General features: G+C 37.7%; 1 protein-coding gene across 1 annotated transcript; it reads right to left on the bottom strand.

Moving 5' to 3' along the window:
* Nucleotides 1–23,037: 23,037 nt before the first annotated feature.
* Nucleotides 23,038–67,225, bottom strand: LOC143270442 (vomeronasal type-2 receptor 116-like). The gene is made up of 6 exons (XM_076560373.1): nucleotides 66,971–67,225; nucleotides 54,330–54,621; nucleotides 52,239–53,051; nucleotides 49,859–50,086; nucleotides 40,493–40,616; nucleotides 23,038–23,951 (listed from the first exon to the last, which is right to left on the bottom strand). Exons 1-6 carry the CDS (start codon nucleotides 67,186–67,188, stop codon nucleotides 23,038–23,040), a joined length of 2,589 nt encoding a protein of 862 aa, XP_076416488.1. The 5' UTR covers nucleotides 67,189–67,225.
* Between the last annotated feature and the right edge of the window lie 4,864 nt (nucleotides 67,226–72,089).

The raw sequence follows: 72,089 nt of genomic DNA, 5'->3' as shown, positions 1-72,089 counted from the left end.
ACAGATGAGCCACTATGCAAAAAAAGAGAGATCAGATAAAAAATAACACCATAGAAAAATCGATGTTGTAACTAATACAACTACAGTCCAGATGGTCTTTAGGATGTTACGATATTTATACTCCAGAAAATTATAAAATATGAAAGGAATTCCTAGACATGTGTGAATATTGAGTTAAAATAAAATAAAAACACTTAAACACATAAGTCATAAACACCAGTGTGGATTGGCAACAAAAACAGCTCCAAACAAGGCAGAGCCCAGATCTCATGGATTCCCTGAATCATTCAAAGCTTTGCAGAAGAATGAAGATCAGGATTATAGAAAATAGTGCAAGAAAGAAAAAGCAAAGGAACACATCCAAACACATCCCTGTGCCAGTGTTAGCCTGATCCCACCACCAAGTAAGCTCAACAAATGAATCAAGTGTGAGCTCCTTTCCTTGATGAACATAGATGTGAAAATCATTCATGAGAGTCCCTTATACTTCACCTCCATCTCAGCAACACACTAAAGAGACCTTTGTTCATGGTCAGAATGGCAGAAGTAACATTTGTAATAAATGGAAGAACAGCATAGCACATAAGGAGACTGTGGGAAGAATCCACACTCAGCACAGTGACTTGAGAACTGCTGTGTTATAAGGAAAGTAGCTAAACTAGATATAGTTTTTAGGAGACAAGGCAGGTCCACAAACAGAAACAGTCTTTTTGTCTACTTTGTCTCTCCTGGTCACAGGAAGGAGAGGGCTAGGCTTGTGTAAAGTCACAGTATCAGTCACAAAGATATGGTGGGGGACTGACATAGTGCAGAGGAACATGATCAAAGAACAGTATAGGCATGTATGGAAATGTATCATGCAATTGCTTATGAAAATGTATATAAAAATTATCCCAAGATAACCCATACTCAGAATGATAAACATGGTATGTATTCACTCACAAGTGGATACTAGATGCAAAGCAAAGGTTATCCAGATTTCAACCCATAGCTCCAGAGAAGCTAGCTAAGAATGAAGATGCCAAGAGAGACACATAGATAGCCCACCAAAGGAGAAATAGATGAGATCTACATGAGCAAACTGGGGGTGAGGTGGGGTAATGGAGGGCAAGGAATGGAGAATGAGAACATAAGGGAATGGGGTGGGGATTGAGCTGGAAAAAGGACAGAGTGGAAGAGCAAGGACTGAGATAACATAATAAAAGAAGAAATCATTGGAATAGAGAGAAACAGGGTGCTAGAGAAGTTCTCAGGAATCCACAAGGATGACCCCACCTTAGGCTATTAGCAATATTCAAGAGGGTGCCTGAACTGTCCTACTCCAGTAATCAGAACAGTGAATAGTCTAACTATCATCATAGAGCCTCCATGCAGTAACTGATAGAAGCAGATGCATATATCCACAACCAAGGCCAGGCCAAGCTCCAGGAGTCCAATCAATGAGAGAGAGGAGGGATTCTATGAGCAAGGGGCATTGAGATCATGATGGAAAAAAGTACAGAGACAACTAGCCAAACTAGAGGACACATGAACTGTGCACCAAAAGCTGAGGGGCCCCCATGGGACTGGACTAAGCCCTCTGGATAGGTGAGACTGTTGTTTAGCTTGAACTGGCTAGGGGGCCCCCAGGCAGTGGGAATGGGATCCATGCCTGGTGCATAAGCAGGCTTTTTGGAACTCAGTGCCTATGGTGGGACACCTTGTACAGACTTAGTGCAGGGAGAGGGGCTTGGACCGGCCTCATCTGAATGTACCAGGCTCTGCTGACTCCCCATGGGAGACCTTGCCTTGAAGGAGGTGGGAATGAGGGGTGGGTTGGGAGGAGGCTCTGGGGTGGGGGGAAGGAGGACGGGGAAATCTGTGGTTGGTATGTAAAATGAAAATTTATAATAATAAAAATAAAATGAAATTCTCAAAGAACAAAAAATTAAATGTTTCTTCAAAAGTATTTACACATTAAAAAAGAAAAAAAAACAAAATTTAAATGTACTCTAATTGAATCTCGTTATCCCATGTTTAGTTGCTATCCCTTGGGGCCTGCTCTTTTCTCAAGGAAAACTGGAGAGCAGTGGATCTGGTGGAGAGAGGAGGTGAGGGGCAACTGGGAGGAGTGGAGGGAGGGGAGGATGCAGTCAGGATGCAGTGTACAAAAGAAGAATAAATATAAAGAAAACCGAAAAACATAAATATAAATATGAAGCAGCAAATCTAGATCCCAGGACCCAAAACTAACAAACTGGAAATCAACTTGTCCAATCTCAACAACCAGCAGCAATGACCCGCAGTATTTCAGTAGTCCATAAAACGGAGGGAAGGTACACTTTCAAGCACATTTCATGAAAGAAATATTACCCCAATTTCCAAACCATATAAGACATTTCAAAAAGATCCTAGTATCAGCCAATATCCTTGAATGACAGATTGGAAAAAAACCTGAATGAGAATAATTGATAGCTCACCTCAAATTCAACACCACATTAATAAGACCAGTCTTCATGATCAAGACATCTTTAACCAGGAACACTCAAGATTCGTACACAGACACAAATTGCCAAAGGGCATAGTATACACACCTCACTGAGGTAGGTCCTAAATCAGACATCAGTGGAATGGAGTGCCTAATTCAGGAAAAACTTGGAATTAGTGAAAGTGTTACTACAAACATGCCAGTTCCACAAACACAAGTGTCACATTTTGTTCACTGCAGGTCATGAGCAGGCAGGGGGATAGCCCTTGTATAAGGGGTCCAATTTAATGGGACTTGGCCCTTTGACAAAGTACTTGTCCAATTCAATGGGTCAGGAAGTAAAGTGTAGCAGATAAATATGATCAAAGTAGAATACAGCCAGATGTCAGTCATGATCAAATTCCTCATCCTATGCATTTAATATATAACAATAAATTTGTAAAATACACAAGAACACTGCCAAAAATGACAAAGAAAAGAAGGTGATAGAAGGAAAATAAGTTGAGATGAAGAAAAAGGAATTATAGAAAAAAAATACTACCCAAACCAATAATGTAAATAAAGAAATAATTAAATACAATTGACAAAATCCCAAACTGAGAACTTGGGAATCAAACTCACTATGTCCAGATCCAACAGGTCAGGGAAAAGGTCAAGTGTATGGGAAACAACAGAGTCCAACTGCTCTCCCACCAACCAACAGATTTTCCGAAGTACAGACAAAACTCAGCCTCAGGCAGTGCCTTTTCATTGGCTTGTATCTAGCATACATCCCAAGGATTCCGTGTGATGTCACATACTATGGACCAATCAAGGCTCAGAAAAAAACCACAGTGATTTTTTAAAAATTATTTTCTGTTAAATTATTAAATTTTTTTCCATTCACGTTCTTGTTCCCAAGGAAATGCCCTTAGCAGAGAGAGCTGCTATCCTTCCCAACCCCACTCCTGTTACTTTCCCAGAAGCCAAGACAAATTCATTGCTGTCACACAGTCACACATTGAACATATCTCTCCCATCCACCCTGTGAATATAATCAATGAGCTCTTCAAGTAGCCTAAATTCCAGATCCCATCCTCTGTCATGTAGCATAGGTCTCATATTAACCAAGCCTGCTTCTTGATGTCGAAGCAACTCCTTTCCCCTCAGACACCATGATGTTAATGGAGACACACTTTGTCTGGTGGGAATAAAACTCCCGCAGACACCCACAGAGTGTCCGAACCATCTTTACTAATGACCTTTTGTCTGAAAGGAAGATCTGTCCATGCATCACTGTCCTTCTGTAAGCTCTGGCCATTCCCTCCTTCCTCTGATAAAAAATAAAAATACATCCAAGAAGGAGGGAAATAATAAGTCAAAGGGAAAATTAAAGTCTAGGAAATAAAACTAGACAAACACTCTGAGTACTGAGTATCAAGAAAGACTCAGACAGTGACCAGGACAATTCAGTGATGAATTCTATCATCTCAACATAAAACAGCAATGTTCTCCAGATATTTCGGTATCCTATATGTCTGAGTGAAAGAACATTTTCAAATATTTTCTCATCAAAAACGCATTACCCTTATTCTCACACCAAGTAAATAAAATGTAAAAGGGGGCCAGTGTCAGGCAATATTCTGGACTAATAGGTTATAAAAATCCTTAATGAGAGATAGCTCACACCAAATTCAACAACACATTAACACCATACTTCACGATCACCTAGGAACATTAGGGTTCGTCCACACATACAAATTGACACAAAGCAGAACACACACACAACACTGAGGTAAGACCTATAATCAGACATCAAAGGAATGAAATGCCTTTTTCAGGAAAACATTTGGAACTAGAAAAAATGTTACTTCAAATGTTCCAGTTCCAGAAACACCAGTGTCACATTTTGTTTTCTAGTGATTCTGAACAAGCAGAGAGAAGAAACTTAGATGATTTGGAAGTACTTGTCATTCAATGTGTGGGTAAGTGAAATAGAGCATGTAAATATGATCAAAATGTAAAATAGTCACATATGGGAAGTCATGATCAAATTCCTCATGCTATAGAGATAATATATACCACTATATGTGTAAATTCCACAAGAACAAAGGCAAAAATGATAAATAAATAATGAGGTGAAATAAGGAAAAAGCATTTACAGGCACAAATCAAAACCCAAACCAAAGATGTAAATAAAGCAATGAATAGATACCTAATAGATACAAAAGCCCAAACTGAAAGCCTGGGAAATATACTCACTAAGTCAAGATCCAACAGGCTTTGAAAAGTCCAAATTTAGCAGAAGCAACTGAATCCAACTGCTCTCCCACCAACCAACTGCTTCTTTGAAGTACAAAGACAAAACCCAGCCCTAGGTGGCGCTCTTTTATTGGCTGATATCTAGCTTACATCACTTGGACTCCATGTGATGTCACATGCAATGGTCCAATCAAGGCTTGGCAAAATCCATAGTGATTTTTATTTTTTTTCTCTCACATTCTTGTGTCAAGCCACTCTACTACTAATTTTTTTCCTGGTTATGATCTAATAGTTGGCAAAGATCTACTTACAGGAGGCAGGGTTTATTTAACTTCAGATATAGAAACACAAGTCAACCCAATGGTAGGAAATAATGGCATGGACATCACCAGACTTGTCCTTTTGGTTATATGGCATTTGTCATTTCAATATTCTTCTGACATTTCCTTGACCTATCCAAGTAGCACTAATGCAATCTCAAGCATGTGTCTCTAGTCAGAGTATCAAGTTACATTTTAGGTGCCCTGACAGATACAGTCATCTGTGGTTCTTTCTTCTTGACTTTAGTCAGAGTATCTGCATCTGAACAGGCCAATGTTCATGCCTGTCTATTGGACCACCTGACATACACAAACTCAATGAATGTGATCCCCAGGCACCTTGGTATTTGACTCTTCCATAAACTGTCCAATGGGCCCCTGATAATAGTACTCTATGAATTGTGAATAAATGGAGTCCCTGTGTTCACAAATCTAGTCTGCCTTGAAGACTGTCACAGGAAATTTCTCCACTAGGTTGACACATACCAACACCACATGTCTCTCATTTGAAATGGAAGACCAGTCTTTCAGAAACAGGGCTCTTTGCCCAGATGCCGTATCCTCTGTGGGTCCTCCCGTCTACTATCACCTGGTCTCCATGTGGAAGAGTGGACTGTTCCCTTCCTTTCTCCACATTGCCTTTCTGGTTTCCTCTTTATATGGGTCCTTACTTCTTTGTGGATTCCAGTGCTCTTCCTTTCTTGCATGCCAAAGAATGAACTCCCCCTTTGTTACCCTGAACCTTTATACTCATCTTGTACCATGGAAACACTGTCTATACTTCCATCCACACTGAGACTTCTCAGCTTTATAATTTTTATTTTTTAAGATTATAAATGTGAGTCCAGCATTATTACCCATTGTCTTTAGGTTGCTGAGTTCCAAATTTCATTTTACATTGTGATATCACACACAATGAAGTATTTAATTTTTAATCAAACAGGTGTTATATTCCAAACTGTGAAAATAGTGATGTCAAAGTTAAGTAATGCAAAAAATGCTTCTATTCAGAGCAGGTGGTGTCTAACACTGAGACAAGCCATTGGCCAAGGTACATGGAATATGAGTGGATAATGATCAGCCTTAGGGACATTTACATCTTATCGCCTCCTCACCAGTTCATGGATCACTGTGGAGGAGTAGAAAGATTCTAAGGGACAGGCAGTGTTGATTACTTCTAGGAAACAGTGTCCTCGGTACACAACACAGCAGCTGAGTCATGAACTCACATTAAGTGTGACAGCATGCACAAGCCTAGTGCAAGCACACAGCGGACCACATTCCTGCATTGAGATTGGAGGTAGCCATGAAGAGGAGTAATTGTCGTTTGACACATTCATGGGGAGAAGTAGTATGAAATTTCATCTATAGTTATATCCTGGGTTACTCTACTATGTTCTACATATATGTGGACAGGACTCATTTTACTCGATGGTTGAAAACTAGGACAGAAAGTTTTAGGGATACAGACAGGTGTTAGAGCTAAGGTAACTGAGAGGAAGGGACCAAGTGCAAATCTCAAAAGAAATAATAACAAGAAGTAAGTAATTCCGTGATCTTGTGTCAAACCTGGTAATTTAAAGCTGTAGGAAGTTTATGACAAAGCTCCTGGAATTGACAGATGTATAATACTAAACAGAAAACTTAAGCTGTGCACAGTGATAATATTTGGGGTCCCTTCAGTTTAAAAGAGCACCCATAGAAGACTATAAATGAGAATATGACAATTCCTTTGGAATGTATTTGACTGAAAATGCTGATGAGATGGATCCCTGCTAGAGAGTGATTAAATACAGACAAATTCCCATGGATTATCACAAAGAGACTACTGTAACTATCACCCAAGGCATCAGGGTACAGTTTAAGATGGTGGCAGGGCATACTAGAATTTTAAAAATGGTTCTGTGTTGCAGGAAGTAAAGAGTTGCAAACTTGAGGGGCCTAAGGAAGTATGCATCAAGGTTTCCGACTTAACTGACCAGAGTTGTAAGGCATGCCCAGAGTCCTGTGAGGAGGGAGGGCCTTAGAGGATATTGCATCTTGGATGTCTTTTGCTGAGGAAAGTCATATGCATGGTGTGGAGTTGAACCCAAATTGTGTGTTATATAGCAAGCAGACCTGATGTTAAGGGATGGTTCATTGTGGATCATATCATCTCAATACTACACTTAGATGTGATGATGGGTGTGTGTCTGAAATTGGGGATATTTTTACTTATGGCTGCTGTTCTTTCTCTAATTCAGTTGATTGTGATACTGAGGTTCTGGTTATACAAGGAGATTGTAGGATTTTGAAGAGTTTTGGCCTCTATTGTGAAAGTAGGTCATTATTCACAGACTTTTGAGGGTTATACCGACCTCAGGTTCTGGCCTCCAGTTCAGGTTCCTTGTACTCTACTCTGTAAAGAGTTGATACACTCAAATCTCACCACCTGCAGCTCTCCTGAATCCTACAATGTCTGCTCTTTAATATTGATGATATCTCTTAAAAACAAGGAAGCAAAATAAGCCTATCTGCCATTATATTTTTCATTTCAGGTAATTTTTCTCACAGGGAACAGAGAAGTAAATGATAAAAATGATGAGCAACTATTTGTCCAGAAATGAATATATATAAGTCCTTATCTATATGTACTGATATGTATTTTTGGATTCTGTTAGAATATTGGAATACTAGAACTGGAGAGGTGTGTTTTAAAGAAGTTTTAAGTTAAAGTGTGGCGTCTGAGTGTGTAAATGTCTTTTTTGTACCTTATGTGTATCTCCACAGTACTTGTCGTTGTTACTATAAGAATTAAACTGAACATTGCTTATTTTAATAAATTTTGATCTAGAGTCAAAGCTATCTTTTGGGAGGTAATCTGTCGAGGTTTGTTTTCCACCATCAAGTATTTATAACATTTTAAAGAAAGAGCATGAGCTCTGAAGACTAGATAGTTATAGCTATAGTTTTCCATGCTAACAAATGCAGAAAAGAAACTCACTAAGAGGTGTAAGTGTACAAGTCTGAAAGACATCAAAAGACAGTTTTCGGTTGGTAATACAAGTTAGGGTAGGAAATGAATTAGATACAACATTTTGGACTCACTAAAATAGGATAAATAATGTAGCTCTTTGTCTGAATTTGTCAAATGTTAATGGACTGGACATTGTTAATGTAATTCTAGACTGTATGTATTGTATATACTTATTTTATATAGTTTTTCTTATATTGGCTATAACCTTCTCTTATTATTTTAGACAAAATGTGGAAATGTGGTGATATATTGTGCACCCTAATAAAATTTACCTGAAGATCAGAGAACAGAACAAGCCACTAGATTAAACATAGATGCCAGACAGTGGTGGCACCTACCTTTAATCCTAGCACTCCTAAGGCAGAGATCATCTGGATGTCTGTGAGTTCAAAGCCACCCTGGACTACATAAGATTGACTCAATCTAGGAGATAAACAGAGTCAAACAGTGGTGGCCTTTTTGGTTGAGGAAGCTCATTCAACCTGAATCCTATCAGCTGAAGACTTTTCATGCTGAGGAGTCCTAGAGGTAAGACCTGGCAGTGGCTTGTTCCTTTGTCTCTCTGATCTTCTGACAAAGTTAATGTGGTACAAAATATATCATGAACAAGCTCATTTTAAAGAATTTCCACCTGTGCAGTGGTGGCTCGTGCCTTTAATGCCAGCACTCAGGAGGCAGAAGCAGGTGGATCTCAGTGAGTTTGAGACCAGCCTGGTCTACAAAGCAAGTACTAGGACAGCTAGGGCTGTTACACATGGAAACCCTGTCTCAAAAAACAAAACCAAAGACAAAGACAATTTCCCTTCCTCTTATGACCAATTTTTTGTTACTTCAGATGCTTTAAAAAGAAAAATCCAACTTTTTCAGTTAATCAAGGCAGAAACTTAAACCTGCTTAGGAAATGATAGGAAAAATTTGTTTCTCCCATGAGGTCTCACAAGATACACAAAGGACACTGAAGGGCAGGCCCTATGCCCAGCAGTAGATGGCAACACAAAATGAACTCAGCGGGGAATGATGACTTTTTCTATTTGTTTGTTTCCTATTCTGAATTATTTTTATTCACTTATTTATTTTGCATGTCTGTGTGTTTTTAATGAGGGCAAGAGAAAAAATGTATTTTGGGGTGAGTAGGAAGGTGCAGGAGATCTGGGAGGAGTGGGGGAAGGAAAACCCTAATAACAAAATGGTGCATGAAAGAAATTTATTTTCAATAAACAACAAAATTAAAAAATGAAATCAATGATATCTTGGAAGTTTTGGGGCTCATAATATTCTGTTTTTGCAATATTTGGCTTACACATCATTTGCTTAGATATGATGGTTCCCAATTATATTTTTTATATTTTTTATTTTTCCTTTTTATTGATAGAAAATATCTTTTTTCTTGCATGATATATCCTAATTACAGTTTCCCCACTCTGTTCTTCTCCATGTTCCTCCCCATCACTCCTCCTGCTCAGATCTAACTCCATTCTATCTCTCATTAGAAAACAATCAGGCTTCTAAGGAATATTTATATAATATAATATAATATAATATAATATAATATAATATAATATAATATAATATAATATAATATAATATAATATAATATAATATAATATAATATAATATAATATAATATAATATAGCAGTATATCAAACAAAAACTAGCACATCAGACTAGTACAAAACTACCACACAAGAGGAAAATTGCCCAAGAGAGCACACAAAAACAGATATAGACACCAAGACCCACTTGTTCACGATCTCAGGAATCTCATAAAACCACTAAATGAGAAGCCATAATACATACACAAAATACATAAAAGAAAAAAGAAAAAAATGAGAAGCCTGACAGGGCATTATGACACAAGGATGCTCCAAAGAAACCATTGAGTTTCTTTTCTGTTGGAAATCTAGTGCTAGTTTTGTATCCTATACTTAGAAGGAGCTTTTGTTTCCTTAGTGAGACTCTCTTGGAAAAAATTAGATTTTCCATTTGCAATTGCTTAGCAATTGGAAACAGCTACTGTGTTAGGAATGGAGGAATGTGAACACATCCACTTTCACCCCATCTAGTACAGACCAGTGCAGACCCTGTGTATGTTGCTACAGTCTGTGTGAGATGACTTGTGTACCTATCTTGTTGATGTAGAGGGCCTTGTTCTTCTAGTGTCCTCTAGTCCTTCTCCCTCCAACACTCTTTCTGCTGCATCTACCACAGTCATCCTTACATCCTGAGGGGAGGGATTAGAGGGAGACATAACATTCAGGGCTGAGAGTTCCCAGGTCTATCATTCTCAGCATAATGTCTGACTGTGGGTCTCTCTATTAGCTCTCATCTGCTGCAGGAGGAAGCTTCTCTGACAGTGGTTAAGGAAGGCACTGATCTATTCCAGAATGTCATTAGGAGTCATCTTATTGCTATGGCCTTTTAATAGAACAGTGGCATTTGGTTTTACCCCCCTCCCTTGTTCCGTTTACTTTCAGGTGTTTGGCACACACACAAAAGTGTCAGGTGTGTTTTCCATAGAGTGGACCTAAAGTCAAATCAGATGTTGACTGGTTACTCCCTCAAAATCTATGCCACAGTTGCACTAGCTTATACTGCAGGCAAGACACGTGTGTGTGTGTGTGTGTGTGTGTGTGTGTGTGTGTGTGTGTGTGTGCGCGCGCGCCTACCTTTCCATGTGTTCTACAAACTTTACCTAGTTTTGTTGTTGTTTGTTTTATTTTGTTCTGGTTGGGTGTTTTTCATGTTTGTTTGCTAAAGAGAGAGAAAAAGGGGTCAGGTAGTTGGTTGGTTGGCTTTAAGGAAGATCAGGGAGGAGATGAGGGAAGGCAAACCATGATAACAACTTATCGTATGAGAAAATGTATTTATAAAAGTCACCCTGATGAACCCATTCACAAAGATAGACTCTGGCTTGTTTTCAATTTACCTGTAGTGATTGTCATAAGTTATCCTTTACCTTATTCTTGAAAGTTTACAGCTTGTAAACTAAAAAAATGTTGACAAACGACAAGATATAAGGCACACAACACATAATGTCTTACATATTTATGCAAATGTACACTGCACATGAAATAAGAAGAGTCAGAAATGTTGTTCCCAAAGAATTACATATCTCTTAAGCAATACTGATAAAATATGGAGAAATGAGTACTCATAAATACGCAGGAGTTACACAATAAAGAATATAGAGTAATTTATCAAAATTGAAAAATTGTGAATGAGTGAGTAGAAAAGCCATTTTGATATCTATAGTCAAAGATAGACATGAGTACAGATTCTACAGAACTGGTTAGAGCAGGACATTTCACAATCTTTACAGATTTAACAGAAGCTTCATGTAATTGGGTAAATATCTTATTAACTGACATCTGACTTTGGGGTATAATTAAGAAATGAATTGGTCTATTCTATTCTAGTATGCAGCTAATTATGCAGATTTTATGGCAGAGTAATTCCTTCATGTCAAAATCATATTCATTTTAATAATTGCCTTCCTTCATAGCAAAAGCATACATGAAATGTAAGCACCATGAATCCAAGAAACATACCAAAGGCATCAAAAACACATGGATCCATATGAAAACATTTGATGCTGTAAAGGCAAAGTTATGCAATGTGGGAAAGGTAAAGAATACATACAAATCCCATTAATATTCTCTTTAATATTTATTGAGAGAAACAATGAAATTTTATGAAAACAGGCTTTCTAATTTAGAGAACTATGTAAAAACAATAGAAGATGAGAGAATAAAGATCAATTTGATCAGGAAACAGAACCAAAAAATATAAAATCTCAAATTGCTATATGAACTCTGACAATTGGATTTGTGCTAAACAGGCTTGAAGGCTTCTGTGTAATTAAGAAAAACATGGAGTAATCTGTAAGATCCACAGATGTATGCCAGAAAAGAATGGAAGGCAATAGTGGAGCCCTTGTTGCATATAATATTTATGTGTCCATGCTCAGAGTAAGCATCTGACTCAATAAATGGAGGAGAGGTTCTCAGCCAAATTCCACAGAGCACAAGTTGGATAATGGTGCAGATGGGAATTATGTAGTTAGGTGCTCTTGATACCATTTTTCACCTTATTAGTCTCCCTGCAACAGTTATCTTGAAATCCAGAACTACAGTAATAGTTTGGCCAAGACTGTGGAGAGAGCTACCATGAACAGAACTACAAATGTGCTCTGCTGCAGGATACAGGTGGCTGTGTTAGGACGGCCAATGAAGAGCAATGGACAGAGAAAACAGAAGGTCAGAGTGATGATCAGGATGTAAGTGAGAACCTGATTGTTGGCCTTGACAATGGGAGTGTGGTGATACTTCACAAAGACACCAAGAACACCTCCTGTTAGTGCAGAGAAGCCCAGGGCCAAGTAGGTGAGTGCCTTTCCCAAAGGGTCTTCAGGAGGCAGTGGATCTGCTCTGTGTTTGCATAATGACTTTCTGGACACGTCACACAATAATCCATATCCACTAGGAACAAAAGTTGTTTTGGGTCTCTGCTCAGGTTCTCCTTTTACTTCAAGCCATTTCTCTGCACCGGCTCTCTGGAATTTGCCCACATTTCCTTTGAATTTTCAGACTCAAATAAATCATTTCTCAATAGTGAAAATTCCCAAATGCTCTCACTTAACCATTCCAGATTGATATTGCTCATCTACTTTGTTGGACATAAGGTGAACAATCTATCTATTTCATTGTTATACTTTAGTATATTTTCAAATACATGATAATTTGTATTTACTTATATTGACATAAATTATTGAAATAAACTAAAAAACCTAATATGATCATAGAATTTCCTCCTTCTGAATTATCTTGTCTTTTTTCATGTGAGTTCAGTATAAGGAGTACGTGCTTTGAATTTTTTCCTTGTAATGTTGTTCTCAGTCATCAGAAACAATTCTACCTATTTCCATAAGATTTATTGAATTCTCCTGTGTGTTCATTCTGTGACTGTACATGAGAGAATGTGAATTATTAGATTCTTGAAAGCTGGGAAAAACTCCCTTTGTGAAACCGTTTTGTCATTTCCAGGGAGCAAAGTTCTTTTTAACAGATAGATATAAAACTCTTGCTTTAGTCTTAGTTGGTCATGAAATAATTTTGTGATACTTGTCCACTTACAATTTGTGACTGTCATCATGAATTCAAAAGATATAACTATCAATATATTGGTTATTTATTTTCATTCTTTAAAATATCCAGTATATTTGCAAAGTAGATTTTTCAATTTCGCTTTTTCTGAAAAATCTTATTAATATCTATTGAATTCTTTATTTTCTCTAGTGCCTATTGTATTATTTCCTCCATTATCAGCATTTTATTTGTTATTACTTCCAGATGTTCCTAACTGCTACTCTCTACAGAGGCACTCCATCTTTTCTATAACTCGTGTGTTTACTTCTGTTTATTTCTCACAGAGCATGAATGCTTCATATGCACAACACCGTATCTTCATTAGTAAAAGCACAGGGTATATAAGAAATGGCAAATGTTTTATAGAAATTTAAACATTTTTTAAAGATGGATACACCTTTTCCATAGGATTGGAAGTATAGGATTCACTGTTTTGAAATATTTAGCATTTATGTTTTAGTTTCTTCTTTCAAACTAAAAATATTTTTGAATTGTCTTCTTAAAATGCAATCATGCAGAGTTTGACATTGATGTTACTGGTTTCCTCACATCAATGTGTTTAACATAAACTTAACCATGACTCCAGTGTACAGAAAGTACTTATTTGCACATTAAGTCTTTGATGGTCTGTAAAATCAGTCTCAATATGCACATTTCAAATTTAGGCATATTAAAGTCACCAAAAAATTGGAAGTTTTTATGTTGATGAAGTAATGTTAAAATATCTGAGTATGGGCTGCAACTGTTCCCTGAGACAGAGCCTGCCAGCACCCAATTGGACTAAGAGGTAAGTCTTTATTCCTCATACCCGAACTCTGCAGCCCCTAGGCTTTGGGCCCAGGGGCACAACCCTGTAGCCCCCACACCATCCCCTGATTCCTAGCCTGAAGTGGCCAGAGGATTACCTAGTTGAATGTCTCCAGGTATTGGATGGCTGATACAATGTTGTGGAAATGGGTCAGAGCGGAGTTGGACAAGGTCCCCAGGAAAGAGGACACCCGAGTCTGCCATGATAATCCCTTTGTATAAAGTAAGGGCACGACCACTCCAAGGTGTGGTTGAGGAGAAGGTTCTTAATGTTGAAAGGAAGAAAAGTACAGCCATGGGCATCTGGAAGAGTCTAGAGGAGGGAAAGAAATTAGTAGACTAAACATGGTCAGTAGACTACTGAACTGGGCCATGAAAGGAGAGAGACGGGAATAGAGAGAGAGAAACAGAGAGACAATGACAGAGACAAAGGAGCCAGAAGAGGGAGTACAAAGAGGAGAAAGGGTCAAGAGAGAGAGGACCAAGAGGACCACAAGACAGCCAACAGGGCACAAGGCCAAAATTGCAGGGCTATATATGAATGAGAACCTGGAGGAAGAGAACCCATGAATGAAAATTTTGTGGTAGGCAGCATTGTGAGAAAAGCTGGTAGGAACCAGGATGCCAGCATGCACTCTGTAAGAGCTACTTCAGATGCTGAGAGAACCTGGAAACCAGCATGTATTTTGTTATGCTGATATGCTTCACAGTTAGCAATTGGTTCCAATTTTTTTTTGACCTGACACCCTGGAGTCCCCAGGGATAGGAGTCAGGGAGGCAGTATAGGCCCTGGTAATGAAATAAATCCATTGGAGTCTGCTTAAGGAGTATTGGCGAAATTTATTAGGGTAAATTAAGGAAATACACTCATGAATACAGAACAGAGTAGACAGCTGAAGTCTTCCTCTGATCTGACCAGGGCAAATCCATCTGGCAGTTCAATCACACTAGGAACCAGCCAGCAGTGAGCAAGGGCTCATCTCACTTCCCCTTTTCCTTTTAAGAGGTCACATACAATGGCAAGAAGCACCACCTCCTACTGTTCCTATAGCCCAAGGTCATGGGCAGAGCAAATACCACTGCATTCCCATGAAAGAGGATCTTATTTCTTTTTGCTCTTCTTCTTGGTTTTTAAAGGTTTATCTATTAATTTAAAATTGTTGTTTTCTTTATAAATCCACTTTTCCCTCTCCCTCCCCTTCTCCCGCTTCCCCCCACCTTTCCCCATCCCACTCCCATCCACTACTCATAGTGGGTAAGACCTCCCTTGAGTATTCAACACAAGCTGTCTCACCAAGTTGGGGCAGACTCAACTCCCTGCCCCTGCATCAAGGCTGAGTAAGGCATGGCACCATAGTGAACAGACTTTAAAAAAGTCAGTTCATGCCCTCAGGATGAGTTCTGGTCCCATTGCCAGGGAACCCACAAACACATCAAGATGCACAACTTTCATCCTCATTCAGAGGGCATAGTGTGGTCCCATGCAAACTCCCCAGCTGTCAGTTCAGTATCCATGGATTCCCACTAGCTTGGATCCACTGTCTGTGGTGTTTCCCATCATAATCTTGACTCACCTTGCTCCTATAATTTCTCCTCCCTCTTTTCAGCTGAACTCCAGGAGCTTGGCCAAGTGCTTGGCTATGGGTCTCTCCATCTGCTTCCATCTGTCACTGGATATAGGTTCCATGATGAAAATTAGGGTTGTCACTGATCTGAGTACAGAGGAAAGCTATTTCAAGCACCCTCTCCACCATTTCTATGAGTCTTAGCTGGGAACATCCTTGTGGATGTGTGAAAGACACATTTCTAAAGCGTACATCACATTTCTCCCTAACCCCATAATGGCTCACTTTGTCAAGATATCTCTGTCATTACCCTCCCTCACTGTCCTTCCCCGAAGTTGGCCATCTCGAACCCTCATGTTCCTCTCATCTCCTCCCTTCTACTCCCCAGCTCCTAGTTTACCCAAGACATCTTAATCCATTCCCCTTCCTGGGGTGATCCATGTGTGTTACTTTTAGGGTCCTCATCTTTACCGGCTTCTCTGTGGTTTATAACCTGTTTATCCTTTGCTTTGCCGCTAATATTCACTTATGAGTGAGAACATACCATGTTTGTCTCTGGGTCTGGGTCATGTGATTCAAGATATTTTTTTTTTCTAGTTCCATCAACTGGCTGCAAATTTCATGATGGCATTGTTTTTTTGTTTGTTTGTTTGTTTTGTTTGTTTGTTTTCTTATGACTACGTAATACTCCATTGTGTAAATGTGCCAAAATTTCTCTATCCATTCTTCAGTTGAAGGGCAACTAGGATGTTTTCAAGTTCTGGCTATTATGAATAGTGCTGCCATGAACATAGTTGAGCAAATATCCTTGTGGTATGGGTGAACAACTTTTGAGTATATGTCCAAGAGTGGTATTGCTGGGTCTTGAGGTAGGTCGATTCCCAGTTTTCTGAAATACTGCCATACTGATTTCCAAAATGACTGTACAATATTGCACTCCCACCAGCAGTGGAGAAGTGTTCCCCTTGCTCTATATCCTCTCCAGCATAAGGGGTCATCAGTGTTTTTGATCTTAGTCATACTGAGAGGCATAAGATGATATCTCAGAGTCATTTTGATTGGCATTTCCCTGATGGCTAAGGATGTTGAACACTTTCTTGAATGTCTTTGGGTCATTTGAGATTTTTCTGTTGAGAATTCTCTGATTAGATCTGTGCCCCATATTTAATTGGATTATTTGTTATTTTGATGTCTAGTTTCTTGAGTTCTTTATATATTTTGGAGATCAGCCCTCTATCAGATGTGGGGTTGGTAAAAATCTTTTCCAATTATGTAGGCTATTGTTTTGTCTTATTTACTGTGTCCTTTGTCTTACAGAAGCTTCTCAGTTTCAGGAGGTCCCATTTATTAATTATTTCTCTCAGTGTCTGTGCTATGGGTGTTATATTTAGGAAGTGGTCTCCCATGTTAATGCATTCAAGACTACTTCCTACTTTCTCTTCTATCAGGTTCAGTGTAGCTGGATTTATGTTGAAGTCTTTCATCCATATGAACTTGAGTTTTGTGCATGGTGATAGATATGGATCTATTTGAATTTTTCTACACATGTTGACAGCCAGTTATGCCAGCACCATTTGTTGAAGAAACTTTCTTTTTTCCATTGTATAGTTTTGGATTCTTTGTCAAAAATCAGGCATTCATAATTGTGTGGATTAATGTAAGGATTTTCAACTTGATTCCACTGGTCCACATGTCAGTTTTTATGTCAATAACAAGCTGTTTTGTTACTATAGCTCTATAGTAGAGCTTGAAGTCAGGGATTCTGATGTCTCCAGAAGTTCCTTTATTATACAGGATTGCTTTGACTATACTGTTTTTTTTTTTTCATATGAATTTGGCTATTGTTCTTTTGAAGTCTGTGAAGAATTGCTTTGGAATTTTGATGGGGATTGCATTGAACCTTTAGCTTGCTTTTGATAAGATTGCCATGTTTACTATGTTGATCCTACCTATTCAAGAGCATAGGAGATCTTTCCATTTTCTGATATATTCTTCAATTCCTTTCTTCAAAAACTTAAAGTCTTGTCATACAGGTCTTTCACTTATTAGGTTAGAGTTACCCCAAGATATTTTATGTTATTTTTGGCTATTGTAAAGGGTGATGTTTCTCTAATTCCTTCTCAGCCTGCTTATCATTTGTGTATATGAGGGATACTGTTTCGAGTTAATCTTGTATCCTGCCACATTATTAAAGGTGTTCATCAGTGGCAGGAATTCCCTGGAAGAGTTTTGGGGGTCATTTATATATACTATCATATCATCTGGAAATAACGAAAGTTTGACTTCTTCCTTTCCAATTTTTATCCCCTTGATCTTCTTTTATTGTCTTATTGCTCTAGCTAGAACTTTGAGTACTAGATTGACTAGACCTGGAGAGAGTGGACAAACTTGTCTTTTTTCTGATTTTAATGAAATTGCTTTGAGTTTATGTCCATTTAGTTTGATGTTGGCTTGCTGTGTGTTGTTTTATTATGTTTAACTATGTTCCTTTTATACCTGATCTCTCCAAGACCTTTATATGAAGGGCTATTGGATTTTGTTGAGGCTATTTCAACATCTAATGAGATGATCATGGTTTTTTTCTTTCCATTTGTTTATGTGGTAGATTACATTGACAGATTTTTGTATGTTGAACCATCTCTGCATCTCTGGGATGAAGCCTACTTGATCATAGTGGATGATTTTTTTGATGTGTTTTTGGATTCAATATGCCAGTATTTTATTGAGTATTTTCACATAAATGTTCATGAGTGAATTTGGCCTATAATTCTCTTTCATCATTGTGTCTTTGTGTGGTTTGTATATTAGGGTAACTGTCTTGTCAAGGAAGAAATTAAGATTTCCCAGAATTCAATGAAAATGAAAGTACTTCATACCCAAACTTATGGAACACTAAGCAGGGCTAAGAGGAAAATTCATAACACTAAATGCCCACATAAAGAAGATGGAGAAATCTAACACTCATGACTTAACAGCTCACCTGAAAGCTCTAAAACAAAAAGAAGCAAAACTCTTCCGGAAGGCATAGATACTAGGAAATGATCAAATTGAGGGCTAAAATCAATGAAATAGAAACAGAGAAAAATAAAACAATAAATAAAACAAAGAGTTGGTTCTTTGAAAAAAATCAACAAGATAGATAAACCCTTATCCAAATTAACCAAAGGCACTCCTCTCTTCATCCTTGTTCCTTCCTCTCCTCTCCCTGTGACCCGTCCAAGCTATGGGGCATATTTCCTAGCTCTGAGCAGACTTACCCCACCTGACCAGAAAGAAGGAGGGCCAGAATATTGGTGATGGTAGGTATATGGACGGGTCACAGGGAGAGGAGAGGAAGGAACAAGGATGAAGAGAGGAGTGAAGAGAATGAGGAGAATGGAATACAAAGAACTTAGAACTATGAGAGGACAGGAGGATTAGGGACAGAGAGGAGCTAAGGATGAGAACAGAATTGAAGCTGTGTAGATAGAATTTTGTCTCAGAAGAATAAAGTGAATGAACCTAACAGTTTCATGTAAGTAGTTTCATTTGATATCCTTGAGATTGGTAACCCCTGCCCGCATAGCGTCTTCCTCAGGACTCTGGAAGAAATCTCAGGCCAGGCAACTGAGGGGAATTTAATATTAACAACTGCTTCTATTTACTTAGGAGTTATAGGTATTTAAATTGTTTATCTGGTGTTGATTTAATTTTGGTATGTGGTACCTATCCAGAAAACTGTCCAATTATTTTAATTTCCCAATTTTATGGAATACAGGTTTTTGAAGTATGACTTGATGATTATCTGGATTTCCTCATTGTCTGTTGTTATGTCTCCCTTTTCATTTCTGATTTTGTTAATTTGGATGCTCTCTCTCTCATTGCCTTTTGGTTAATTTGGATAAGGGTTTATCTATCTTGTTGATTTTTTTCAAAGAACCAACTCCTTGTTTTATTTATTGTTTTATTTTTCTCTGTTTTTATTTCATTGATTTTAGCCCTCAATTTGATCATTTCCTAGTATCTATGCCTTCCGGAAGAGTTTTGCTTCTTTTTGTTTTAGAGCTTTCAGGTGAGCTGTTAAGTCATGAGTGTTAGATTTCTCCATCTTCTTCTTTTTTTTTTTTTTGGTTTTTCAAGACAGGGTTTCTCTGTGTAGCTTTACGCCTTTCCTGGGACTCACTTAGTAGTCCAGGCTGGCCTCGAACTCACAGAGATCCGCCTGCCTCTGCCTCCCGAGTGCTGGGATTAAAGGCGTGCGCCACCACCGCCCGGCTTTTCTCCATCTTCTTTATGTGAGCATTTAGTGCTATGAATTTTCCTCTTAGCCCTGCTTTCATACTGTTCCATAAGTTTGGGTATGAAGTACTTTCATTTTCATTGAATTCTAGGAAATCTTAATTTCTTTCTTTATTTCTTCCTTGACTCAATGGTGATTCATTTGTGCACTGTCCAGTTTCCATGAGACTTTCTGTAAATTTTGTTGTTGTTGAAATCAAACTTTAAGCCATGGTGGTCCAAAAGGATACAGGAGGCTATTTCAATTTTTTTTATCCATTGAGATTTCCTTTGTGATGGAGCATGTGGTCGATTTTAGAGAAGGTTCCATGGGGTGCTGAGAAGAAGTTATATTCTTTTGTGTTTCAGTGAAATGTTCTGTATATATCTATTAAGTCCATTTGAGTCATAACTTCTGTTAGGTCTCTTATTTCTCTGTTAAGTTTCAACCTGGCAGATTCACCCAGTGGTAAGTTGGGGTGTTGAAATCTCCCACAATTAATGTGTGGGGCTTGGTGTGCGATTTAACCTTTAGTAATGTTTCTTTTGCATATGTGGGTGCTCTTGTGTTTGGGGCATAAATATTCAGAATTAAGACTTTATCTTGGTGGATTTTCCCTGTGATAAGTATGAAATGTCCTTGCTGATCTCTTTCAATTGATTTTAGTTTGATATCTCTTTTATTAAATATTAGGTTAGCTACACCATCTTGCTTCTTAAGTCCACTTGATTGGAAAGTCTTTTCCCAGCCTTTTATTCTGAGCTAGTGTCTGTTTTTAAAGTTGAGGTATGTTTCTTGTATGCTACAGTATGGTGATATTTTATTTGTACTGAAATATGATTTTAATTGTATGTTAATAAATAAAGTTGCCCTGGGGTCAGAGCTATTAGAGCCATACCAAGAGTGTGGTGGTTAGAAGAGCTAGGTAGATTTCTGTGTGTTCAGGGATACAGCCAGTATTGGAGACATATGCCTTTAAGACCGGGAGGGCAGTACTTACAGGCAGTGACGAGGCAGTCATGTGGTTGGGTTTACAACCAATGAGAAGGCAGAACAGAAAGACTATTTAAAGACAGACACACAGGAAGAAGCTCTCTTTCGGGGAAGCTAGGAGCACTTCAGGAGGTAAGATTTTATCTCTGAGCTCTGACCTCTCGGCTTTCTCTTTTACATTGGCTCTGTGTTTCTTATTTTAATAAGACAATTGGTTACATCTACACAACAGAAGGATTGATCCTGTTTTTGTATCCATTTTCTCAGCCTATGTCTTTTTATAGGTGAATTGAGACCATTGATATTAATGAATATTAATAACAGTGATTGTTAATTCCTGTTATTTTTGTTGGTAATTGTTGTTTCTCTTCTTTGGTGTTTGTTGGTGTGGAATTATCTATTGCCTGTATTTTCATGGTTGTATCTAACTTCTTTAGGTTGGATTTTTCCTTCTAGTGCTTTCTGTAGGGCTGGATATGTCGATAGGTATTGTTTAAATCTGTTTTTATCATGAAATATTTTGTTTGCTCCATTTATAGTGATTGAGAGTTTTGCTGGATATAATAGTTTGGATTAGCATCTATGGTCTTTTAGTTTCTGTACTAGTTCTGTCCAGGACCTTCTGGCTTTCAGAGTCTCCATTGAGAAGTCAGGTGTTTTTCTGATGGGTCTGCCTTTATATGTTATTTGGCCTTTTTCCTTTGCAGCTCTTAATATTATATCTTTATTCTATATGTTTAGTGGTTTGATTATTATGTGGCAAAGGATCTTTTTTTTTTTTTTTTTTTAGATCCAGTCTATTTGGTGTTCTATTAGCTTCTTGTACCTTCATAGGCATTTCCTTCTTTAAGTTGGGAAAGCTTTCTTCTATGACGTTTTTGAATATATTTTCTATGCCTTTGAGTTGGTATTCTTTTCCTTCTTCTATCCCTATTATTCTTAGGTCTGGTCTTTTCATGGTGTCAAAGATTTCTTGGATATTTTATGTTAAGACTCTTTTGACTTTAGTGTTTCTTTGACTGATGAATCTGTTTCCTCTATTGTATCTCCAATGCCAGAGATTCTCTCTTCCATCTCTTGCATCTGTTAGTTATGCTTGCATCTGTAGTTCCTGTTTGTTTACTCAGATATTCCATTTCCAGCCTTCCCTCACTTTGCATCTTCTTTATTGTTGCCTCTATTTCAGTTTCCAAATCTTGGACTTTTTCATTCACCTATTTAATTGCTTTTTCTTGGCTTTCTTTAAGGGATTTACTGATTTCTCCCAATTATTTGTTAGTCTTTTCTTTGAGTTCTTTAAGGGCAGTCTTCATTTCCTCTTTAAAGACTTCTATCATCTTCTTACAGTCATTTTAAAAGTCTATTCCTTCTGTTTCTTCTGCTTTGGGATGTTCAGGTCTTACTGATGTAGCACCACTAGGTTCTGATGGTGCCATATTAGTCTTTATGTTGTTGACTGTATTTTTGTACTGGTGTCTACCCATCTTTTCCTCCATTCCATGAAAGTGCTGTCTGGTTTTAACGGAGACTCTATGGGTTCGATTGACACTTTTGGTCTGATGGGCGCTCTTGGTCTAATCCAGGCTCTTGGTCAAATCTGTGCTGATGGATTTTGTGTCTCAGGGAGCAGAACTTAGTCTGCTAAGAGCAGAGTGGGCTCTGTCTCAGGGAGGAGCTATTCCCAATGGGTGCAGAGTGGGACCTGTTTTCAATTCCCAATTGGTGCAGGGTGGGCGTATGTTTCTGGTTTTCACTGGTGTCACACTGGGCTGTTTTCTAGGGAAGGAGGCGGGGGAAGGGGCAGCTGGCTAGTCCCTGGGGCTCCAATGGCTTAGAGGAGAGGCACAGGGTGTTCCCTCCAGGGCCTAGGAACTAGGGACCTGGTCTGCCGAGTCCAGAGATGAGGCCTTGCATGTTCCCAATTGGTTCAAGGTGGACTTGTGGCTCTGGGTTTCACTGGTGTTGCAGGGGGCTGTTCTCTTGGCTGTAATTGAATTTTGAATATGTCTGTTGCCCATTAATTTATAGATAACAAGAATAGCTAAATAAAGTAAATTTTCAGCAGTATTTCTATTTGGAAATAGATTGTCTGTATGTGAGCCACACTGAGGGGCTCTTCTACTTTATTTAAATATATATTTCAGAAAATCTTACTGAAAAGTTAAGTAAGTTCAATTTTTACTATACTAAAGGATTTTATGAAAAAGACTCAATTCATTAAGCAGTCAATGTTTTCTAGATTGTGTTTTGTTCTTAAAATATTTCAAAGAGTTTTCATCAGGTTTAACAAGAATAATGTAGCACTTTGGGAAAAAGATGCATCCTAACAGTCCTGCACTTGAAGTCAAGATGGAGAAGACCTCCACAGCCACCATGGCCTTGTCCTTGGTGCTGTGGTAGACAAGGAGGAAGGTGACCCAGACACTGCAGAACACCAGCATGCTGAATGTCAGGAACTTGGCTTCATTGAATGTGTCAGGCAGGTTCCTGGCCAGGAAAGCCAGAGTGAAACTCCCTAGGGCCAGGATCCCCAAGTATCCCAGCACACAGTAGAAAGCAGTAAGTGAGCCCTTGTTGCACAAAATGATGATGTGACTCTGTTGAGAGTATGCATCTGCCTCAATATAGGGAGGCGAGGTTCCCAGCCAGACTCCAAGAAGAATAAGCTGGATCAGGACACAGATGGGGATGACAGAGTTATGGATGCCTGAGACAAACAGCCTTCTCATTGTCCTTCCTGGCTTCAGGGCTCTAAAGGCCAGAATTACAGTTATAGTTTTGGTCAAAACAGTAGAAAGAGCCAGAGTGAACACAAGTGCAAATGCAATTTGCTGCAATATGCAGGAGGCTGTGCTTGGGTGGCCAATGAAGAGAAAGGAACATAGAAAACAGAGGAGGAGGGAGATGAGCAGGATGAAGCTGAGCGTCCGGTTATTGGCCTTAACAATGGGTGAGTCTTGGTGTTTGAGAAAGATCCCCAAAACTACAGCTGTGCTGACAGAGAAGCACAGAGCTGTGCAGGCCAGAGCCTTTCCCAGAGAATCCTCAAAGGACAGGAATGTCACTGACTTGGGAAGGCAGTTGTTTCTTTCAGGGTTTGGATACTCTTGAAGTGGGCAAGGGATACACTCCTGCTGATCTACGGGAGGAAATGAATCAACATTTAAGCTTCTATAATTATTTACATTTTGTACTTCAGCCATGAAGAACACTGAGGTTGTGTGTAGCCTTGTTCATTCTGCCTTACTATCATGTCAAGAAGGACACTAACTCTTTAGACATCCCCTTCCTAATGTCTGCCATGAATACCTCATGGTACACCATGTGTTGACAAGTTTATTCTTGTTTTTCTAGGGTAATGAAAATAAAATTGTAATCTACTTGTTCAATTGAAATAAAACTGTCAAGTAATCCTTTAAAGAATTCTAAACTTAACTCACACCAGCTTGATCAGTCTTCAGGTGCTCATGTGTGTAGTCAGAAAGATTTTTTGTGTCCCCACCTGCTGGCAGTAGGGACAAATCTCTCTCAATCACATCCCTCAAGTAAACACACAGAGGCTTATTTTAATTGTAACTATATGGCCATTAACTCAGGCCTACCACTGACTATCTCTTATACTTAAACTCAGCCCATTTTTGTTAATCGATATGTTGCCATGTGTTCTGTGGCTTCACCTGTGTGCTGTTACATGCTGCTCTCTGGACTGCAGGCTGGCCTCTGCTGACTTAGCCTTCCTCTTCCCAGAATTCTTCTTGTCAATTTATCCTGCCTATACATCCTGCCTGGCTACTGGCCAATCAGAATTTTATTTATCAACCAATCAGAGCAACACATTCACAGCATACAGAAAGAGATTCCCCATCACAGATGCATGCCAAACCAGTCAGAAAACAGTGAACCCCTGCTACACCAAAGGCCAAGCTAAGAGCCAGAAGGACAATTTCCAACTTGAACAAGGATTCCCAACTAGGTTAGAAAACTAAAGATTAAACAGAAACTGAGAAAGAAAATACCAAACCAATGAAGAGTAACTCAGAATTCAGGGACTAGAACTAATCATTTCAAACCTAGATGCATAAATGCCAGTATACAAATACAATAAACAAAGCTAGAGTAATATAACCCCACAAGAGCCCACCCATCCTTTGACATCAAGACCTTAGTATTACAACATTGCCAAAGCAAAATAAAATGACCTTGAAACAACTTTATTGAATATGATAGAACTCCCTAAGGAGAAATGAAATACTCCATTAAATAAATTGATGCAAAGCTAATCAAAGAATAAGATGAAATGAACAAATCTCTTAAATAACGTCAGGATAGCCAAGAATAGTGCAAGCAGGTAGAGAAAAGTATTTATGGTATGAAAATTGAAATAGAAGCAATAACAAAAACACAAACTGATGGATTTCAAGAAAAGGACAATCTGGGTGAGCAAACATGAACTACAGATACAAGCAGCACCAACATAATAAAAGAGATGCAAGGTGTTGAATGCAATAGAAATAGTTTCATTGGGCAAATAAAATACTCAATCTAAAAAACTCCTAACACAAAACATCAAGGAAATCTGGGACACCATGAAATGACCAAATTTAGCAATAACCATAAAAGAAAAAGGAGAAGAATCTCAGCATAAAAACATAGAAAATACATTTAACAAAGTCATAGATGAAATTTTCCATTACTTAAAGAAGGACATGCGTACAAAACAACAAGAAGTTTACCAAAACAACAACAAATAGATTAGATCAGAAAAGAAAGTTCCCATGTCACATAATACTCAAAAAGCTACATGTACAGAACAAAGAAAGACTACTAAAAGGTGAAAGGGAAAAAAGGCTAAGTAAAATATAAAGACTGGTCTATAACAACCACACGACTTCTCAACAGAGATTCCATACCACAGACTTTAAAAGACAACAGATGACAGCCCAGACTAATACACCCAGTGAAACCTTCAATCACCACAGATAGAAAAAAAAGTCAAATTTAAACAATACCTACCCACAAATCCAGTCCTATAGAAGGTACTCAAAGGAAAACTCTAACCCAAGTTAAATAACACCAGACATACACTATCAATAGATAATCTTTCACCAGCAAAATATAAAAAAGGAAACACACACACACACACACACACACACACACACACACACACACACACACAAAACTATCACCAGCACCAAAAACATAATAACAACAATTACAATCACTGGTCATTAATATCTCTCAACATCAAGAGGCTACATTCCACCAATAAAAACACACTGGCTGTGTTTTGTATCCATCCACCAGAATGGATACAAAATAGGATTCACCCTTATGTTCTATACAAGAAACATACCTCAACATTAAAGTTAGATATTACCTCAGAGTAAATGATTGAATAAAGATTTTCCAATCAAATGGACCTAAGAAGCAAGCTGATGTAACTCTCTTAATATGTAACAGCATAGGCTCAAACCAAAGTTAATCAAAAGAGATGAAGAAGGAAGTTCATAATTGGAAAAATCCACCAGGATGACATCTCGATTTTGAACATCTATACCTCAAATGCACATTTGTGGCATTTGTGAAAGACACATTTCTAAAGTGTACATCACACATCGAGCCCCCACATTAATAGTGGGAAACTTCAACACCACACTCTTGCCATTGGACAGGCCATCCGGATAGAAAATAAACAAAGAAATAATGGAATTAACAAACATTTGACTCAAATGGACCTATCAGGTAACTAAAAAACATTTCACCCAAACACAAAAGAATATGTCTTCTTCTCAGCACCTCATAGAACCTCCTCCAAAATTGACCATATACTTAGTCATAAAGCAAATCTCTGTAGCTATAAAAAATATTGAAATAGCTCTCTGTATCCTATCAGACCACCATGGGTTAAACGAGATAAAGCCTACAAACTTAGGAAAACTTAACAATTCTCTAAAGAATGACCACTGGGTCAAGGAAGAAATAAAGAAAGGAATTAAAGCCTTCCTAGAATTCAATGAAAATGAACACACAACATAGGCAAACTGATGGTACACAAGGAAAGTGGTGCTAAGAGAAAAATTCATAGCACCAATTGCCTTTATAAAGAAATTAGAGAATTTTCATACCAGAAACATAACAACACACTTGAAAGGTGTACAACAAAGAGAAGAAGGCCTACCCAAGAGGAGTAGGTGGCAAGAAATAAAAGTGAATGCTGAAGTCAATAAATAGAAACAAAGAGAATACAGAGAAATCAATGAAACAAAGAGTTGGTTCTTTGAGAAAATCAGCATGATAGTCAAACCCTTATTAAAACTAACTAGAAAGCAATGAGAAAATATTGAAATTTACAAAATCAGAAACCAAAAGCAGGACATAACACACACTGAGGAAATCCAAAGAATCATTAGGTCATAAATCAGTACTTCACAAATCAGTACTCCACTAATTTGAAAAATCTATAGGAAATGGATAGTTTTCTAGATAGGTACCACATCCCAAATTTATATCAAAACAGATAAGCCATATAAATATACCTATAACTCCCAGGGAAATAGAAATCATCATTAAAAGTATCCCAATAAACAAAAGCCCAGGGCCAGACAGTTTTAGTGCCAAATTCTATCAGACCTTCAAAGAATAGCTTATACCAATACTCCTCAAATTATTCTACAAAATAGAAACAGAAGGGACATTGTCAATTCATTTGATGAGGGCACAGTCACCCTGATACCTGCAACACACCAAGACTCAAAAAGAAAGAGATTTACAGACCAACTTCTCTCTTTAACTTTGATGCAAAAATACCCAATAAATTACTTGCAAACCAAATCCAAGAATGTATCACAAAAATCATCCATCAGGATCAAGTAGGCTTCTTCTCAGAGATGCAGGGCTGATTCAACATACAAAAATCTGTCAATTCATCCACCACATAAACAAACTGAAAAAAAAAAAACACATGGTCATCTGAATAGATGCTGAAAAATCCTTTCACAAAATCCAACACGCCTTTCTGATAAAAGTCTTTATGAGATCAGGAATACAAGGAACACACTTAAAGATAATCAAGGCAACATATAGCAAGCTGATAGCCAACATTAAATTAAACTGAAATTCAAAAGATTCCACAAAAATCAGGGACAAGACAAGGTTGTCCACTCTCCCCATATTTACTCAACATAGTACTTGAAGTTCTAACTAGAGCACTAAGACAAATAAAGGAGACCAAGAGGACACAAATTGGAAAAGAAGAAGTCAAACTTTCACTATTTGCTGATGATATGATAGTATACATAAGCGACCCAAAAAATTGTGCCATGGAACTCCTACACCTGATAAACACATTCAGCAGAGTGTCTGGATACAAAATTAACTAAAAAACCAGTACCCCTTCTTCATACAAAATGATAAAGGGGCTGAGGAAGAAATAAAGGAAAGAATCCCCTTTACCATAGTGTGATGATAATGGAGTAACCTCTGAGAGTATAAAGTAAATTAAATGTTTCTAATTATTAAACTTGGTTTGGTCAAGGTGTCTCTTCATAGTAATTGAAACTCTAAATAAGACACTACAAATTTTATATTCCCTCCCTCTTTTTCTTATTTTCTCCCTCTGTCTTTAGGATAGAAAATATCCTAAACACACACACACACACACACACACACACACACACACACACACTCCATAAAAGCAGAAATGAAATTAAACAAGCAAAGAAAAAAAAGGAAAAAATTCCCACTAAAGCAAAATGAGAAGAAAAAAGTGTACAAACATACAATTGAGTTCATTTTTTATTGGCTTTCTAATGATTTGAATGGGGCCTGCCCTCAAATGTGTTTAATATATCCAATAGGACCCATTTGTGGGAAATTGATTTTATTCTTTAACAACTGAATTATATCCCAATGTCTAAATGTACCAAATGTGCATTATCTATTATCCATTGCTTGATATTTAAGCTATTTCCAGGCTCTGACTATTGAAAGTAGAGCAGCAATGAACATGGTTGAGTAAGGGTCTCTGTAGTAGGGTGCAGGTCCTTTTGATAGAACCAAAGTGTGGTTTATCTGGATCAAGAGGGAGAATTATTCCCAGCTTCCTGAGGAACCATCACTGTTTTCATAGGGTCTGTACAAGTCTGCACAACCACTAGTGATGGATAAGTAAACATTGTCCCTTCCAAAGACCTTTGCCAGGGAATACTGTCATTTGTTTCATTGACTTTGCAATCCTGTAGTTTTGATCTGTATTTCCTAGTGACTAGAGATGTTGAACATTTTTGAGTGTTTCCCAGCCAATTCAGTTTTATCTTTTAAGAAAACTCTGCTTCCTTCTGTACTCCATTTTAACTGTCTTGTATTTTGATGTTCAGTTCTCTTTTGAGTTCTTTACACATTTTATATATTAGCCATCTCTCAGAAATATAATTGGTAGAAATATTTTCCAACTTAGTAGAATGTAACTTTGCTCAATTCTGGTGTCCTTGTTATACAGAACCACTTCCACACCATGAAGTCCTATATATTAATTGATGTTCTTAGTGATTGTGCTAATGATATTCTCTCCAGAAGGTCATTCCTGTGAAAATTGGTTTAAGGGCACTCCCCACTTTCTCCTCTATGAGGTTCAATGTATCTGGCCTTATGTTGAAGTTATTGATCCATCTGCAGTTTAGTTTTGTGCAGAATAATTAGTATGTGTCTATTTGCATTCTTCTACATGCAGTCATGCAGTTATATGAGCATCATTTTTTGAAGATGCTATCCTTTTTTCAGTGTGTATTTTCAGGTTCTTCATAAAATATCAGGTGTCCATATGTGTGTGGATTTATGTCTGGGTCTTCAATTCAATTCCCTTGGCTTATGTGTTTGCTTTTATGCCAATACCATCCTTTTTTATTACTTTAACCCTATAGTAAAACTTAGAACTGGGATAATAATACCTCCATCACATTTTAATTATTCATGAATGTTTCAGCAACATCCAAATTCTTCATCTAAACTCTGCATCCAGCCGGATGTACCCCCACACTTCAGGCATCAGTAAGGACCCACATGCTGTACAAAAGCCCAGGCCATTCGTTGTAATTTATTTCATTACATATAAGCCATTTTAAACCTCTAGACATATCAAACTTATATATAATCTCTTTTGCCACAATTTGCATTGTGTATATGAATATTAGGAGAAATAAAACATCCACATGCCCAAATATTATCAAAAAATACCAATAATATCACAGATAATGACAGTATATTCTCTCCAAATATACCAGTCTGGTAGAAATGTTTGCCAATGAGTATTACCTAATAAAATTCAGGACACAGACTGTAAAAGAACACTCCTTATAATCATAGAGTAATTTAAGCAGTTGAAAGAAGACACAAACAGGGCTGGAGAGATGGCTCAGCGGTTAAGAGCACCGGCTGTTCTTCCAGAGGTCCTGAGTTCAATTCCCAGCAACCACATGGTGGCTCACAACCATCTATAATGAGATCTGGCATGCAGACAGAACACTGTATACATAATAAATAAATAATTCTTTAAAAAAAAGAAGAAGACACAAACAGTTTAATAAAACTAAAGAGAAATAACTCAAGGAGAATCAATGCCATAATGATGCCCGAGAAAACACAAACATAAACCTGAAGTAAATGATGAAGACAATGCAAGACTTGTACATGGAATTCAACAAAGAAATAGAAAGTGTGATGAAGACTGAAGCTGAAATGAGGACAGGACTGAAAAAACACATCGGCCAGCCAGAAACTCTAGGACAGCCTTCCATGTCAGAGGAAACAAGCAGAAAGGAGAAGTTAGGATCCAAGATAGAATAGAGGATAAAAAATAATCAAGAAATATGAAAAATTGAAACGGAAAAGGAAGTGTGGGATGCTTTGAGAAAACTGAATCTTTACATTATTGGCATAGATGATGGAGAAGAATTTCAGGTCAATGACATAGACCAGTTTTTCAATAAGGTCAGTTTCATAGAAGAAGAGTTACTGAAACCATGGAAAGATATCTCCAAATATGTAGAGGAAGCACAGAGTACACCAATAGACAAGACCAGAAAAGAAAATCCCTACAGCATATTATTACTAAAACACTAACAAAGAAAAATATTTTAGAATAAATTTTAATTATCACTTAAAAAACATAATAAGAAGGTGTGCTGAAAGCTGCAAGAGGAAAACAAAAGACAAGGCAAATATAAATGAAAATCCAAGAGAATAGAAGCTGATTTCTAAATGGAATCCATGAGAGTCAGAAAAGCCTAGAGCAAAGCATGTCAAGTCCTGAAAGACTATATTGGCCAGCCTAGAGAAATGTACCCAGCAAAAATAACTGCCAAACTGAAGGAAAAATACAAACTTTCCAAGATATAAATGGCCTACAACATCATATCCACCAAACCAGAACTAAGGAAAAATACACGAAGTTATATTTTAGACTGAAGAGAGCAATGAATACAGCAGAGATGGTGGGAAGAAATAAGAAGACATAATTATTACAACATGAAACACCACTGCGACCACAGAAAACAACAAATTTCAACAGCAGAGTGACCACAAGTAACATAAGTTTCTACAATATCTTAAATATCAATGGCCTCAATTCTTCATTTAAAAATGTGGACTAGCTGAATGGATCATAAAACAAAATCTGTCTGCCTCTTCCCTTCAAGAAATATATCTTGATTTTAAAGATAAACACCACCTTAAAATAAAACGACAGAGAAAATACTCCAGTTACAAACATTCAGGAAGCAAGCATGCATGCCACCATGACATCTGGCAAAGTAGATTTTAATTTAAAACTAATTAGAAAAAGTAAAACAGGAAACTACATTCTAATCAAGGGAAGAGCAATCAAAAAAGACATTACAACTCTACACGTGTATGCATCCAATTCCGGGGCAGCTAATTTTATGAAAATTGTACTGCTGTGTTTAGTGACACATTAACAACAATCTACTAATAGTGTGTGAATTAAAAAGCCCTCTTTCTCCAACAAACAGGGCGTCTGGGAAAAAATAAAGAGAAATATATCAGAATTAAGTCACATCTAAAATCTCCTGAACTCAACAGATATCTACATAGTATCCCCCACAAACTGCAAAGAAAATTTATTCTACTCTGTAACACATGGGAGCACTTCAAAAATAGACCAAATCATGGAACACGAAACAGGTATTTACAAATTCAAAAAGATTGAAATACCTGTCCTATCTTATCCCAATACAACAAAACTTAAGCTTGACAGCAAATATATCTGTAGTAAATACACAGACTGCTTGGAGATGAAACAACTCAGTACTTACTGAAGAATGAGTCAAAGAAGAAATCAAGACAGAAATAAAAAAAATTCCTGGAACTAAATGAAAATAAACACAAACCAACAAAACTCCTGGGATGCATTGAAAGGTGTTTTACAAGGGAAATTTACAGCTCTAAGTGCCTACATTAAAAGTATCATATGGAACACAAGTAGATGGTTTAATGATGCAACTCAAAAATTGGAAAAACAAAAAATGCAAACACAAGCCAAAATAATGGCAAGAAATAATAAAATATGTAGCATGAATATTAAAGAGTCTTATTAATAAAAACAAACCTGAGGCCAGTTATTGGGGTGAATGCTGGAAGATCAGAGAAACAGAACAAGCCACAGCTTCCTCACTTTGACAGTTATTCAGCTGATCCTGTTTCCTCAGACAGGAAGCTTCTGTGTCCTCATCCCAATGGCTCTCCGCTGAACTGCTGCTAGAAGCCTAAAAGCTTAACCAGCAAAATGCTTCTAGTTTCTGGCCCTCATGCCTTATATACCTTTCTGCTTTCTACCATCACTCCCTGGGATTAAAGACTTGCTTTCTGGGATTAAAGGAGTGAGTCACCATGCTTGGCTGTATCCTTGAATACATGAATTTCTGCCTCTGGAAAGCTAGGATTAAAGGCACGTGATACCACTGCCTAACCTCTATGTTTAATATTGTGGATATTCTGTCTCTGACCCCAGATAAGTTTATTAAGGTGCACAATATTTCGGGGAACACAAGACCACCACAAAAATCAGAGCAGAAATAAATGAAAGAGAAACAAAGAAAACAATACACAGAAGCAACCAACATAAGAACTGACTCTTTGAGGAGATAAATAAAGACAGACACTTGGTTCAAGTGGCCCAAAGAAAGAAATAGAGGAGTCAGATTAAGAAATCAGAAATAACCAAAAAGAAAAAAAGAAAGAAAGAAAGAAAGGAAGGAAGGAAGGAAGGAAGGAAGGAAGGAAGGAAGGAAGAAAGAAAGAAAGAAAGGAAGAAAGGAAGAAAGAAAAAGAAATCAGAAATGATAGGGAAATATTACAACAAACAACAAGAAGCATAGACCAATGTAAGGGACTATTATAAAAAACAAAAGAAAATCTGTATTCCAGTATTCTTGAAAACCTATATGAAATGGATAAGTTTTTAGATTCGGCCAAACCATTAAAAAATCAAAACACCAAGTCAACAAGCTAAACAAACACATAATACACAGCAGATTGAAACAATAAATTCTTTCCAGCTATAAAAATGTCCAAGTCCAGATGAACTCACAGCAGAATTCCACCAGACATTCAAAGAAGATATACAGTCAGACCTTCTTAAAATATTTAAAAAATAGAAGAGAAGGATCATTTCCAAGCTCCCTTAGAAAGCCATTTTCGTTCTAATACCAAAACCAGGGAATGCCACAACAAAAACAAGAAAACCACATGCCATTATCCCTGAGAAACATAGACTCAATAAAATGGTTGCAAATAGAATACAGACTCACATCAAAACTATTGTATACCATGACTAAGATAGTCTTATCATTGAAATGTAGGAATAGTTCAACATATTTAACTCAATAAATGTAAAATCCACATAAATGGATTATAGACAGAAGTCACATGAACATCTCAATAGATGAAATAAGGTGACAAAATTCAACTCCCTTTATCATAAATGTTCTAGACAATATACAGAAAGAGGGAACATATCTCAACACAATAAAAGCAATATATAAGGAACCCATAGGCAATATCATTCTCAATGCAGAAAAACTTAAAACAATTCCACTGAAGTAAGAAATCAGACAACTAAGTCCACTACTCCCACTCCTTTTCAATATTTCAAAGTATTAGCTGGAGCAATAAGGCAAGAAAAGTAAGTTAAAGGAATACAAATAGAGAAAGAATTCAAACTATCCCTATTTGCAGATGATATGGTATTATACACTAGAGATCCCCCCAAAATATACCAAAAAAATTTCTTGAAATGATTAACAAATTCAACTATGTGACAGGATACAGAATCATCTTGCACAAATAAATGTCCTTTTTTATACACTAACAACAAACATAGGAAGGAGAGCATGGACACACTCCCATTCACAATTCTCCTAAAGAAAATAAATTACTTAGGAATAAATCTAAGCAAGGAAGCAAAGGACTTTGACAGGAGAACTCTAAACCCTTGAAAAAAAACAGGAAAGACAGTAGAAAATTAAAAGACATCCCATCCTGTGATCACTGATTGGTAGAATTAAGTTTATAAAAATGAACATTCTACTGAAAGCTATTTATAAATTCAATGCAAACCCAATCAAAATCTTGATCACATTTGTTGCAGATAGAAAACAACTAGAACAAAATTCAACACACCAAGGAGACCAAAATAATACTGAATAAGAAATAACTATGACAGAAGGATTACCATTCTGAATTTTATGATATATTACAGAGGCATTGTTAAAAAAAAAATGACCAGAACTTTCCGGAAGCCATTCCCCGGTGGTGGATGGGTCCTGAGGAGGATGTAAGGAGTTCGCAGGCGAATGAAGTGAGCCAGGCCATGGTGGTCAGGAGAATCTTGCAACCTGACTGACTAGCAGCCAGAGTGTTTCTTTATTTATTCAGAATTTAGTTAGCAGAGATACATTCATGATGTTCCAAAACATAGATCATATCATTTTTGTTTTTGACATATGTTTCACTTCCTTTTGCTCATCTTTTAGTCACCATTAAGAAACTATGACAGAACAGAGTTATCATTTCCAATCATTTTCCCCCAAGTTTTGACATCATTCATAGAGTTATCATTCTTACTCATAAACCTCATAACCCAATTTTTGAGAATCTAGAGGAATATGACAGCATGTGCTCAGGCTGGTTGTTTTGGTTGCTTCAAGGACATTAGACCAAAACAAAATCTTCAATCACACTGGGCATTTTGTCATGTCCCAAGCAGTGTATTAATAACTCTTAGTGGTCAGAGTACCCAGGAAAAATCCTCAGGCTAAAGCTGCTGCAGTTATAATTCAAATTCTGGCATAATACAATCAATGTTCACATTTATATCCTTATAGAATTCGTCTATATGTCTAATCCTGGCATTCTGTTATTCCTTGGTCATATGACATTATAGTGGCTCTACATGAGCTAACTTCTAAGAGAGGGAGGACCTAACACCTCATAATTTTATCATCTTTCCACTCCACACTTTGCTCATCAATATGTCTCTACGTAGGGCAGACTTGTGTGGTGGTACTGTGTTCTCCAAAATACTGTGTACCCTAATAAACTTATCTGGGGTCAGAGAACAGAAAAGCCACTAGGTACTTAGGATAGGCAGTGGTAGCACACACCTTTAATCCTAGCATTCCAGAGGCAGAAATCCATCTGATTAAGGCCACATTGGAAACAGCCAGGCATGGTGACACATATCTTTAATCCCAAGAAGCGAGCCTTTAATCCCAGGGAGTGATGGCAAAAACAGAATGATATATAAGGCTTGAAGACCAGAAACTAGAAGCATTTGGCTGGTTAAGCTTTCAGGCTTCTAGCAGCAGTTCAGCAGAGACCCATTCTGGATGAGGACTGAGAAGCTTCCAGTCTGAGGAAACAGGATCAGCTGAGGAACTGTCAAGGTGAGGTTGCTGTGGCTTGTTCTGTTTCTCTGATCTTCCAGTATTCACTCCAATAACTGGCCTCAGGTTTGATTTTATCAATAAGAACTTTTAAGACTCCTGCTACAGAGTTGTATGCCACATAAATGTCTGAGTGTACAGTGGGAATAGACTTATAATCTGAACTGTGGCCAACTCCTCTAGCCCACCAGACCTTGTTGACCTTTTTGAATTTACTTTGTCTTGAATATCTTGCTCCAGTGTAAGCACAGGGACAGATGTGTCAAGAATGTCTCATAACCTCATGAAGAGACCTCTGGCTTCTTCTTTATGTTACAACCTCCAAAGCCTAAGGAAGACCTTCAAGTAGATAAGTTTATCTCCCTCAAAGTTGGGGGGGGTAGTATGTTCAGGACTTTCCTGGGTAAGCTTAGAAGCAGCATTCCTTGGAGTAGGCATAATTGATTCATATGCAATTTTCCATCAGTCCAACATCCCCAAATTGTACAAATATTAAAAGTAACCCAAGTATGTAACAGGTAGAGATGAAAACCAAAGGTGGCATGGCAGCCATCATGTGGCTCAGATCTGCTGGATCTTTGTCAAGCAGCTGTGCTGGATTTATGACTTCTGCCATTACATTGAGATATGGCTGTGCCAAAAACATCCACAAATTAATATGGCACTGGCAGAAAAATATACCTGTAGATCAATACATAAATCCAAATCTCAAATTTGAGCACCTGTTATATTAGTCATTTAATATTTAATAAAAACACTAAAAACAAGATTGAGAATTGAAAGCATCATGAAGACATGTTGTTTGAAAAACTGGAGTTCCACAAGTAGAAAAATGAAATTACACCCATATCTAGCACCGTTGCAAATTGTGACTCCAAAGGATCAAAGACCTGAACCTGAAAACAGGAACACTGAAATTGTTAGAAGAAAATATAGGAAAACGTCTCCATGATCCAGGTTCAGGATAAGACTTTCTGAATATGACTCCATTTGACTAAGAATTAATGCTATCAACTGAAAAGTAGGACTTCATGAAATAAAATGCCTCTTTACAGCCAAAGAAACAGTCAACTGAGTGGGGATAAAGCCTTCAGAATGGGAGACAATCTTTGCTGGGTATATATCTGACAGTGGATTGATATCCAGAATATACAAAGAAATGAAAAAAACAAAGTCTTAAAAAACAAATGACCTATTCTATAAGAAATGATCCCGGAATCAGAAATGAGATTTTCAGTTGGAAATAAAATGGCTAATTAATAATTCAAAAAAGTCTGCCATCCTTAGCAATTATGGAAACATAAATCAAAACAACTTTAGATTTCATGTTACCACAGGAAGAATATAAAGATCCACAGAACAACCGACAAATGCTTGAGTGACACAGAGGAAAAGGAAATCCTCATTCATTTATGGTGGGATTGTAACTGGGGCAGCCACTGTGGAAATCAGCATGGGGAAAGTAATTCTGCCATATGACCCAGCAGTACCACTCCTTGTCTTATGTCCCTTGGACTCCACATCCTGCTCCACAGGTATCTGCTCTGCATGTGCAATGCGGCTTTGTTTAAAGAAATTAGGAAATAGAAAAACTTCTAAATACTCTAGAACTGACTAGTGGATAATAAAACTGTGATACACATAATCCATTTGAGTATAAAGAAAAATGAAATCATAAACACTGTGGATATATGGGTGGAACTAGAAAAGATTATATTGAGTCAAAAAATCCTGACCCACCAAGACAAATGTCATATGTTCTTTCTCATCTGAGGCTCCTATCTCCAAATCTTCAGATGTGAGTACATGTCCTGGAGAAACTGCAGAAGACAGGAAACTGAGCAGGAACACTGCAGGAGCTGGAGAATAACAGAATGGAATAGCAGAGAAGAGATGACCAGAAGGCTGACATGCAAAAGAGGGAGACTCTAATCATGGAGGTAATAGAGAGATAAATACAGGTGAGGGAGGAAAGAGACTGAAATAACAATAAGGATGTCCAGAATGAGCGATGTGATCAAAAAGGAAAAAAGGGATGAGGGAACTTTAGGGAAGAGGAAGAGAAGTAAATACAGAACAAGGTGGGAGGTGGTAAAATATCAGTAAGGATGTCTGAAAACCACAGAGTCTCATAATATTACTATAACTAGAAAAACCCTACAATACCATTAATTCTCTTTATACTGATACATATAGCTTTAATAAACCTTTCTCCTCAGGGCTGATGCTCCTCTCTCCAAGAACAAGGCTATAAATACAAACCCAACACCAGACATGAGAAACTTCCTTTGGAGCTGTTGTCCAGGGTTCTTGAAGGGTTCCCAAAGCATACCGCCTATCACTGCTGCCTTGTTCATCCTGCAGAGTTGAAAAGTGAGTCCCTACTGATGACGACACCATGTACTTCAGAAACAGAGTCCAGAGACCCATGAGGTGGAACTTATATAAATGCCCTTTCCCTGAGGACTGGTTTCACAGTACCAGAAGACATCATGCAAGCTTCCAAATGATGGAGACAAACAACAGTCCTAGCCTGCTATGTCCACTAAGAGCCATATCAATGACCAGCATAGTACAAAACCTTAAGGGTGTGGTAGTGGCATGCATACCTTGACAGTATTCAACAGTTCTTTAAATAGGACTCAAGACCCACTCAACAATAAAGAAACCATTCCTATGCCTGAAACCTAAGTACGCAGTGATAGTGAAGTCATGATTATTACTAATTTACAAAACCAGCATGATCTGTAACAACAATCTGTAAATGTTTGCCCTGATTCTCACAGATAATTATAGTCTTTACTCCCCAGCAAGAAAACTTCTCTTTACAACAGATGAGACCATTACGGACCGACCAATCAAATGCAGAGTTGTGGAGGGCACCTCCAGTGGATAAATCTCCAATACCATTCCCAAACCTAAGGCTCACAGAACATTTCAGATTAGGGTGTGGAAAGATAATAATAAACGAAAGTTCAGGGGTTTGTCTGTGAGATTGTGTCTCCTAGTAACATCATAAGCTAAACCCATACATAAGTCCTACCAACATGACCACCTAGATATGTGGAACTGACCAGAGACAACAGGGGCAGACATGACAAAGTATTCAGGAGAATGATCACAATGCCCCAACCCTACCCAAAGAACAGGATGCAACTACAAAATGTTGAGAGGGGGAGAAATGGTCTTCCCCAGGGAAGAGCACAGTTTGTCACTCAAAACAAAATGGTCAGCCCTAAAAACATATATTCAAGTAGTGTCATATAGAACAATCCAGTTATATTAGTAATTCATATGTATACATGTATCATTGTAATCCAATCTATGAAAAAAAGGCTGTAATGTGAAAGAGAGTAATAAGGTGTATATGACACATTTCACATCAAGGAAAATGAAAGAGAAATAACACAATTTCATTATAATTTCAAAATCAAAGGAAAAGGAAACAAAAACCAAATGCTTGATATAGCAATTGCTCTAAGAATCAGGGTAGGTATTAGTGTAATATATAATTCTGTAGAGAAAAGGGCTTACCATGCAAACCTGATAACCTGAGTTTGAACTCATGTCAAAGTCAAAGAAGATGCCCCAGCTCCACAAAGGTGTCCTGTGTTCTCCATATGTCAGCTATGGCACATACATGCATGCACACATGCACACACACTCATATCAAAATAATCAGAAAAGTTACTTTTAATAATCTTTTCTTTACCTGAAGACATCCACTAAGGAATTAGATATTTCCAGTTATCCTTCCCTTATGATGATGACAATCACAGAGCACTCTGCCAATAATTTCACCTATGGTAACATTAGCTTTCAGAAAACTAAATTCTATTTAATTAATCTCCCTGACTTTCATTTTGTTGTGATAATGTATTCCATTTGTTATACAGTTGCTTAGTGTTGGTTTTATTGAAGCCAGTAGTTAAATAGTAGATTGTCATCATTATTAGAATTTCATATTCTACTTTCACCAATGTTTGTTTATGTTATCTTTCCTTATTTAAATTGTAATATAGTTACCTCATTACCTCTCTTCTCATTTTCCCTCTATTCCCTCTCCTGGACTCAACATAGTCATATTTTCTGTTAAATTTATTCCTATTTTTCATTAATTGTTGATTTGTGTGTGTGCATGAATGCATGTATTCCTAAATACCACCAGTTATGTCTGTATAATATTAGCTGTATATATGATCTCAGGGCTGACCATCATCCTAGACAAAGGTCAACAGCTGTACCTTCCTGTATAAAGACTTGTTTTTCATACTATGTTTAATATTCCAAATGACAATTCTAAATGTTGTAAACTTAATTCTTTATATGGTACATTTAGGAAACAGCCCCACATGCACTTTTCCAGGACTTATTTTCAGGAAATAATCATTGGATTAATTTATTCAAGGAATGCACATGCATCCTGAACACTTGCATACCTCATGTTGCCTGGCAGTACATAGCATGGATCACTGCAAGAGCTGAGATGAAACTACCAAGTAATGAAAGGCAGTTTGGGGAAGTAGGGATGCAGATGACACAATAACATGAAGACTGCTACTCAAATATTCACACATTGTGTGGCATCAGCAGTGATTACTAATGAATATGGGGATGAGTGGAAAAGATATGGAGAACGCTGCTGCATCACAACACCACGGTCATGTCTTAGTTTTCTCCTTCTACATTCACAAGCAGATTGAGGAAAATATTAATTCTCTACCTGTCTGGTTGGAAATGTAATTCTCTGGACAAAGCATACAAGAAAAACAGCAGATTGGTCTTTCATCTTCTAGAATTTTCCAGAAACCTGGCCCACAGCTCTGTGTACATACAGATTGAGGAGTCTGAGGGCAACACAGAAAAAAATCATCATATTTTGTGCATCAGTCACAGCCTTAAAATATTTTTAAGCTAAACTACCTAAACTGCAAGCAGAATCTGAAAACTGTACATACGTATGAGGCACTGTGATTTCTCCATACAGTAGTGTAGAATGTAGAGTTGAAGTTATCACACTTCCCGATGCTGAAAGTTCAAAATTTCATTATGGTTTCCCAAATGTGACTAACTTCTCCTGGCTTTTGTGAAATGTGTAGGACATCTATATACTCTCTCCTGTGAGGCAGAAAGCCAGAAATCCTTCCTTGTATGAATTATGGAACAGCTGAGTTGTCAGACATAAACCCAGACACATTTCTCTATCCATTTCTACCTTTACCTTCCCAGCTTGTAGTCACAACCATTCAGTCTGATTCACATTTCCCATGAAAGAAGGTATGACCATTGGTAGATGGCCACAGCTTCTCCTGACACCATCATGTGTGGATAGTCCACAGATGCTGAATTATGATCCATTACTGTGACTTTTATCCTTGACTCCACATATTCAGAATAGTGCTATGTTTTTTTCTTCCAAACATTAGTGACATCATCACTTAGAATTTTCACCGATTGCCTTCTTGGTTAATCACTTAATAACTATACTTCTAAGAGTCTACCAGTGCAGATTAGACTAAGAGGTGAGTCTACTCTCATAGCTGATCATCCCAGCCTCCAGGACGTGGGCCCAAGGGCACAACCCTGTGCACCCTCACCACCCATTGCAGTCCCAGTTTGAGGCTAGCAGGCAGGTCTCTTGCAGGCAGGTGAGAATACCACCATCCCCTACTGGATCCTGTAAGTAAAAGCCCCACCCCACCTCCTAAACCCACTCACCCTTTGAAACGACAGCTGCTCCCTGAGACACAGAATCCATCAGCACCAACAAGACCAAGAGCTCCTATTAGACCAAGAGTTCCCATTGGACCAAGAGTATGAATCTAACTGAGAGGCTCCCTCAGACACAAACACCACTTTCACCAAGTAGAGAAAGAGATGAGTACACACCAGTACAAAAATACAGTCAACAATATAAAGACCAATATGTCAACACCAGAACCTAGTAGTTCTACATCAGTAAGACCTAAACATCCCAATGCAAAAGAAGCAGAATAAATTGACCTTAAAAATGATTTTATGAAGATGATAGAGGTCTTTAAAGAGGAAATGAAAAATTCCCTTAAATAAATTGAGGAAAGATAAACAAAACCTGGAAGAAATCAATAAATCCCTTAAAGAAAACACAAAAAAAGTAATTAAACAGGTGAAGGAAACAGTTCAAGATTTGAAAACTGAAATAGAGGCAATAAAGAAGATACAAACTGAGGGAAGGCTGGAAATAGAAAATCTGAGTAAATGAACAGGAAACAAAGATGCAAGCATAAATAACAGAATGAAAAAGAAGGAAGAGAGAATCTCTGGCACTGAATATACGATAGAGGAAATAGATTCCTCAGTCAAAGAAAACATTAAAGCCAACAAAGTCATAACAAAAAATGTCCAGGAAATCTGGGATACCTTGAAAAAAAACAAACCTAAGAATAATAGGGATAGAAGAAGGAGAAGAATACCAACTCGAAGGCACAGAAAATATATTCAACATAATCACGAAAGAAAATTTTCCCTTCATAAAGAAGGAAATACCTATGAAGATACAAGAAGCCTATAGAACACCAAATAGACTAGACCCCCAAAAAAGTCCCCTCAACACATAATAATTAAACCATTAAACATACAGAATGAAGAAAGAATATTAAGAGTAGCAGAGGAAAGGCCAAGTGACTTATAAAGGCAGACACATCAGAATAACACTCGACTTCTCAATGGAGACTTTGAAAGCCAGAAGGTACTGGGTAGATGTAATGCAGACACAAAGAGACCATAGATGCCAGCCTGGACTAGTATACCCATCAAACTTTCAGTCAGCATAGATGGAGTGATCAAGGCATTTCAATACAAAACCAGATTTAAACATTACCTATCCACACATCCAGCTCTAGAGAAAGCACTAGTAGGAAAATTCCAACATAAGGAAGTAAGTTTCTATTGTGTGGAACAATTTGAAGAGTATTGGAATTAGTTCTTCTTTGAAAATCTGGTAGAATTCTACACTGAAGCCAACCCCACAATTGACAGAGGACTGATCTCCACAGTATATAAAGAACTCAAAAAACTAGATATCAAAATGCTGAACAATCCAATTAAAAGTGTGCTAAAGAGCTAAACAGAGAATTCACAAAAGAAGAATCTCAAATGGCTGAAAGACATTTAAAGAAATGCTCAACATCCTTATTCATCAGAGAAATGCAAATCAAAATGACTCTGAGACACCACCTTACACCTGTCAAAATGGCTATGATAAAAACACTAATGACAGTCAATGTTGGAGAGGATGTAGAGCAAAGGGAACACTCTTCTACTGTTGGTGGGAATGCAAAATGTACAACCACTGTGGAAATCAGTATGGCAGTTTCTCAGAAAATTGGGACTGTAACTACCTCAAGTCTCAGCCATATCACTGTTGGGTGTATGCCCAAGGAATGCTCAATCATACCACAAGCATACATGCTCAACTATGTTCATAGCAGCACTATTTGTAATAGCCAGAATCTAGAAAAAACCTAGATGCCTGTTAACTGAAGAAAGGATTAAGAAAATGTAGTACTTATACACAATGGAGTACTACTCAGCAGAGAAAAACAATGACAGCATGAAATTTGCAGGCAAATGGATGGAACTAGAAATAATTATCCTGAGTGAGGTAACCCAAACACTGAAGGACAAACATGGTATGTACTCATTCATAAGTGGATTCTAGATATAAAGCAAAGAACAATCAGACTGCAACCCACAGAACCATGGAGGCTATATAGCAGGGAGGACTCTAGAATGACTGTGGCTTATAATAAGTTATGGTTTTACTCAATTACTGAGCAGGTCTCAATGAAACATTTCACTATTAAGATAAGAATGTATACTGTATCAAGCTGATAATAGAAAAATAAATAAATTAAAAAAAGAAAAACTAATTTTAAAAAAAGGAAGTCAGATAAACCCACAAAAACACAGGCAATAGATAACCCCGCAGCAGTAAATACCAAAGAAGAGAAAAACACACACACTTACACCAAAAGATAACAAGAATTAACAATCACTGGTCATTAATATCCATCAATATCAATGGGAGTAATTTACCTATAAAGACACACAGGCTAACAGAATGGATACAAATTCGGGAACCATCCTTCTGCTGCATATAAGAAACACACCTCAACTTCAAAAACAGACACTACCTCAGAATAAAAGGCTGGAAAAAGACTTTCCTATCAAATGGATTTAAGAAGCAAGCTGGTGTAGCTAACCTAGTATCTAATAAAATAAACTTCAAACTAAAATTAATCAAAAGAGATCAGGAAGGACATTACATATTAATGACAGGAAAAATCTCCCAAGATGAAATCTCAATTCTGAATATTTATGGCCCCAAATACAAGAGCATCCACATATGTAAAAGAAACATTACTAAAATTTAAATCACAAATCAAACCCCACATGCTAGTATTGGGAGATGGCAACACCCCACTCTCATCAATGGACAGGTCTGCCAGACAGAAACATAACAGAAAAATAAGGGAACTAGGAGATATTATAACTCAAATGGACTTAGTAGATGTCTATAGAACATTCCACTCTAACAACAAAGAATATACCTACTTCTCAGCACCCCATGGAACCTTCTCTAAAACTGGCAACATGCTTGGTTACAAAGCAAATCTCAACAGATTCAAAACAATTGGAATAACCTCCTGTATTTTATCAGACTATCAGAATCTAACTTTAATCAATGAAAATGAATGTACAACATACCGAAACCTGTGGGACACTCTGAAAGCAGTGCTAAGAGCAAAATTCATTGCACTAAATGCCCATATAAAGAAAATGGAGAAAGTTTATACTAGTGACTTAACAGCACACCTGAAAGCTCTAGAGCAAAAAGAAGCAAACTCACCAAGGAGGAATAGATGCCAGGAAATAATCAAATTGAGGGCTGAAATCAATAAAATAGAAACAAAGAAAACAATACAAGAAATCAATGAAAACAAAGAGTTGGTTCTTTGAGAAAATCAACAAGATAGATTAGCTCTTATCCAGACTAACCAAAAGGGAGAGACATAGCATCCAAATTTACAAAATCAAAAAGGAAAAGGGAGACATAGCAACAGATAATGAGGAAATCCAGAGAATCATCATGATTCTGTACTCCACAAAATTGGAAAATCTAAAAGAAATGGATAATTTTCTGGATAGGTACCACATACCAAAGTTAAATCACGATTAGACAAACAATTTAAATACATCTATAACCCCTAAGGATATAGAAACAGTCATTTAAAGTCTCCCAATCTGCCCAGGTGTGGTGGAACATGCCTTTAATTCCAGCACTTGGAAGGCAGAGGCAGGCAGATATCTGTGAGTTATAGGCCAGCCTTCACTAGAGAGCAAGTTCCAGGATAGGCTCCAAAGCTACACAGAGAAATCCTGTCTAAAAAAAAGTCTCTCAACCAAAAAAAAAAAAAAAAACCCACAGGACCCAATGGTTTCAGCAGATAATTCTACCAGATTTTCAAAGAAGAGCTAATACCAATACTCTTCAAATTGTTCCACACAATAGAAACAGAAGGAACATTACTAAACTCCTTTTATGAGGCTACAGGTAGCCTGATACCGAAACCACACAAAGAGGCAACAAAGAAAGAGAATTACAGACCAATCTCCCTCATGATCATGAATGAAAAAATATTCAGTAAAATGTTGGCAAACTGAATCCAAGAACACATCAAAAAAGTTATCCCCCATGACCAAGTAGGCTTTATTCAATGGATGCAAGGATTGTTCAACATATAAAAATCTGTCAATGTAATTCATCATATAAACAAACTGAAAGAAAAAAAAAACATGATCATCCCATTAGAGGCTAAAAAATCCTTCTACAAAATCCAACACCTATTCATGAAAAAGGTCCTGGAGAGATCAGAAATACAAGGAACATACCTAAACATAATAAAGGCAATTTACAGCATGTTAACAGCCAACATCAAATTAATGGAGAGAAACACAAAGCAATTCCACTAAAATCAGGAATAAGACAAAGCTGTCCACTCTCTTCATATTTATTCAAGATAGTACTCAAATTTCTAGCTATAGTAATGGGACAACAAAAGGAGATCAAGGGAATATAAATTTGAAAGAAGAAGTCAAACTTTTGCTACTTGCAGATGATATGGTAGTATACATAAGTGACCCCAAAGATTCTACCAGGGAACTCCTACATCTGATAAACTCCTTCAGTAATGTGGCAAGATATAAGGTTAACTCAAAAAAAATCAGGAGCCCTACTATATACAAATGATAAGTGGGCTGAGAAAGAAATCAGATAACATCACCCTTTACAATAGCCACAGATAATATAAAATGCTTTGAGGTAACTCTAACTGAGCAAGTGAAAGACCTATATGATAAGAACTTTAAATTTCTGAAAAAAGAAATTGAAGAAGACATCAGAAAATGGAAAGATCTCCCATGTTCATGGATAGATAGGATTAACATAGTAAAAATGACAATCTTACCAAAAGCAATCTACACATTCAATGGAATACCCATCAAAATCTCAACACAATTCTTCACAGACTTGAAAGAACAATATTCAACTTCATATGGAAAAACAAAAAACCCAGGATAGCAAAAAGAATCCTGTACAATAAAGCAACCCCTGGAGGCATCACCATCCCTGACCTCAAGCTTTACTATAGAGCTATAGTAAAAAAAAAGAAAAGAAAGAAAAAATCAGCTTGGTACTGGCATAAAAACTGACATGTAGACCAATGGAATCAAATTGAAGACCCTGACATTAACACACACTCCTATGAACACCTGATTTTTGAAAAACAAGTCAAAACGGTACAATGGAAAAAAGAAAGCATCTTCAACAAATTGTGCTGGCATAACTGGATGTCAACATGCAGAAAACTGCAAATAGATCCATATCTGTCACCATGCATAAAACTCAATTCCAAATGGATCAATGCCCTCAACACAAATCGAGTTACATTGAACTTGATAGAAGAAAAAGTAGGAAGTAGTTGTAGTTGAAAGTTTCCCTGTGTCCTGGCTAGCTGGCTATAGGGACAAATCTCTCCCACTTGTGTCCCCCACGTAAATACACAGAGGCTTATATTAATTATAACTGCTTATAAAAGCTCAGGCTTATTACTGACTAGCTCTTATACTTAAATTAACCCATAATTCTTATTTATGTTTAAACATGTGGCTTGTACCTTTTCTCAGTTCTGCCTGGTCATCTTGTTTCCTCTGTGTCTGGCTAACACCTCCTGACTCATCCTTTCCTCTTCCCAGAATTCTCCTCATCTACTCACTCTGCTTATACTTTCTGCCTGGCTACTGGCCAATCAGCATTTTATTAAACCAGTGTACAAGGGCATTATCCCACAACAAGTAGTCTTGAAGGCATTGACATGGGAGACCACTTCCTAAATATAATACCAGTAGCACAGACACTGAGAGCAACAATTAATAAATAGGACCGCCTGAAACTGAAATGCTTTTGTAGGGCAAAGGACAAGGTCATTAAGACAAAACAACAGCCTACAGACCCACATCTGACAGAGGTCTAAATTTCCAAAATATATAAAGAATTCAAGAAACTAGACATCAAAATACCAAACAATCCAATTAAAAAAATGGACTACAGAGCTAAACAAAGAATTCTCAACAGAAGTATCTCAAGTGGCTAAAAGACATTTAAGAAAATGCTCAACAGCCTTAGTCATCAAGAAAATGCAAATAAAAACAACTCTGAGATACCATCTTACACCTGTCAGAGTGGATATGATCAAAAACACTGATAATAGCTTATGTTGGAGAGGATATGGAGCAAGGGAACACTCCTCCACTATTGGTGGGAATGCAAACTTATACAACTACTGTGGAAATCAGTATGGCGGTTTCTCAGAAAATTGGGAATCAATCAATCTCAAGACCCAGCTATACCACTCTTGGCCATGTACCCAAGGAATTTCAGTCATACCACAAGGACACATGCTCAACTATGTTCATAGCAGCATTATTCATAATAGTCAGAACCTGGAAACAACCTCGATGTCCCTCAGCTGAAGAATGGATAAATAAGGTGGCTCATATACACAATAGAGTACTACTCAGCAGTAAAAATCAATGACAACATGAAATTTGCAGGCAAATGGATATAACTAGAAAATAACACCCTGAGTGAGGTAATCCAGACTTAGAAGGGCAAACCTGGTATGTACTTGCTCATAAGTGGACACTAGATGTAAAGCAAAGGATAACCAGACTACAACCCACAGCTCCAAAGAAGCTAGCTAATAAGGAGGACCCAAAGAGGAATGAATGATCGCCCTGTGAAGGAGAAATAGATGAGATCTCCATGAACAAACTGAGCGGGGGGGCTTCATCTGGTAACTGATGGACACAGGTGCAGAGATTCACAGCCAAGCACAAGGCCAAGCTCTAGGAGTACAGTTGATGAGAGAAAAGAGGGATTCTATGAGCAAGAAGCATCAAGATCACAATGGGGAAACCTACAGAGATAACCAAACCAAACTAGTGGGAACTCATGAACTGTGGACTAATAGCTGTGGAGTCCCCCTGGATCACACTATGCCTTCTGCATAGGAGAGATAGTTGAATAAATTGAACTGTTTAAGGGGAACCCTAGCAGTGGGATCAGGATCCATCCCTGGTGCATGATCAGGCCTTTTGGAGCCCAGTGATTATGTTGGGACACCTTACACAACCTTGGTGCAGGGGGAGGGCTTTGGACCTGCCTCTACTGAATGTGCCAGGCTCTTCTGACTCCCCATTCGAGGGCTTGCCTTGGAGGAGGCAGGAATGGGGGGTGGGTTGGGAGGGTAGGCTGTGGGGTGAGAGGAGGGAGGAGAGGGGGATCTGTGGTTGGTAATAAATTGAATAGAAAATTTCTCAATAAAAAAGAGGAAAAAGGAAATTAAAAATATATTTATATTAAAAAAACTATATTCCTATTTTAATATTAATAGTTTTGAAAACTGTATATGCAAGGATATATTTCTGTCCTTCCCTTAGACATGCTTTTCTTGCCATGATTGGAAGTCAGTGCCTGTCTCATAAATATCTACATATTAATAGGCACATGGGGCTGGAGAACCAGCTCAGTGATTCAGAGTGCAGGCTGCTCTCAGAGAGAAACCTGAGTTCAGCTCCCAGGACACAAACCAGGCAGCTCACAAAAATCAGTTATAATGAGAAATTGCATAAACATTGGTAATTTATTTCCTCTTTGTAAAACCTGTGGGCATGTTTGAGTATGAGTTATCTTAAACAGAGGGAAAATTAATCATCAGCATGCATATATATATATATATATATATATATATATATATATATATATATATGGAAAATATGTATATATTTAAACACATGATTGTGTGCATGTATGTGAATACTCACATAAACACACACTCATATATACAGTCATGAATGCTGATTTATTCATTCACTGCAGCATGAATGAACACACCCAAATTGAATTTCAATTTAAACTAATTCTATCTACCAGCATTATCCATCAATATATGTGTGCTTATGTGTATATGTATATGTACCTGAACATGTATATGCATATCTATACATATATCAAAGTCAAAATCAAAAGATTGATTTATTTCTAAATTGAAGATATCAAACAGAACTAAGGAGATGGCTCAGTACTTAATGTACTTGCAATATAAGCATGAGGTCCTGAATTTGATCATGCAGAAGGGAAATATAGAAAAGTGAGGTGTAGAACTGTGTTCCTGTATTCCCAATATTGCATTCATGGAGACAGAGTATCACTGTCCAGTTGAGTACAGCTAAATCAGAAAGCAAGGGGTTCAGAAAGAGACTATGTTTAAAATAAAATGAAGAAAAACTGAGGAAGGTAACCAGTGCTGACTGTGGCCTCAACGAGCACAGGCAGTGACATGCATGAGAATTCACACACAAGCTCACAACAAGAACTAAGAAATTAGAATATAAAAATAATTTAAAATTTCAAAGAGACATCACAATCAGTTCTCATAAATCTTTGCAGATATTTGTCTACATATTAAATATTGAAATTCAGCCAGACCTGATTGAAGTTGCTTGGCCATTTGATCATAACTTCATTGATAAACAAGCCTTGATCTCGTGGACTCCTGGAGACAAACTCTCCTACTTTAACTAGAAATGAATAATGATTTGTATGTCCCATAAAATTTTGTATATCATACTTTTCCACATGATTCTTGTTCTCATCAAAGCATATTTGGTCTCCAGCAGTATTTGTAAATTGAATTTTTCTCAGAAAAGGATGAAGCTGGAGAGAGACATCAATTGGGTATGAGTAGTGCATACAAATCTCTCACTTGTGGTCCCTAGGAGCAATCCTTTTTCTCTCTCCTGACTCTGGCTATCTTTTTGAAGAGGCTTCATGTGAGCAATTGTCTACCCCACTTGTTCCACTGAGATGAACTTTTCTCCCCATGAAATTAATGTAGAAGTAGCTGAACACAAAGAAAAATGTTGTCAAAGAGGTGGAACATAGTGCAGGGTGGACCATGTTTTAGTGGGAACAAGGCCCTGTGTCTCTCCCCAGCAAGAGACAAATGTCTCTAATTAGAAAATATAGATGTTTTCAGAGTGAATCTGGAGAAAAATGGAAGCAACACTATGTCTGTTGGTTTATAAGTGTTAAGATATTTACCTTCTTTATGGCACACCATGAACCTATGTGTGTATGGTTAGGTAGGTAGGTAGGTATACATGTAGATATAGTGTCTGGACTTGATAATATTAGCAGGGGTTTATTCAAAATTCCAAATTCTTGAAAATATATATTAATATGCAGAAATTTTGTATGCCATTTGTACTTCAGGAAATTGGAAATAGACCCACTGCCTGCCTCCAATCCTTAATTCAGTTTGGGTCACAACTTTTGTCTTTCAACTTCGATAAGAACAATATTGAAGTCAAAATTAAAATCTAAATGTTCTGTGATTAAGCTAGATTTTTTTAAAAGATTTCTTATATTTTTATATTAATTTATTTTGTGTATGAATTTCCTTCCTGGACATATGTATATGCACTAAACATGTTCCTGGTGCCCGTTAAGACCAGAACAGGGTGCTGGATTGAGTGGAAGTGGACTTGGAGACATTTGTAAGCTGCTATGCAGATACTAGAAACTGAACCTGCATCTTGTCCAGAGCAGCAGTTACATCTGACTTCACAGCACTCCCTGGTCCTTAGATTTGTATTATTTTTAATTCTGTGTATTGCCTATGTATATGTATGTATATTCACAAACTGTATTCCTGATATCTGCAGAGAGCAGAAGAGAGTGACACATTGCTAAGACCTGGAGTTACAGACAACTGTGAGCTGCCATGCTAACAACCAAACACAGGTCCTCTGACTGAGCATCAAGTGCCCCTAACTGATGAGCCATCCCTCCAGCTTGATTTCATTACATATTTAAATTAATACAATAGGTTAATTTTTCACATTCTGAGATTCACTATTGTGTTAACTATTTAACAACTCATTTCATAAAGAACCGTTTTTTTAGATATTCAGTTTTCTGTACAAGAGACACACTAACTTACCTAATATCACAGCTCTGGAAGCCATGTTCACACTGTGTCAATGTGTATGTCAAATATTATTATTATCCATAATACTAAAAGCTGCATAGTACACTAAACATTCAGAGTTCATTTTCTATATATCTACCTTAGACTGAATGAAAATGAAATAAAAATGAAAAGTTTGTTCACCAAACTTCTTGATGGTCACCTATTTGAAGGGGAACATGAAGGCTCATAGGTATAATTGAGTCCTAAGTTTATATCAGGATGGTTTAAGCCCAAATATACCCACTTGTCACTATAAGAACGAAACATGGCCTAGGCTCATGAGCACCATCTGTATTATAATATTTAATAATGGAGGCATAGTCTTTGGTTTCTCTTTAATTTTATCTTATTTAAGAGTAAATAGTCTGTAAAAAGCAATTTCTTTCTCTGTTACATTTGATGTTATGGCAGCCTATTTTTATTTTCCATCAAAATTTCTCCCTATGGTCTTGGGTGGTTAAATATATATTATATTTTATGTGAAAAAGCTGCTGTTAGATATGGTGACTATGTCTCTATCTGATGGCATCAGACATATTCCATGAAATTGTGTAAATTTTTATTATTGAACTTGCTAATTTTGACAATAATTGATTTTGGATATTTTAACAGAATTTCATCTCATAAAAGGAAAACTTTTGTTGAAATATGCACAAATTTCATGTCTTGAAGTCAAAGCTACAGTACTCCAAACCATGCACCATAATTACAGACACATACACACCCAGTGTGAAAGAACTCTTTCCATTTTGCCTTTTATTTTTATTATAAGATAAAAATGTGTTATACGTTTGACTTCAGTGACTCAACTACTAATAAGTTCCCAGTGCTTACCTGCCAGGGTAGAAGCCTGTCGTGGTTTGTGTCTTCAGGAGATCCTATTCCTGTTGTCCTCAAAAGCATTTTATGGAGGGTGTGGGCCACTGCATACACTGCATTCCATATGGAAAAGCTAGGCTCAGAAGTGATCATCACATTTATTTCTTGTTTTGTCTTTAGGGATGTATTCTGTGGGCAGGGTTTATGATTTCCACATAGCAGAGGAGGAGGTGAGCAATAAAAATTGTCAATCCAGAATTTATTAAAGTAAAGCTCTCCTGGGTACTGGGAGGGTGTAAGTGCCTCTAGAAAGGGCTTGAAGCCAGGGATATCTCTCTTCTTGGAAAATGAGAAGCTTCCTTCAAAAAAGTCCTTCAAATAATTTTTTTCATAGAATACAGACTCTAAGTAAACTAAGTGGGACTTTGCCATGATCCACACCTTTCTTTTGGCTTTCATGATTTTATTTTCCATGCAGAAAAATACAAAGTCATCTACATCACCATAGAATACATGCACATTTGCTTGTGTATGTTGGATCAAATTCACCAACCCAACATCATATGTTAACTGAAACTTCCAATTCGCCTGGAGTTTTTCTGTAAAAGCCACACAGATATCTTCTGATACCATCTCTGCTTTTAGGTCAGAGAGGAACTCCTTTCCTTTCAGATCATCAGACACGATGAGCCCTACCCACTTCCAGCCAAAGTGCAGCAGTAGAGAGGTCACCCCTTTGGTTAGAGCTGTGTCTTTAGGAGACATCTGGTAAAGGGATGGGAATGTATCTCTATCACTTAGCATAGAATCAAAAGTTCCATATGTGACCTGCAGAAGCAAAGAGAAAACAAGGGGATTCTGAGTTTCTAGGTATTTGGAGTCCTCACCCTTAGAGAGAAAGTGAGTTCATTGTTCACATAAGGGGATCAGGAAACTGGATGTTGGTAAGGAGACTGTCTTCTGTGATATTAGCTTCTCTCTCTCATTGTGTGATGGAATACGGTCTTTGTCAAGTACTATGGGCTCCAAAGTTACTAAGAACTCTGAAGCAAGTGAGTGAACAATGTTCTCTTCATGTTAGATTTTAAAGGCACCATGGATTTCTCTTGTTCCAATAACAATGGAACAGAGTATGTGTTGTAGAGATAGACTGCAGAAGCATTGCCAAGTGCTTTACTCTGTCCACAGGACATCACCTTCCCTAGAACCTCTGCCTTCAGGGATGTAAATAACACATTTTTTCACTGATTTTGCTCCTGTGTTAGAAAAGAGCAAATCATGAATATCTGGGGGAATTTCACCAAGCATTGTTGTATCATACTCCCCAAATGATAGGTTTGAGAAAGTCATTACCAAGAAACTAATTTAAAATGCAAAACTCTGAGATAGATAGAAATTCCTGTGTATATAATTTTTTCTTACTTTAGGGTACATTAAATGTATGAACTGTTTCACTGAGTGATAATAATCAGTTTTACACTGTCTGACTTTCTAATCTTGATTATCCATAAAGTAAGTCACTCACCGAATATTTTCTCTATTTGCAGTGATGTCTACTGATGGTTGCTTTGCTTCAGTAGTGCCTGGCAAGAGCCAATTGTCGGGATGTATCTAAGTGGATGTTCTCGTGAGTGGTACTCTGAAATCTACTTTACAGAATGAGAAAATAAACTCCTTGGAACATCTTCATTTGTGATGGCCCAAGGATTGTCCCAGATTTGTTTACATGTCCTGAACTTACTATTTTCCTATCTGTCAGTCACTGAACACAGGGTTAACTTATACTTATATTTTTATACCCCAGCTTGGGGAGTTATTAATCTGGGTTGTATGTTTGACTTATGAACAGCACTCAGCTATGAGCTGCCAAGTACATCTTGCCAATGACTGGAGATAGAATCATGAATATTACTAAGTGATCTTCTTAGAAATACACAGTATTTACTGCTCATGTATTTCACCATACTCCACTGTTGATCATAGCAGGATCCACGTAATTCTTTCACTTACATTTGAAATCACCAGCAGGAAACACAGACAACTTCTCCATTTTCTATTGGTCAGATGTTTTATTTGATTATGGACACCAAAACTTTGCCAACTTACTTGTGGAATTTTGTAGAGCTCTAAAAGGGTTCCAATTGCAGCCGAAAATTCAGGCCTGGTTCCTGCAATGATTCCAAGAGCTTTGTGTTGAGTTTTGCATTTGTAGTTAGGGATAAACTCACTCCTTCCAGACAGCCACATCAGAGGGCCCTCCAAGGTTCTCCGGTGGGAGTTAAAGGCATTGTAGAGGTGGAAACCCAAGGTCACATTGGGAAGCAGGTGGACATCCTTATTGATCTCCTCAATAGCAAAGTAGAAGGCCAGCAAACATTGATAGTTTTTCCATCTGTCTCTAAACAGGAGGGGCATAATGTTGTGCACAGTTAGGTCACTATTCTCAGTAGTTCCTTAGCAAATTCAGGAAATTAGAGGTCATTAAGTTCTGAATTCTTTCCTGACACATGAAGCTTGTGTGAATGAGCCCCTGACAGCTCAGAAACATCATGGAATGACTCATGAAGTCTCAGTACTTGGTTTCTTAAAGAGCAGTGTGTTTTTAGTGTTACTTGTCTGTGTCCTGTGGCTAATCAGTACATTGTGCTTATGATGTTTCTATTCATGGAAGCATTGAGCAAGGAAAGACACTAATGTTCTCTCTAGGATTGTGAATAAGAGTTTCATATCCTTTTATTTTGTAATGATTTGATTTCATACTCATTCTTGAAAAGTGTAATAATTTTGTTTGCATGCTCGCCTAGTGTTAAAGTGTTTCTTATGGAGATAGACAGAGAGCTAGTCACTAGGCATTCTGCCTCCTGTTGTAGTAAACCTTGCAACAATCCCAGAACCTACATGGTGGCTCAGAACCATCTGTAGATCCAGCCAGGAGCTCCTCTTCTAGCATATTTAGGCCCCAGGCACACATGTGGCATACACACATATACAATAAGGAAAGCACTCAAACACCTGTCATAAAAATAAATAAACCTTTTTGGAAGTGCATCTGGGGCTTGAGAAGTGACTGAGAGGTTAAGACTACTTGCTGTTCTTGGGGAGTGCTCTAACAGGTCAAAGAAGCTACTCTTTGGGTTACAATAGTGTATACCAGTTTTAAGAAGTTATGTGTTCTCCTCTGCCCTCTTCAGTCAGAAGGCACACATATAGTACACAGATAGACATGTAGGGAAAACACTCATAGACATAAAATAAAAAAAATTAAAAATCGAAAAACTAAGAAAGAAAGGAGAGTTTCTCTAAGCTTGCAGATTAAATGAGTGATAGCGTCTCCTGTGTAAGCCAGTGAAAGAATCAAAGATCGTGAAAATAGAATATGAAAAAGAGGAAAAGCTCCCAAATCCATGAAGGCAGTGAAGAGTGCTCAGAATGAGAGGAAAGGAAACTTTGGAAGCAGGAAGTTGGGCTGAACTGTCTCACACATGTCATTTGGTGGTTGGGGAGTGGTCTCTAGGAGCTGCTTTCAAAACTTTGCATGACAAGGGCCTGCCTAGTCCCACTGCAGACAAGTCAGAGAATTCATGAGGCCTAAGTCCCCTGGCTTCTGTTCAAGCAGAATCTACCTAGAGGCCTGAGGGCTGCAGGAAGAAATGCAGTTTGTTTAAACTGTGTTAATTTGAGATCTACGGCTAGATCCTCTGTTAAGAGAGAATCTGTTGTTCAAAACCTGGTAATTGGAAGCTATGGAGAAAGGGAGAAATTATTCTTCCCCAGGGATTATCCAATACCACATATTCAGCAGTAAAAGTGTATGCATGGCTAAAAATGTATACATGTGTATCAATGTATGCATTGTATAAATGAATACCTGAGTATAAGTGCATCTATGTGTACAAATGTATGCATATGTACACATGCTGTATAAATGAATACATGTATATAAATGTATGCATGTATATAAATGCATATATTGTAAAAATGAATAGATGTGTATAAATGTATTCATGAATAAAAATGCATATGTGTATATAAATGTATGCATTAGTATAAATGCATGCAGGTTTATAAATGCCTACATATGTATAAATATATGCATGTATAGCATGCTATAGTCTATGCATGCTTATAAAATAATACATGTGTATAAATGCATGTATGTGTATAAATGAATACTTATGTATGGATTATGAATTTCTATAAATGCATACATGTGTACAACAAAATAAATGTGTACAAATGTATACATGTATATAAATATACATGTATAGAATATAAGCATGTGTATAAATGCATACCGGTATATAAATGCATACATGTGAATATAATTGCATACTTGTGTATAAATACATATATGTGTACAAATTCATAGATGTGTTTAAATGCATACATGTGTATAATTGTATGCATGTTTATAAATACATACATGAGAATCCCTGGAAAGATCTGTGTCTACAGACTGTCTGAATAGAACTTCTGTGATATGGATAGGTTGAAGTGTTGTAGGTCTAGGGGCCCATTAACTTATTTCAGGCTAACTGTAGCACCCTGAACAGCCATTTCTTGGGCTTGTCGGCAGGTGAGCTAACCTCCTATAACTAGTTAATTAAATATGTTTGAAATCTACTAACTTATGAGACAACTGACTTCCAATAACCTAAAATCTAAAAATGACATTGTATAGAATCTTGGGTCTGTCGGTAAGTTTTCACATCTTGCCTGTGACTGACTTCCTCTCTGTTGTTTTCACTAATCTTTTGATTTACAAATTTCTTATATTTGACTACAAAAACTTCATGAAACTGCCCCCACCTTGGAACATGGAATCTGGGGTCCGCCAAATCTGTGTTCACCAGCCATAATCACTCAAATTTGGTTCTAGAATGAATTGTCTCTGCTGTTTGATCTGAGGGCTGAGTTTTTTCCTATGACACAAAAGCAATACTCAACACAAAACAATTGGTTCAGCTGGTTAAATCTGTGTACTCATTTGTTTATATATGTGTGCACCCTTCTTCATAAAACAAAATTAATTTGAGATGGAGTAGGGCTGCGAGGACAGGATAGAGTTGGAGGTAGAAAATGAAAGAGGAAATGATAGAATTGTATCTTAAATATTGAGGTGTTGGGGAGCAGAAAGATCAAAATATATTGTCTGAGATATTTTAATGAGTACTGTATTTAGTCTGCCTCATGTCCTGAGTGATAGAAAGTATAGAATGTATAATTTAGAGAGCAGGAGTGTAGGAAAATTATGGACCAAAGGGATTAGGCAGCAGGCAAGCTATTCCAGGAAGGGCATAAGAAAGAGAGCACAGCCCTGGGCAACCACAAAACAGGCTTCTCCCCACAGAGTTATCTGGGTTTGAACAAAACCTCTGAGACCATGGATCAGTAAAAAATACAGAATTGCAAACCTGTTGGTCATTGCAGGGAAGGACAAGACTGTGACATCCTGTTGTCAGTCTGAGAGTCACACAGCAACCCTCTCGCCTGGTGATTGATACTGAACAGGTTTTCAAGTGTCAGCGCCTATAATGTTCTCATGCTATGGTGGCTTCCCGGTCTCAAGTCACCAAGGAGACATCCTCCACCTAAACAGTAATCACAGCAGTGTGGTTGGGGTTGGCCCCAAAGAATGAGAAAATCTTGCTAGTTCTCAGAATTCACAGCTCAAAGTGGCTACATGGCTCTGATGTTCAAATGGGGAAAATGGCTCCTATGAGCACAGGCTGGTGGACTTCAGATTCTCATCCAATAAAGACTCAGGAACAACATAAGCCAGAGAAAAGAGAAGAGTCCATACTGTCAGCTGACCTCCCTCAATATGTTCATCTTCTTTTTTTTTTAATTTTTATACTTCATTCAATTTTTCTCCACTCCATTTAGCAGAGTATGTATGCTTAAATTACTTGAGAATACCTTATATGCACAGCATATGTGTTCAGCAAATCTGTGCCACCCCCATTACCACATATTCCTCCCTTATCCCTCCTGACACTTTCTCCACCCAAATTCAAGTGCATTCTCTGTAATTCCCCATAGAGTCCACTCTGCATTACCAGCATATACATTGTAGTAAGGCCTTCTGCTGCAGTATGGGAATCCTCTCAGTGTTTACACCCTAAAGAAAACTTAATTTCCCATTCCTGGAAGCTATCAAATGCCAAAGGCTCCTCAGGCAGAAAGGTATTCACGATCCTCTATCCCATTAATGTGTTTGGCGTCTTTTCCTGCAGGTCCTGTGCAGTTGGTTTGTGTGTGCCATGACCATGTGATGTAAGGAATAATTTCACCCCAATCCATACACTACTTTTGACTCTTAGAAAAGTCTACCGGTCTTCTGACATGGTCTCTGAGCTTTGGGGAAAAAGTGCATGATAAATATACCCCATGTAGAGCTGAGCACAGTCTCTTATTATCTGGTTGGTGATCACTTATAGGTCTGTGTAATAACCACCAGCTATTGGAACATGAAGCTTCTCTGAAAAGGTATGAAGGAAGTATGCATTGAACTGCCCATATAAAGGTAAGAACTGAGGAGGCAGGTACAATATTTGTCTATTTAGCATGATAATTATAGTAGTTCTCATTTTGGGTCAATAGCATGTCTATCCAGAGTTTCTTAGGTAAGTTAAGGGAGTGAGGCATGAGATCTGTCTAATGGAACTGGACTTAAATATGATTGTTGGAGACCGACTCTGGACAGCTGTGTCTTGAACCTTGTGTTACCTGCCACGATTTATCAAGCCTCGTGTAAATAAGAGGCTTTTAGTCTAACCTAGGAATGTAGGATTAAATAAACCTCTTTAAATCAGCTAGCTGCAGGGGCCTGGGACCAAATCGACCTCCTGCTGACCCTCCTTAGGAATTTTCTTTGTCCTCTCCTCACTCCTGCTCCCCCTCCCTACCTGAAGCCCTGTTTATAAGCTCTAACACCCAGTCAATAAACAAGACCTTGACGAAACTCAGACTGACTCTGTCTTTCTTCACGTGCTTGGTTTCCTTTCCCTCTCACCCCCCATTGATTCACAGGTGGTCCCTCCTCGAGACCCTCGAATAACCTGGCCTGCTGGATGGGTCAAGTGGCGCCCGAACGTGGGGCTTGAGGCACGGTGGCTCACTACTGGACGGCAAAGAGAAAACGGGGTCTGGCCAGACTCACTAGGGTAGAGGTGCCCCAACAGCATCACTCGTGCGCCGCGGGCAACCTTGAGGTAAGTGCTGTCTAACAATCAATGGGTAAAGTACTCTCTAAAGAGGCTCTCTTCATTAAGGAAATGAAGATTTCAGGGAGAGGGGAATAAGAGTCAAAAAGAAAGAAAAAAAAAGATTTAATTAATTTTTTCTATTTTGTGGAAGAAAAATGTCCCTGGCTGGTTATTAATGGCCCGGGCATCCACCCTTTGACGTGGAATAAAGTCAGAAAGGATATCAATAACTTGCTTAAGGACGGAGAGAATATCCCCGATGCATTCTTTAGTTTCTATGGAGTAATCAGAGATGTTTTATAGGATTCAGAAAAGGATAGTAGGGTGTCACATCTTCTGGCACTTGCTGAGGACCTATTAAATGATGTGTCCGTCCCAGAAGATGGTAAGAGTGAGGTTGTCACAAATCACATTGAACAAAAGACCAAAGGACCCCACCGGGACCCTCAAGGGTCCAGAGGTTTATTGACATCTACCGGTAAGAGCGCTCTCTGTCTTGTCTCTGTCTCTGTCTTGTCTCTGTCTCTGTCTTGTCTCGTTAAGTTTTGTGCCGGTCAACTGATTTGTACTTTGCAGGCTCTCACTGGGACAGACGTGTCTGGACAGTGATCCTGGGAGGGAAAGAGAGACATCTCATTCCCTGATTTGGGCAAGGGACCCCCTAGTCCCGAGCCATTTGGGGCCACCTCAGAGGTGACCATTTGATTTTAGGAGTCTCCTCCAGGGAGTGCTCAGGAGAGGAGCATCTTTGGGTACCTTTCCCCATGGTGGGAGAAAGTGCCACTTTGTATTTTGTCCCGGGAAATTGTTAGAGCCATTTTGTGGGTTTTTTTTTTTGTATGTTTTATTGTGGTCATTGTTACTTTACACTCTGTTTCTCTTCCAAGAAATAAGGTGCATGTCTGACTGACAGGGATGTGAAAGCCCCCTGATGTCTGTTTGATCAAGGACAGAGATCCTCAGTCTGGATTGTTTTTGGTGTGATTGAGACTGGAGGGTCACTCTCCATAGAGCACATCAGGCTGTCATTGTTCTTGGAGCTTTGTTGATTGTCTCATTGGGGCAAAGTTTTTCTTTCGTGTGCCCTTGGTCTTATGTGTAGTGTGTTAACTGTTCTCATTGTTGACTTGACTGTGACAGACGCTATGGGACAGTCCCCTTTTTCTCCACTAGACCTTTGCCTAGCCCACCAGAAGGATGTGGGAGCCACAATCAAGGGGCTTGCTTGCTGTGAGTGAGGCCATCATCATCTCAGTGCTGATGTGCTGGTACTTGGATTATCTGTGTAAATGTCATCTGTTTCTGCTACTCACCTCCCTTATTTTCCTGGGGAGAAGGAGAGAGAGGCACAGCGAGGGCCACCTCCCTCCCTCCCTAGCTCTCTTGCTATCAGGACTGCAGGCAGCTGGCTGCTCTCACGAGGGTGGGGGGTGTGCTCTCGGTACAGGTGGGCTAAGATTCTCATGTCCTGCTCTGGACAGGGCAATGGCTGCCTGCAACTGACAAAACTGTGTGAACACTGAACAGAGAATCTGACTTTAGTCAGAGGAGTTAACAAAAACTTTTTTTTCAGGAACACTGGCAGCCAAGGACATGCTTTATGACCACTGCTCCCCCTCCCTTCCTTTACTGTGATAACTTCAAAGTCTCTTCTGCCAGCCAGGAATTTCTCTTGTTAACCCTTCTCTGTCCTGACTGTGAAACCTCAGTAACCCCCCCCAACTTCATCCCCTACAGACAAAGAGAAGCTAAAACCAGGATTCTTAAATGTAGATAAGAACTTAGACGCCCTTTTCCAGGTGGCTTTATCAACTACAGAAACTTAAGAAAACACAGAGTTAGGATATATGACCATCTGACAGAGACTAAGTGGTCATAAAACATCCCAAACTCCCCAAACCCCAGAGACAGCTCATAAAACTCCTAAATACGGTTGCTGAACAAACGAGAAATAAAGATAACATAAAAAACTACTGATATGAACCTAAAAGAGGGATGCGGGTGGTGGGAGACGAAGTATGTGGTCTGTGCTTTTAAAAACTAGCCTCACAAAGAAAGGCAGTACTCCTTCCAACCTCCCTGCTGTGTGTGAGAGGTTTGGAATGAGCTCCCCTGCCTAGGCTTGTAAACTTCATTTGAATAAACCTTGCTTTTGCCTTCTGTACCTGAGGTCTCCGGTGGCATCTGTGGCTTCTTTGGGGACTCGATCTGGGCATAACAGTGATATTGCTTGAAAAAGAAATGTTAAATTACCAGTTCAAGATACTGGGGAAATTATGCTTTTGTTTCTACAGGAAAAATAAAAATTTACATGGGTTTTGGTCATTTGAGTTCAATGTGTTACAAATACTTGTCATCATTTAAGAAAATTGGTTTCAAATTATTGTTGGTTAAGATAAAAGTTTAAATAAATGATTTTTTGACTTGAGAAAGCAGTTTAAGATGTAAAAATTTAAAGGCTTAAGCATGTCATGAGGGTTTAAAAAATATAATAAAACTTTAGGGTCTAACTTTAAAGTTTAAGTAAACATGTTTCAGATTTCTTTCTCTTGCTATTCTGCTGTTACATGGAGACTCCAAAGGGTCATAGTTTTAAAAATATCTGTCTATTCTACAGGTATGAATGAAAATGTGGCCACATGTATGTTTGGTTTTGAATGTCTGAGTTTGCATGCATGTCCTTCTGTGTTAAGGAATACAAGCTAATACTAGTCATCTGGCTATCCAGATACTAGTTTAAAGCATAAACGGTTCTATTTAAATAAAAACAAACTGAGAGGTATATTTGACTAATATATCTATAGGAGAACAAATTAGCCTGGTCATTATTACCAAACTTAGAGATATTTTCAAGATTAGGCATAGATTGTTTGGCTTAGATACATTTAATAGATAATGGTCCTCAAACCTGTCAATGATCTGATGAATATGACATTTAAATTATTTGATTAAAAAATTACTATCGGAAACAGAGACTCCCAGCTCCCCAGCTCCTAGCAATGACTCCCAAGGTCTCCAAAGATATGGAATGACAAGAAGATGCCACCTGAATTGCGAACGACACTGACCACAGGGCAAGATGCCCCAATGCAACGCCTGCCTCCAGGACCCAGCCCAGACTGTGGACAAGTAGTAGGACACTGTCAGCCTTGCATGTCCCTATTCCACTTTCTCTATTTGTAGACGATATGATAGTATACATAAGTGACGCCCAAAATTCTACCAGGGAACTTCTGCAGCTGATAAAAACTTTCATTAATGTGTCAGGATACAAGATTAACTCAATAAAAATTTAGCTCTCCTGCATACAAATGATAAATGGGCTGAAAAAGAAATCAGAGAAACATCACCCTTTACCATAGCCACAAATAATATAAAATACCTTGGGGCAACTCTAACTATGCAAGTGAAAGATCTGTATCACAAATACTTCAAGTCTTTGAAGAAAGAAACTGAAGGCAATATCAGAAAATGGAAAGATCTTCCACTCTCATTGATAGGTAGGATTAACATAGTTAAAATGACAATCTTACCAAAAGCAGTCTACTGATTGAATGCAGTCTCCATCAAAATCCCAACACAATTTTTCCCATACCTGGAAAGAACAATGCTCAACTTCATATGGAAAAACAAAAACCCAAGATAAATAAAACAAACCTCTACAATAAAGCAACCTCTGGAGGCATCACCATCCCTGACCTCAAGTTCTACTACAGCTATAGTCATAAAAACAGCTTTGTATTGGCATAAAAAAAAAACGATGTGTGGACCAACAGAATCAAATTGAAGACCTGACATTAATCCACATGCCTATGAACATCTGATTCCTGACAAAGAAGCTAAACTGTACAATGTGGACTGTATTTATGGTTTTAGGTTTTATTTTGATGCTAAAGGATCTTCAATTAAATCTTCAACTCAAAATTTTAAGGCTCAGATTGATAGGGATAAAACTGTAAAATTCTAATCTTATACAAACTATGAACTTGGTATAAATTGTAGAAGATCATTAAGACATGCAAGTTAATGGTCAGTTGTAGTTAGAGAGGCCCATAGGGTCGAGGAAATTGGCTCAGACCAGGAGCCAAGACATGCAAATAATGTACTTCCAACCTGGAGCCAACCTGGAGCCAACCTGGAGTCTGGCTGAGGGCCTAGCAACAGGAGCTATCAGAGTTCCTGGTCACTGTCAGAGGTCCTGACTGCTGTCAGAGTTCCTGATCATGCAGAGTCTGCCTAGGACCAAGCAACAGTCCCTGTCTAAGTTCCTGATCATGCCCAGCCAATGAGGGATGACCACACAGACTAGGCACTGGGAGGAGGGTATATAAGGGCTTCCCTGTTATTGAAAAAGAGAGTTCGTTATTTGCCTTCAATGGACTCTTGGTGTCTGTGCCGATGATGCTGTGCCTTCTCACCTGCACCAATAAGGGAGCCATTAGAATCTAAGCAACAGTCAGTTACTTTATAAATGATGAAACTTTTTACTGTGATCTGAACTGTGTTTTTGGCAATGCTGAGTATAAATGTAATTCATTTACAGAGGGACAAGCCATAGCCTTCTGTACATGCTATCAAGGACAAGCACAAAGCAAGTAACTGAAAATAACTAAAGTTTGTTTGAAATCAGGTATAGTTAATGAATTAGATGATGTCCCTCACACTGCTCAGAGAGATCTGCTGAATATGGAATGTAGACTATTTAACAAAAAAAGCTTCCCCTGATACACAAAAATACCATCTTCTAGAATCAGCTTTTAAGACTATTCACAAATATGGTGGAAGAACATACTCCACCTTGACCTTTCCTCAGTTGTGCTAATGTTTACAACTGGGCTCATACCTGGCACACAATTTACCCACCACCAGGTCCGTGCCAAAATGTGGACACTATTGTGTTAGATGCCCTACTCTGCCCAGCCAAAGTAGGTCAGTTTTCCCTAGTTCCTCCTTCACAGAAACCTCTCTCAGACCTCATGAGTCTGGTGTTTGAAGGTAGATGCTCCACTGTGTGGCAACCAAAGTCTTAATAGTGTCTTGTGTGACACCCAAAAAGTGACAGCCCTGCTCCCAACAGAGTCATGGAGAATTCCAGATGGATGCTTAGGTATCAGGTAAGTCTCTGTCATTTTAACTGATACAGTGGTAGTTTTGATATACTTCCTGCTCAAATTTGTCTCTCTGATTACTGATGGTGGTGCTAACAAGTTGTTGTTTTATAAGTTTAGCAGAAGCAAGCAGACCTACCCAGCTCCTCCCAACAAGGTTACAGCTGCATGGTCAGTCCACATAATATGTGAAAATTATGTCTTGTTTATTTTTAAATAATAGGTCATCTGCTGAAGAAGGCAGACTCACAGACAGGGTCATCTTGCTGACAGGCTTCATACTGAAAAAGATACCTGCACAAACTAGGTTAAATGAAAACCAAACTGAAGCTTTCATGCTCTTACTCAGCAAAAAGAAAAAAAAAACCTTTTTACTATTCATTCATTAAAAGAACTTGCTTTTCAATCATTCTTCCTATTAATCAGCCATATATGTCTTCTGGTAAATGGTTGGATAGAAAAAAAAGGATTAAAGTTTATGTAAGTTTGAGGGTCTTAGGAAGGGATATATTATGTACACACAAGTTGGAAAGGTCTGAGGAAGTGACTTAAGGTATGTGAACATAAGACTTAAAGATTTACAAGTTTCAGAGTTTTATGTTAGTAGTATGTGGAGTTCTAATAAGCTAGTAATCTAGCCTTGGTAAAGTACTGGCTACTATTATTATAGTCACAGGTCAAAATTTTTAATTTTCTTTAATAGTTTACTAAACATAGGTGTAAAAGTGCTGCTGGCTGACTGTACTGAAAATATCCATGTCATGTATGTATATATATATGGAGAGAGAGAGAGAGAGAGAGAGAGAGAGAGAGAGAGAGAGAGAGAGAGAATAAAACTTGGCCAGAAGAAAAAGTACTCATGTTTGTAACTGAGAACCATCCTTTGGGTCCCCAAGTTTTTACTAAGTCTATAAAGTACAAATCTACACCAGCTGTACACAAACACTGGTTTTGTTCTTTTATACAATGAGGATTTAAGCATGAATTACAGACAGTGTTCATGACAATATATCTAAAACTTTTATCTCCGAGAGTAAACTTAAAAAAATTAATGTAATCTTCAGGAAGTGTTGACTTGAATCTACCTATGACAGATCAAACAGACTCCCGAAAAAAGCTCCTGTCTGTTAACAGTTCAAGCTTTCCTCTCTACTGCGTATCCCTGAAGATAGACTCTTTCCTTCTCCTGGCCTTGGGACTCAATCTGCCTCCTGCTGTAGCATGATACTGAACTACATACAGTCTTTTCATCCTGTAAAAGCATTCCTAAGAGAACTTGAAGTGCTAAATAAATTAGGCATGTATGTTGGCATTTTTCTTTTCACATACTCCATAATACCACAACTACCAGGACTACAGGCCTGGAAGACTGTTTCCTGCTCACAGAGCAGTGCATGAATTGGACTTTCAAGAAGATACTTCTCATTAGAGGACCATCTTAATCTAGAATTGATGTTCAAATGAACAAAGGTACCAACAATAACAACAATAGAAAAAAAAGTAGGATATGAAAAAGCAAAGCCAAATAACTCCTCCACAATATCATAACAAACCAACAAATGAACTCAAAGATACTGAGAGAGACCAAGTGCCAGATGAGTAGTTCAAAAGGCAAAAAGATGACGTCCTAAAAGAACATAGAAACAAGCAAGCAAAACCAACTGGGCATTGAGACGAGATGCAACACTGTACATGAAAACAAAGGCTAAGGGACAAGAACAACAGCAATTATATATATATATATATTATATAATACTCAGTACCAAGAAAGTCAAATCCTAAATGGAAACTGAACAGATAGAAATGTTGGAAATGAAAAACACAAAACCTCCAATAAAAACACAGGGGAAAGTGACCCCAGGAGAACTGACTGAGCAGAAGACAGTCTATCAGGCATGAAGAATGTGATTTCAGAACACTGCATTAAAATATCAATAAGGAATTAATAAGTAATAAATATGACCACAGTGTCCAAACTCTGAGATATTTTAAAGAGACCAATGGAAGAACCTGAGGGAGAGGAGATGCTAAACCATGTACTAAGGACATGGGGATTTAGAAGAAAATATCCAGGTCTATAGAAAGAAAGAGACATTCTGACAGGAGGCATTTAGATTCTCAAAAATGAGAACAGGGTAGAGCCTCTCCTTGTCATGTTAGAGTCAATGTGTGAAAACAATATAAGAATGTCTGTGGAATCACAGAATGGACAGACACAAAAGTTGTTTTCCCTCTTTGATCTCTACTTGACTAAAAAATAAACAAGAGGAAAGCAAAGGTCTGTAAGATTCATAATGAAGGAGGAAAGTTTGCAAATGAGCTTCACATTTTTGTGTATACAGTTCATTATACTCAAAGGAATTAAATGTGCACAGAGGAGCATGCACTGTCATGTAGCCAGAACCCTTAGCACAGTCACACAATTACTTACGGAAAATTATCAAATATATCCGGTTTGATCTCGAAAAGTATATGGCTTTTGAAGAATCCTTCCATTGTGATGTAAATGGGGACAAATGCACCTAGAATCATGTCAGCCTTCATGTAGGTGCTGGGCTTCCAGTAATCAAAGCATCTCTGGTGATTCATTTCACCTAATGTAAACAAAGACTGCAGGAGTAGGAAGAGACAAAGCAAAGGAAGGGACATGTCAGGGTCTGCACCACACAGAGACAATGCCCTGCAACTAGACTGAGCTGTGGAGGAGATGATTGACTTAGGTAATGGAACAGGCTCAGACATCAACAGTGTCAGAGAAGACTATATGCTACAGCTGGCTCCTGATGTTGCATCAGGTTCTCAGGCTGCACATAGTCTATGGTTCTCATGAAAGATAAAGGCACAGACAGAAGCAAAGTCCAGACAACTGAGGGTAAGTCAGAGTGCTGAACTTCTCCTCTAACTGTAACTAGAGTGGCCCTGAATGGGCTGGCCTTTCTTGATTCTATTCCCCTCTCACACATGTGCTCTGGGGATCTCCTAGTCCTGGGGCTCTGCACCTGCATCCTCTATACTGGTAGAAAATACGTTTGTTTCTTTCCTTCTTCACCCACCTCTATGATTTCATAATGGTCCACAGTGGCTTTGACGAGCGCCATAGCCCGAGACAAAATTGTAGGTCATCAATCCAGATTTTTTATTTAGATTGCTGTTTTGGAAGACACAGATAAAATTATAAACAATGAGAAAAAGCAATAGCTGGCAGCCACAAGGCATGCACTTGTAATATTCCATACAATGATTTAACAAGAGGGTGTAGTGGTGATGACAGTTTCTAGTGTCTGCCATTCAGAAGCACAATGAACTTGTATCTATCTTGACTTCCTGGTCTCCTTTCTCCTCCTTGTAGAAATAATTATAAAGATGGAGAAAGGAGTAAGGACATTCCAGACAAGTACAGATCATTTCCCACCTCAACCATTCAAAATATTAAGATTCCCAAGCAGTAATCTGTGTTCTGCTATTAGTAGACTCTGATACATCCTTTCCCCTCTACATTTTTAAAAATTCACAATGAAATAGAATCATACTTGAATTATACACTTCTTCCTCTCTCCTGTAATGCTATTAATCAGAAATACCATTGATATACTGTTATATATTACGGATAATTATTATATTAATTAATAATATATGATTAATTAATATTTAAATTAATAATTAATATTTTAAAATAATTAATTTAATTATTAATTTATTAATAATTAAATTAATTAATATAGATCCATATAATTAAACATTATATATTAAAATAGTATAAGACAAATCAAATTTTGTGTGTGTATATATATATATATTAGATAGGTAGCAACAATTTATGAAAAAAAGAGGCCATGGATTTTCAAAGGAGCAATGAGGGCTACACTGGGGAATTTGGAGTACATAAATGGAAGGAGAAATCATGCAGTAAATTAAAAAATGGATGCCTCTTATGTATAACCTTACAAAATTTTGATTATTGGAATCCTCAAAAAATATACAGAGTTCTTTTCAATTCAACAATGTATATTATCATTATCATTATCATTATCATCATCATTATTATTATTATTATTATTATTATTATTATTATCTGTTCTGTGCACCCTGAAGTATTTCTTTAAATTACCCCTCTTTTGTCACTGAAATGTGTTCTTTGACAAGCAATTCCTCACCACCCTGATATTCAGCCTCTCACTGTCACCATTCAAACATAGATCAGGGGATTGACTTTAGGATCCAGTTTTGAATGAGGTCAGACAGCATTTGATTTTTTGTGCCTTGCTCATGTTCCTGAACATAATCTTTGCATTCATCTATATGTTCAAAATAATAGGATTGGCTGTATTGAAAGGTTGAATAGTACTTATATGTATGTATCAATACACACACACACACACACACACACACACACACACACATATATATATATATATATATATATATATGCACGATGCATGTAACAACAGTAACTGATGATAAAATTCCTGATAATCAAAGAGCCCATGAATGCCTGTATGAGAAAAATTGGAGGGAGGAAATGGATGTGAGAGCAGGCATGATTATATTACAATCTCAAAACCAAAGAAAAATGTTTTCTCTGCAGAAAAAAATCAAATAATACAATATCTTGTATTCATGAGTTGAAGGACAATCAAGTCATTTCTAATTGTGTGCACTCTAAATTATGCTTCAGTAAACATGAATGAAGATGTGTCCTTGACCAGCACATGTCATATGTTATTTTCATATGTATGATGGTGGAATCACTCACTTAGTGTATACAGTGAATACTCTATTTTTAACTGACTGAGGAATTTCGTGGTATTTTCCTTGATAACTGTGTAATATTAAATTCTCTCTGTCTTAGTTAGCGTTTCTATAAACTCTTATGAGGGAAAACATTTAATTTTTGTGGCTCTCTTACAGTTCAGAGTTTTACTTCTTGATCATGAAGGTGAGAAGCAAGGCAACAGGCAGGCAGACACGGTGCTAGAGCAGGAGCTGAGAGTCACTACATCTTGACTTGGAAACAACATCATGCAGTCTGATTCACTGAGTGGGCATGTATGAGAACTCAAAGCCTGCCTCCACAGTGACACACTTCCTCCAATAAGGCCACACCCATACCAACAAAACTATACCTTCTAATAGTGCCCCTCTGTGGGGAGCCATCCCTCACCCCCACATTTCCCCCAGAATACTCTTGATTAGGAGCAGCAGAAAATATTAGTTAGAAGGATAGAGGGGAGAGAAACAGAGAGAAATGCAGGATAGCCTCATAGGGCCTGGATCCCAGTCCATCAAGAGATGATTATTTCTGCACTAGGGTATTTAAAGGAATGCCAAGGAGTGGACCATAAGGCCTCCCACCAGCACAACCAAGTGAACCAAGTGCACACCATTTCAGATACTTGCACTCAAGCCTATGCTCTAATTATCCTCTCTATGCAGACCTACTGGGTAAAGCCACTAGGAATCCTAAAAATGGGCTCCAACAGGTCCGCCCTTTCTTAATATATAAAAAGCTCACAGGAATATCCATAGCTGTCATACCTCCAAGTATGGGAGTAGAGGATGATAAAGATGGCATTTCTTTTTTGAAATGGGTCTAAGATGACTACAGCAGTCTAGGCTGCATCAAGCCCTTAAAAAAAAAAAAACTCCTGATGCAACTGTATCAGACTTAAAAACTCCCATAGTGTCATCAATGACATTAACAGGTTAACATAATTCTAACATGAATATTGCTATACATAGTTACAATTCTCTCAATCTTACATCTTAAAGCAAACTCTTAATAGAACCATTTGAATTTCTTGCTAACAAAACATAGGATAAATTTCTGATGTTTTCACATCAAACTTAAATACTTCCTTAACTTCAACAAACCATGGTGCATTATATCAATAGGTTAATATAATAATTTTAACATGAACATTACTATGAACCATTATAATTCCTACAAACATACATTCAAAGGCAATATTCTCACTAAACTCATCAATACTTTCTTATAAACCTACATACAAAAACAATTTCTTAATAGAACTATACAAAACACAACATTAATTCACTCAGGAAACACTAAAATGTTTTTAAATTTAATAGACTAAGGAATATTAACACTCCCCTTTCATTTATAATTTTTTAAGCAGTTTCATTTTTACCTAAACAGTTCCATTTTAACACAAAACAATTCATGAATCACCACAATTAGCAAAGCATATGTGCATACACAAAACTGAATCTTGAGCCTAGGTAAAATTAATAATAATAATTATTATTATTAATAATAATAAATAATAATTTCTCTCCATTTTAGCAGTTCCGTTTTTAACACAAATAATTCCATAAAACTGTTTCTAAGTCACCACCATGGATACAGACTATATGCATAAGTAAATTCAAACTGTCCCATTGTAATGAAATCATTACTGTCCAACTCATTTCTTTAGTCCAAAAATTCAAATAATAAATTATGGTACCAGCCTTCCAAATATGAAGAAACCCATAACCAAAACCTTTTTGTAGTTTTATTTCAATTTTTTGTAAGTTCAAAAAGTTCAAATAAATCTGGTACTAGAATTTCACTTCCAAATATGAAGAAACATTTTACAGTCAAAAACATTTTGCAGTTAACAATTTTAGTTCAAACAAGCATCTCTGCTGCTTTCATTCTCAGGCCAGAGACACATTTGTTACAGCAGCATTTTATGGCAGTTTTTCCTTCAGGGTGAAACTATTAGTTCCATGAGAGCTGGTTGTGGAAAGTCCTCTCTAAAGAGACTTTCTTTTAGCTACCAAATTGAAACTGTAATGTTTTTACTGCTAGGTTTTTCCATACTGTGTTGATGTTCTGCAGGTCTCAGCTGTGGATGCCTGGCCATGGCTGTTGTGCTTACTTTGGCATCTGCCATTCTTAGCAGCTTCTGAAGTTTCTGAAACCACTCAGATTGACAGCCAACAATCTGTCATGGATGCTGTTTTCTGTGTCCCAGGTTCCTTTACCACACACATTAAGCATAGACTCACATTCAACATTAGCACTTTTTCATAAACTCACATTCAACATATACTTATTTGTATTCTTACAAGCTTATATTCTTAAGGAAAGTCTACAGGACTATCTTAGCAAATGTACTTCTTATATTCATATAAGTGTATGTTCTTAAAGAAATTCTATAGGACTACCATTCAAATTTATATTCTCACTACATGTCTTAAAGGAATTTTATAGATCTATTTTACAAACTTAAGAAAACTTTCTATAGGGCTACCATAAGCAAATACCTAACTTGGAAAAAACCTAAAAGATTTCTTAACATTTACATTATTTTCCAACAAGACAGAGAGTAATTTTTCAAACTCACAAAAAGAATGAGAAGAAAAACCTTCTAAGGGGCATATCATACCTCTAAGTGACTTAGCTCTTTGAACAACATAGTGTCATTGTTAAGGCTGTAATCCTTGGTGTAAAGTTGTTTTTCCTAGTCATCGTTCTCACCAGGCTCTCTTAGCTGTTCCTGAACTGACAGAGAATGCACTCAGGAGCAGTTTTTAACTAGAGG

This window comes from Peromyscus maniculatus, chromosome 23, assembly GCF_049852395.1.
Source record: "Peromyscus maniculatus bairdii isolate BWxNUB_F1_BW_parent chromosome 23, HU_Pman_BW_mat_3.1, whole genome shotgun sequence".
NCBI lineage: Eukaryota > Metazoa > Chordata > Mammalia > Rodentia > Cricetidae > Peromyscus > Peromyscus maniculatus.
This window is presented reverse-complemented; position numbering and strand designations above follow the sequence as displayed.

Excerpts from the sequence above, each read along its gene's own strand:
- LOC143270442 (XM_076560373.1), bottom strand. The coding sequence starts at position 67,188 with ATGTCCCTTCCTTTGCTTTGTCTCTTCCTACTCCTGCAGTCTTTGTTT. Across the intron at positions 50,087-52,238 it reads ACAGGCTTCTACCCTGGCAG|CTTCATCCTTTTCTGAGAAA; the intron begins GTAAGCACTGGG and ends GTCTCTCTCCAG. Across the intron at positions 40,617-49,858 it reads GGCCAAGCAACTTCAATCAG|ACTCCTCAATCTGTATGTAC; the intron begins GTCTGGCTGAAT and ends TGTTGCCCTCAG.